General features: G+C 39.6%; 1 protein-coding gene across 4 annotated transcripts; it reads right to left on the minus strand.

Moving 5' to 3' along the window:
* Window positions 1–26,472: 26,472 nt before the first annotated feature.
* LOC120536776 lies at window positions 26,473–59,800 on the minus strand. Of its 4 annotated transcripts, XR_005635201.1 has the most exons (6): window positions 48,649–48,816; window positions 47,128–47,183; window positions 41,566–41,907; window positions 35,942–36,041; window positions 33,583–33,624; window positions 26,473–29,507 (listed from the first exon to the last, which is right to left on the minus strand). XR_005635201.1 is itself a non-coding variant. In XM_039765255.1 (5 exons), the coding sequence occupies exons 2-5, from the start codon at window positions 47,180–47,182 to the stop codon at window positions 29,335–29,337; spliced, it is 612 nt and encodes a 203-aa protein (XP_039621189.1). In that variant the 5' UTR covers window position 47,183; window positions 48,649–48,805; the 3' UTR covers window positions 26,473–29,334. The 4 variants fall into 4 exon arrangements, 2 of the variants coding, with proteins under 2 accessions (XP_039621189.1, XP_039621188.1); XM_039765255.1 differs by lacking the exon at window positions 35,942–36,041 and having other exon boundaries at window positions 48,649–48,805; XR_005635202.1 differs by lacking the exons at window positions 35,942–36,041; window positions 47,128–47,183; window positions 48,649–48,816 and adding an exon at window positions 59,682–59,800.
* Window positions 59,801–62,783: the final 2,983 nt, after the last annotated feature.

Genomic DNA, 62,783 nt, shown 5'->3' on the forward strand with positions numbered 1-62,783 from the left:
AGTGTTACCAATTCTACCTGAAATGATAATAGCCACTTTGAAGAGGGGTGTCAGTCTAATTATAAGTTGACAATATGAAGACTTGAAAGAAATATAAACAAGACTAGAAGGAGATCTCACAAAATATGTCATGCTTTTCATACCAAATTCTCAATTTTGACTCTTTTTACCTCAGTTGTCTCCTTCTTGGAGAGGAATTTTAGGAGAAACATCTGCCTCAAATGAAACATACAGTCATATGAAAAAGTTTATGAACCCCTCTCAGCCTGCAAAATAATCAACTCTACTTTCAACAAAAAAGATAACAGTTGTATGTCTTTCATTTCTTAGTAACATCTGAGTTTTGCGGTGTTTTCCGACCAAAGATTTTTAGCGAAGCAGTATTTAGTTGTATGAAATTAAATCACATGTGAAAAACTGGCTGTGTAAAAATGTGGGTCCCCTTGTAATTTTGCTAATTTGAATGCCTGTCACTGCTCAGTGCTGATTACTTGCAACACCAAATTGGTTGGATTAGATCATTAAGCCTTGAACTTCATAGACAGGTGTGTCCAATCATGAGTGCTAAAAGGTATATAAGGTGGTCAATTGCAAGTTGTGCTTCCCTTTGACTCTCCTCTGAAGAGTGACAGACAGCATGGTATCCTCAAAGCAACTCTCAAAAGATCTGAAAACAAAGATTGTTCAGTCTCATGGTTTATGGAAAGGCTACAAAAAGCTATCTCAGAGTTTTCAGCTGTCAGTTTCAATTATAAGGAATGGAATCAGGAAATGGAAGGCCACAGGCACAGTTGCTGTTAAATCCAGCAGGTCTGGCAGGCCAAGAAAAATACAGGAGCGGCATATGCGCAGGATTGTGAGAATGGTTAAAGACGACCCACAGATCACCTCCAAAGACCTGCAAGAACATCTCGCTGCAGATGGTGTATCTGTACATCGTTCTACAATTCAGTGCAGTTTGCACAAAGAACATCTGTATGGCAGGGTGATGAGAGAGAAGCCTTTTCTGCACTCACGCCACAAACAGAGTCGCTTGTTGTATGCAAATGCTCATTTAGACAAGCCCGATTAATTTTGGAACAAAGTGCTTTGGACTGATGAGACAAAAATTGAGTTATTTTGTCATCACAAAAAGCACCTTGCATGGCAGAAGGAGAACACTGCAGTCCAAGAAAAACACCGGCTACCTACTGTCAAATTTGGTGGAGGTTCCATCATGCTGTGAATCTGTGTGGCCAGTTCAGGGACTGGGGCCCTTGTTAAAGTCGAGGGTCAGATGAATTGAACCCAATATCAACAAATTCTTCTAATGTTCAAGCATCAGTCACAAAGTTGAAGTTACACAAGGGATGGATATTCCAACAAGACAATCACCCAAAACACAGTTTGAAATCTACAAAGGCATTCATGCAGAGGAAGAAGTACAATGTTCTGGAATGGCCGTCTATGGGATGATTTGAAGCAGGCTGTACATGCTCGGCAACCATCAAATTTAACTGAACTGGAGTTGGAAGAATGGTCAAAAATACCTCCATCCAGAATCCAGACACTCATCACAGGCTATAGGAGGACAGCGTCTGGAGGCTCAAAGGAGCAAAAGGAGGCTCAACTAACTACTGATGTCATATCTCTGTTGAGTTGCTCAAATTTATGCACCTGTCTAATTTTGTTATGATGCATATTGCATATTTTCTGTTAATCCAATAAACTTAATTCCACTGCTGAAATCCTACTGTTTCCATAAGGCATGTCAGATATTAAAAGGAAGTTGCTACTTTGAAAGCTCAGCCAATGAGAAACAAAAATCTAAAGAATTAAGAGGGGTTCCAAAACTTTTTCATAGGACTGGAAATGAGAATCTCATGAGCCATCAAAGACCAACCTTTGAGCCGTACTTTTATCCCCATAGGTAAGACTGTGTAAGTGAAGTCTGAAAATCACCTGATGAAACAAGGGTTTAATATGTTGCCAGATTTATGAGGAAGCCATGCTAATCCTGGCACCACATTATGTAGTTATAATTATGATTTATTATGATTATACAATAATATGAAAGTTTTTTTTTATAATTCAAAGTAGATTAAAGGTCACAAAAGACAAGACAGACTTATTTAAATCTAAGGCATTTGTTCATTAAGTGTAATATTTATCCGTTTAATTAACTCATTTTTCCGTCACAAGGTGGTGGGAAACTAACATTAGTCAGGAATCTTGCTTATCACCAGGCCCACATTCAGTTACTGATTCATCCATTATCAAACCTAGAAAATCCAGTTCAAAGCATTGGAAAGCTTAAGATTACCCCAGCAACTTTAGATAAAAGTGAAGGAGTGACCCTAGATGGCGTGCCAGTTCATCCCAGTGCACAATGAGGAACTCACTCACACTTCTGCCCTCGCCTAAACAGGACAAATTCAGAATTGTGATCAATCAGGCATGCATGTCTTTGGGCTGTGGATGGAAAACTGGAGTGCCTCAAGAAATATCCAGAATATTCCACACCAGTAGGGCATCAGATTTGAACTCAGGAGCTAAGAGGCAGCTACACTAGCCACTGTGCCAACATGCCTTCCCACAGAAATATATGGGACCAATCTAGTGCCACTAATGAATTTAACACACAGGGTCTTGGAAGTGGGAGTATATGGTGACGGTCGAGTCAAGAGAGTGTGTAAACTCCATACAGATACTGGTTCAAGCACAAATCAGACCCAATTTCCACTGTGTTTCAAAGTGTTTTCAAAATACTGTATTTAAAACACCCAGACATATTTCAAGCATATCAAGCCTAATTAAGTCAAGTTTAATGTTTGCTTATGTTGGGCATCTAGTTAGCATATTGAATAAGCATGTCTCTGTCCTTTAACATCCCTCATTAAAAATGGCTTTATTCAAGGTTCAGTTTTTTCTTATCATTTGTCATACCTTTCACCACCAGCAGGGACGTCTTGTTTGCGTACACCATCTTTTTTTGAAAGCAAAGCACTTTACAGATGAAGGGACCGGCATCAGCAATCTCCACGGCTTCTATGACTAAAGTGCTAGCAAGCTTGGTTTTGTTAACAGAAAATTTTCTTCCTATATTAATTGACTTCAGCTCTCCTTCAGTGCCATTTCCAAAGATGTGTTTTTGATACCAGAAAAATGAAGCATTGTCGAAGCAGTCATCAATAGTGCATTTAAACTGAGCTGTCTGTCCAACATCACAAGTGAGAGAAGGAGGAGACACGTGCAAACGGATGGCCAAGACCAGCCTTATACCTAAAGGGAAATCAGGTTCTCATTAGTGGCCATAAATCTCAATAATCATAACATTTTATTTAAGTATTATTAATTTAATTGTAATCATTCCATACAAATCAATCAGTTTTTACAAAAAGTAGGATTGAGAACAAGTCGCCCCCCATCCCTGTATAACATTTTATTTTAAAAAATAGTATTCTCTTATGCTAATGTAACCCAGAACTGGGTTAAATGTATTTCATAAATGATAAGGGTTTGAATCATGACCATGATACTACCAACTGAACACATCATCCATCCATCAATGTCCTGAATCAGCCCTTCCAGCGCAGAATCATGGATGCAACCCATAATTTCACTTACAAATCAAAAGGATTTTTTTCCATTATCAGCAAATAAATAATAATAATAATAATAATAATAATAATAATAATAATAATAATAATAATAATAATCATTAGTATGCTTTGAGTAAAGTTGAATGTTTATGCAATGATCAATCTTTACTTTTTTATATTATGTCTTTCATAACAAATATGAATGTAGAGAAAAGCCAAGCAAAATGACACCTTTTATTGGCTAACTAAAAAGATTACAATATGCAAGCTTTCGAGGCAACTCAGGCCCCTTCTTCAGGCAAGATTGCTTGGCTTTTCTCTACATTCATAATGGCTAACACGGTACAACAACCTAGTACTACATAACAAATATGAGTAATTGATATAAAGGCAGTCCCCGGGTTACGTACGAGATAGGGACTGTAGATTTGTACTTAAGTTGAATTTGTGTGTAAGTCGGAACAGGTACATTATTTTAATAAATGCTATTGTTGAGTGACTGTAACCAAGTGCTCTGCAAATGAATGATGGAGCTTCGCCTCTCTTTCTGACCTTTTTATTATTTCTACTTTATTTTCAATGGTGATGGTTTTTCTAATCTTTACTGTATCAGCACCCCTTGCATCAGATTTGTGTTTCAGAGACATTGTTGAAGGGTGAAGACAAAAGGTTAAGATGAGCTCTTCTGCACAGCACTGTACAAGCTATCACAGCAGGAAGGCACCCGTCCTCAGCACGTCTGATGTATAGGGTGGGCCAGATATAATTATGCAATTTTCATTACGCTATAACTTATTCAGATTATTACATTGAAATTCACCCGAAAAATCCCGGACCATCGAGAAGTGTGCGAACTGACGACATGAAGAATCGTCTTCACGCCGAACTGGAATCGTCCCCGTCATAAATCAAAGTCATCCAGACGATCTGGATCTGCTTAATTGGACCTGGACCACCCTGTACTGACAAGAGACAACTTCCTGCTCTGTGCGTAACAGTACAAGCAGGCTTGCTATTGAGAATGAATGGGGGCAGCGACGGGCGGTTCATCACCAGCCCTCCTCACAGTCACCTCCACCGCCCCCATTCAACACGCAGCCATCCGAGGCACACTACAATGCTACCCCCCACCCGCCGCCCTGTTCACCCTCAATGGCCTCTGTTCAGCCACAATCGGGTCACCACTTGCAGCATTACCAGCCGCCCACCTAGAACGAATGGGGCAGCCGTGTGTGGTGGGCAGGCAGTGAAAACGTTTGCCGCCGGGAGCAGGCCGAGGGACACTATACTGCGCGAGCAGCGAAATCACCTCTGTCCATCCACCGCTTGCAGCGTCCCCAGACCGAAGATGACGGAGTGGCAGTTACTGAGGCGCATGCGTCGTAGCTCCGTTCGTATGTCCTAGCTCGAATGTCCGTAACCTGGGGACTACCTGTAATCCAAAAAAGCATTCACAATTCACAGAGGTGGACAAATGTTTTGGTCCTCTTACAGCTCATTGAAAAATTACGGTATGCCTCCTGAAAAGTGAAGACATGAGAAGCAGTTGTGCCATGTATACCTGCATGTCTTTCATATGTCATCGAGTAAAGCTAAGCAAGTGTGAAAAGTATCAAGTGTTGCTTATCTTAGAAAGACATTCTAAAATGACATGGACACATTTGTTGGTACCGCTAAAACAGATCCTAAATAACTGGATTTGAGTGATCTGTCAGACTAGCTGTTTTTTTGAATTGATATACACCTGTCTCCAATCACACCATCAGTCATTCGGCTTATTTAAATGGAGTTAAATTTGAATCCTGCTCTATGTGTACACCTGGCATGTGTCTGAGTCTCATATCCTTCTGAGCTTATGCTTAAAAGCTGACACTATTATTTTATTATTCAATATGATAAAACGTATTTCTTGTCCTTTACATAACCCCTTAAGAGAAGTGCTATATTTATGGCATAACTTTTCCCTTACAATGCTGTTTCCTGTTTTGTACCAAGCTGGATCATAATATATATATATCCATCCATCCATCCATCCATCCTCTTCCGTTTATCCAAGGTCGGGTCACGGGGGCAGCAGCTTAAGCAGAGAGGCCCAGACTTCCCTCTCCCCAGCCACTTTGACCAGCTCTTCTGGGAGAATCCCAAGGCATTCCCAGGCCAGCCGGGAGACATAGTCCCTCCAGCATGTCCTGGGTCTTCCCCGGGGCCTCCTCCCGGTTGGACGTGCCCGGAACACCTCACCAGGGAGGCGTCCAGGAGGCATCCTGAACAGATGCCCGAGCCACTATATACTGTATATATATATATATATATATATATATATATATATATATATATATATATATATTTATATATATATATATATAGGCCATTGTTCTTTTACCTTCTTTTTAAGGTTCACACAGCTCCCAAAAAATAAATGAATAATATACATTTATTTTAAAAAGTCACTTACATCCTAAACAAACAGGACAATCAATCAAATTGTGGTCATCAAGGTATCAACATCTGCCATGTCTTGTTAGCAACTGGGTGTAACCAATCATGTTAAAAGTTTTCTGAATTTGTAATGAATTCCTTTTACAGAAGAGTGACCTAATCAATGAATTGTATAAATATAGCCTGAGGACATTTTTTTCCTTTGTAGCAATGTGACTAACATGTGGCTAACATGTAATACACTTGTTACCTCTTCGAAGATTTAGATAAAGAATAACGATTGACGCTTTCTCCTGCCTGTGTGTTTTATTGCTTAAATCGGGACATTCCAATGGGGGGTGTCTGTATGTATTACATTTTCTTCCACAATGGAGATAAATAGTCACTCTGATTTGGTGTCATTGAGTGTCCCACACTGAACATGAACCAGAGAATGCAAAGGAGAAAGCAGTATGAGGAGATTCAAAACAAATTTATAGATAAGCATGTTAAAAGCAAAGTCTAGATGTCCATCTCTAAGCAGCTTGATGTTCCTGTGATAACAGCTGCAAATATTATTAAGGAAGTTTAAAGGCCCATGGGAATGTTGCCAACATTCCTGAACATGGCCACAAGAGCACAATTGATCCCAGAGTGGGTAGAATGATAAAGAATGGTAGACAAAATGCCAAGGACAGCTTCCAAAGAGATACAAGCTGAACTCCAACGTCAATTTCCACCAGTGAATGATTGCTCCATTCATTGATTTTTGAGTGAAAGTGGGCTCAATGGAAAAAGACCCAGGAGGACTACACTGTTGAAAAACACACATAAAAATGCCAGGTAGGAATTTGCTAAAATGCATTTTGACAAACGAAAATGTTTCTTGGAGAATATCCTTTGCGCAGATGAGAATAGAGACTGAAGTTTTTTGGCAAGTCATATTAGCTCTATGTCCACAGATGAAAAAATGAAGCTTTCAAAAAAAAAGAACTCCATACCTAATGTGAAACATGGAGGAGGCTCAGTTAGGTTTTGGGGCTGCTTTGCTGCATCACATGGGGTGCCTTGAGTCTGTGCAGAGAACAATGAGAAATCTGAAGACTATCAAACTATTCCACAGTGAATTGTACCGTCCAGTGCCAGAAAGCTCTGTCTCAGTGAAAAGTCATGGATCCTCCAACAGAATAATGACCCAAAACACACAGCTAAAAGCACCCAAGAATGGCTAAGAACAAAACATTGGGCAATTCTGAAGTGGCCTACTATGAGCCCTGATTTGAATACCATCGACCATCTATGGAGAGAACTGAAACCTGCGGTTTGAAGAAGGATCCTTCACACTTGATACCACTGGAGCAGTTTTTTCAGGAAGAGTTGGCCAAACAACCTGTTGACAGGTGAAGAAGGCTCATGGAGAGTTCTATTATTCTTTGCAGTGATTGCCTCTAAAAGTTGTGCAACCAAATATTAGGTGCAGGGTCCCATCATTTTCATTTCTGTTCTTACTTGGAATATTCTAGTGAATCAAAATAAGCAGTACATATTGTCATGCAACACCACCCAAAAACAAGTGGTGGTGCTGATGCTAACCACATCTTTTCCTTCCTCCTCTGTAGCCAAGCAAAAGTGACTAAGAGGGATGACTGACCCCACTCACCACCCTAGAAATTCCTCCTTTTCGAGTCCCCAGAATATAAAGTCAGCTTGTTCCCAAAAGGCAGCATCAGATGCCAAACCAATTATTCTACAGGACAAACTGGTAACAGAGAAATTAACCCCTTAATGCTTTTTTTGTTTGCGCCATTAACCAGTCTGCCAGGGTGGTACCCCCAGCCTTTCTTGGCTTCTCAGAGTTGTTTGCCTGCCTGATCTTCTTACAAAATATGAAGTGTTTAAACTAGTTACAGCTGGTTAGGATTGGGTGGTCAGAAACTAATTCAATAGCTGCTGCTCATAATCATTAAACAAATTATGGGTAACTAACAAAATATAAGAAACATCTGAGTAAACAGAACCCCACATTCTGCTGAAAACAGATGCTTACAGACACTGTCTTTCATTACATTGTCTGAAACAAGAGATGTCAGCAACTTTAAGAGAGGTGCTTGGTGTGAGGAGCTTTAGTGATGGAGGCTGCTCAACTCGACATTTCTGTGAAAAATATCTTCATCTAGAGAGAACTCTGGACAATAATTTAATCTCCTTGACAATGGTGTCTGTAAACTGATCAGAGATGAAATGAAAAGAACATAATAGACATGAAAGGAAAATTATTCTATGGATGCAATGGAACCTTTTATTGTGAGCACTAAACCAATAGATTCACACAGAAGGATGTTGTGGCCAGGTTGTGGTGAACAAAGCAATCAAGAGAACTAAAATTAAGGTTATCATTCATCTTGTTTCTCACACACACAGGCAACCATATGACTCACAAAGAACCTGGAGTGCCAGCACCACTGTTTGTGTCCCCATAGTAATGTATTCTGAGGACTTTTTTATGGTTTGTTCTGCATTTTCCTATCATAGGTTAAGATAATTTTTTTCTTAATTTCTTAAGAGGACAAGGGGAATGCCAGTAAGTGCAAAGTAATAATGAATGCTTATATATGTACACTAGCTGAATACCCGTGCTTCGCTACGGGATAGGAACAGGAAAAATCTGTTCTAAAAATATACAGAGTGAAAGTATGTGTCATGTAAAGATCATAAGGTCAGATTTAGCACATAAAAAAACAAAATAGGTTACTAATTATTTCTTGAAATGGTTTATTCAAATATAATCTGTTTTAAGTATAGATGACTTAAATAGCGATGATCAAAACTTGTTTTGGACTAAAGCCCCAGTGATCCCATCACCACCCCTGCTATTATTTAGTAACCAGACCACGTACGTTTAAAGTCCTAAATGTATTCGTTAATAAAAATTGATGAAGGTGTTATAATGTTAATTATATTAAAAATAGATTTTTGAGGGGTTTTTAAGATCATAATAAAATTACAAATCCTAATCTACCAAACCTGAAAACAAAAATCAAAATTAAAAATAACGTTGTCATTTACGTAGACTGTAATAGATTAAGATAAGCCGAGGGATCTTACTACCGCCTCTGAAAAAAATCCATGGAGTGAACAGCCTGTGTTTTAAGAACCTAGTACTTCCTTCTACACTACATTCTTAGTTTCCCCTCAGGCTGATTGATGACCAGGCTTACTCTAGAACAGGCCACGCACAACTGGCCGTGGGAGAAACAGTCACTCCTCAAATCCACGCCTACCATTTTCAGACTTTATCCCTGAGCTTTGTTTATTGTCATGGCATAGCAGACTTTTGCCGGGAACTGCAGCCTTTTAAACTGAAAGGACTAGTCTGACGGGATTAGGAGGACGCGGGGAATGAAGACTGTTTCTCCCTGTCCGACGCCTGTAAATATTGTGGCTTCAATGACATGTTTGTGTAGAGCCATCACCTGCAGCCTGGTACCATTGCACAACTTAGGAGGATTGAGATTGAGCAGGATCATTATGTGACACAGAACATGGAGGGGCACTCCAGGTGGGTTGTATGTGTGGAGGAACTCCACAGGATAGTGCACTGTGTCCTCAATCTCCACCACATGGTCCCCCTGACTCGTACCTAACCATCTTAGCAGTTTTTCCAATAGAGCGTTGTTTATGTTCAATTTGTTTCTTAGCGAGCACCTAGGGGTCAAGCGTAACCTACACTCTGAATTTCAAGTCCCAGGTCCACATGGTTTGGGAGATTTTGTGATGAGTGAGTCAGTGGTATTTGGCTTTAATATATAGAGATTGTATTGAAAGTCTTCTATCCTGATAGCAGTGAAAACGTAAGGGATGACAATACAATGATTTCAAGGGTATTACTTCTTGTGAATTCATGATTTCAAAACCATGATAATAATTACCAGATCTCAACCCTGCTGGAAGATTCTTGGGTGGCATTTGATGATTCACCAAAATATGTATTTCTTATGGAAGAATGGTGTCTCATTTCTCCACTACCATCAATAAATGTATGGAATTTATGTCATGAAGCACCAAAACTATCCTGGCAACTTTAATGGTCCAGGGCCAGCACCCTTTTTAAGAGAATTTCAGTTCTTTGCAGTCTTAATGGGTAAAAAATTGAACTCTCCATTGCCTGATAACCAGTTCAGTCCTCACCTCTGCCTTATTGTATGACCCTTGGCAAATCATGTTGTTGGCCTAAGCTACAACTGGAAAAAAATACATGTGTCCTGCATTCCTATGCTTGTGAGCTGTCTTAAGCAGCGGTATCCAACTGCAACTCTGGAGGGCCGCAGTGGCTGAAGGATTTCCTTCCTGCCACTTTATCATCCTTTATGCAGATGATATGCAGTTTTATATATCATTCAAACCCAATCAAATTGAATCATTGTCCCTTTTGGTTGACTGTTTGTCACAGATTAATCATTGGCTTTGTAATAACTACTTGCAGTTGAACTCAAGAAAGACTGAGGTCCTAATTGGTGCTCCCCCTAGCCTTCACTCTGAGATTAGTTTTAAAATGGCCTTTGTCTCTTCAATTGCCAAGTCGAATTTACGTAATCTGGGGTAATTTTCAATCAGTCTTCAAGCCTAGATTCACATGTAAAGTCTGTTATCCACTCTTGTTCCTTTAATTTAAGACACCTTTCTAAATTGAGGATTGTAGTCTTATAGTCAGAATTGGAAAGGGTTGTACATGTGTTTATCTCCTGGCATCTTGACTACTGTAATGCCCTGGAATACTGGAAAGAATAAATCCTCTCTTTCTCGGTTACAATTAGACCAAAATGCAGCTGCTAGGCTTTTAACTTGATCTATTCGGAGTGTGTATATTACTCCTATCTTGTACGAACTGCCCTAGCTTCCAATTTCTTATAAAATTTGCTTTAAAATTTTGGTGCTTACTTATAGAACAATCTGTGGACAATCCCCTCAGTATATTACTGGCCTCCTGCCAGTGCCTCCTATCGGGCACTTAGGTCTGGGTAGTAGGGCCTCTTAGTCATCCCTTCTACCCGGCGTAAGCTACATGCTTTTCACTCCATTGCGACAAGGCTCTTGAACGGTCTTCCGCTAGTGTTGTGCTTTTGTGTGTGTGCCCTGTCCCTCAGAGCAATCTGATTGGTCAGTTTAACTTTGATGATGCGTTTGAAAGAGGAAGCACAAGAGTGACAACACAAGGAGAAGTAAAGGCGTAGAACAAGGCAAGCTGAGAGTCACCTTCAAAGATGGGAAGCATAAAAGTGGACAGAAGGCGAGTAAGGCAGCTTGCAATGACGAGAGTCTGGGAACAGGTTCAGCAGAGGGAGCACCAGTCAAGAAAGGTTCAGACACACGAGGATACTGAGGAAAGGGATTGAAGGCACATGTAGGGCAGGAGATGTTAAATATTTTAAAATTTATTGTTACCTGTCTTTGACGGATCTCATGGCATAAAATCTATATCTATATCTATATCTATATCTATATATATATGTATAAAAAATCCAACGTCTCTCTGTATGTATATCTGTCCACTTTTCAACAAGAGAACTACTTAATGGACTCAGGTCTGATTTTTTTCTATAATTTGCTTGAACATTCCAGTTGATTTTGCGACTTTTCTCATTGTGTTAAGTATCATCATTCGCTTGCGGTACCGACTTATTTGCACAAATCCAAGATAGCAGCTGCAGGCCGAGGAGAGGGCAGCGGGGACCTCCTCACTCACTCACCAGCCTCAGTTCAAGTCGGTCTACCTCTTGCCACATGTTGGAGTGCACCTTGCCTCCATTTAGCTAACGATACCTGTTTGTTCAACAGACATTATTATCTATAGATTGTTAAGGAGTAACGTTTGATGATTTTGAAAGAGAGATCTCAGCTACGTGTGTTTTAGAGGGTAGTTGCTGAATGCTACAGATATCATGGCCAGGTGCTTTTCTGCCCACGCTGGGGATGCTCTTCTGTCAGTGCTGAACTTGATACAGTGGCAACGTTTGATGTTGGACCATATCTATCTTCCACTTGGCCAAAATTACATTTTTTTTAATTTTTTTTTTAAATATTTTAAAAAGTTTGTTCTGTTTCACTACTATGTGGGTGGAGCCACAGGGGACATTAGAACATTAGAACACTCTAGACAAGAACAGGCCATTCAGCCCAACAAAGCTCGCCAGTCCTATCCACTTGTTTCCTCCAAGAAAACATCAAGTCGAGTTTTGAAAGTCCCTAACGTCTTACTGTCTACCACACTACTTGGTAGCTTATTCCAAGTGTCTATCGTTCTTTGTGTAAAGAAAAACTTGTTTGTGCAAAATTTACCCTTAACAAGTTTCCAACTGTGTCGCCATGTTCTTGATGAACTCATTTTAAAATACAAGTCTCGATCAACTGTACTAATTCCCTTCATAATTTTAAACATTTCAATCATGTCACCTCTTAATCTTCTTTTGTTTAAACTGTAAAGGCTCAGCTCTTTTAATCCTTCCTCATAATTCAGCCCCTGTAGACCTGGAATCAGCCTAGTCGCTCTTCTCTGGACCTTCTCTAGTGCTGCTATGTCCTTTTTGTAGCCTGGAGACCGAAACTGCACCCAGTACTCCAGATGAGGCCTCACCAGTGCATTATAAAGGTTTAACATAACCTCCTTGGACTTGTACTCCACACATCGTGCTATATAACCTAACATTCTGTTAGCCTTCTTAATGGCTTCTGAACACTGTCGGGAAGTTAATAGTTTAGAGTCCACTATGACTCCTAAATCCTCTCATAAGGAGTACTCTCGATTTTCCGACCCCCCATTGTGTATTCAAACCTAACATTTTTACTTCCTATGTGTAATACTTTACATTTACTGACATTAAATTTCATTTGCCACAAATCTGCCCAAGCCTGTCTGCTGTCCAATTCCTTCTGTGATGATATAACGGATTCCAAATTATCTACTAATCCACATATCTTGGTATCATCTGCAAACTTAACCAGCTTGTTACTTATATTCCTATTTAAGTCATTTATACATATATTAAAAAAAGCAACAGCCCTAGCACTGACCCCTGCTGGTCACCACACTTAACATTGGATTCCTCACACCATCACCCTCTGATTCCTGTGTCTGAGCCAATTCTGCACCCATTTAAAAACATCACCCTGAACTCCCACTTCTTTTAACTTGATGCCCAACCTCTCATTAGGCACCTCATCAAATGCTTTCTGAAAGTCCAGATAAATAATATCATAAGCTCCACTTTGATCGTATCCTTTTGTTGCCTCCTCATAGAATTCCAACATGTCAGTAAAACACGACCTCCCTCTTCTGAACCCATGCTGACTGTTCAGAATAACTCCTGTCCTTGCCATGTGTTGCTCAATCTTATCCTTAATAATTCCTTCCATTAATTTTCCTGTGATGCATGTTAAGCTTACTGGCCTATAGTTGCTTGGATCTGCCCTGTCACCCTTTATATAAAAAAGGGTGACAGGGACAGCTAGTACTAAAATTCCTCCGACAGTCCAAAGACATGCAGGTTAGGTCCCTAGTGTGTACTTGGTCTGTGGGTGTGTGTGCGCCCTGTGGTGGGCTAGCGCCCTACCTGGGATTTGTTCCTGCCTTGCGCCATGTGCTGGTTGGGATTGGCTCCAGCAGACCGTAAAAAGAACAAGATATAAACTATATAAACAAGTAAGTCATGAAGCAATGCCTTTATTTCAAGCAACCATGAAGGCTGGAGATATTTAATGCTAATCAGGATTGAATTCCAAAGTTTGCCAACACAATAACTAATCGTTTATGCTCCAATGATTTATTCCTGTATTTTGGAACAACTAGGAGATGAGCATCAGCTGAGCAACAATACTGATAAATATACAGGGATTAAAAATGAAGTTGTAGCAGCGCTAGTTAAATGTCCTACAATTCCAAGCAGCCTCTGTAATTCCGCACCATTGGGTAGATGGAGTTGCTACGGGTGTTGGGAAGGCAGCTAATCAGGAGGCCTCTTTAAGAAGGAGCAAAAAATGAGGGAATCTCAATCATCTGTGTATATTTTCTACACATTACATGCGGTTAGAGTTCAACCACAGCAACCGTTGGGTTACAGTTGCTGTGTGGAGGTGATGTGCTTGTCCTGTGCCTGCGAGTTCGTGCGAGTCCTGGGTTGGTAAACTGTTTTCATCCGCGGAGCGCTTCCAACTTCAACAGACCTTCACGCTGCAATTGAAACATAATAGGACAAAACTTTCATCACATTCAGGAAACTGTTCACTTGGCATCTCGACTCGTTCTAAGTGCCGATCTTATCGTTTAGTGCAGTGTTTGTAAAAAATTATCGGCGGCAGGGAACTGAGGAGGGCTTTTGCGTGCGTGTTAAGATTTTTTTCTTTTTTACTCCTTATTTGCCGAGCCTACGAAAAACTGTAATTCCGTCCCACCTTAAACTGCGTTTGTCTTCTAAATGTGCTGATAAAGAGAAGCCGTATTCCATCCCCCACCAATTTAGAGCGTGCGAACTTCTCTCAGCTCATGCCTTGATTGAGTATCTGGGAGTGAAGTGGAGTTTTAGAGTGAAATAATAGATCGTTGTTTGGAACACACGTTTCATGTCTGTTCCGTTTCTACAGTAATCTGTGTCAACACATTGTTAAAACAGAAACTTTTTTATATTCTAGTAGTAGATGACAAAATGTAGGCATAAACTATATAATGTATGAAGCCTGAAGTCCAAATTGCAAAGAAACATTTTCACAAGAATAACACAATTGCACTTTTATTCAAACATATAACTGCAGAAAAAAAGCCGCCTTAACATGCGACATTGACACCAGTTTACTATAACTGACGTTCAATAGATACAGCCCCGCTAAGGGTCAGGGTTCGATCCTGCGCCCTCCCTTTGAGAAGTAAACTGTTCTTAGTCTTACTGTTTTAGAATAAAACATACATTTGATTTCAGCTGTAACAGCCGGTGCAATTTATGATCTTGTAAAGGTTAGCTTTTTTTTTTATTCACTTTTCACTCTCTCAGTCGCGACACGGCTGTTTTCATTAGCTCTGCAGTGTACCACGATGCATACTAACGCCAACCCCGGTTCTGACTGGCGAAGCTGCCTTCTTCGTATTTTCTTTTTATTCAGTTTTATTGAGTGTTCCTGCCAGTCCCGCATGTTGCTGTATGCTTTTCTTTTGCACCCAGGACATGCAGAAGAAAGAATGGTAAAGACCAAACTTCGTTATATTGGTGTAAAAGTATAACAAAAGTGCACTTTTATTCAAGTGCACTTTTTCCATCGTTTTCCTGTAAGAAGCAGTGTACACACTTCTCTCTATGCTGTGGTTTCTATTACACACCTGAAAGAAAGAGACAATACATATGAACATATCCAGCATACAGCAACATGCGGGGACTGGCAGGAACACTCAATAAAACTGAATAAAAAGAAAATCAAGTGACGGTCAGAACCGGTGGGGGCGTTAGTATGCATCGTGGTACAGCACAGAGCTATAGCGCGTCTGTATTCTTTTTCTTTTGTACTCCAGCAGTAAGTTCGGCGCTATATGCAATCATCAGACACTCCCATCTGCCCGTTGTTTTGTTATACTTTTCAATACTTTTATACTGCTCAAACGGGCATGCTCAAAAATACACGTGTAATGCCAGTGTTCCCACACACCCAAGGACCGTCCTTCCTACATTTACGTGTACTTGTTGCCGTGTACACACCTCTCTGTGCTATGGTTTCTATTACACTGAATGAGCACCTGACACTGTACTTTCTTCCCTGGGGAAGGTCCGCATCAGAGAATTTCCAGTTCCTGCATAAATTCACACCGATCTGACGCTGTTCGTTTTCAAATAATATTGCATTAGTGCGATTATATTTTCACATATATTGTCTTTCTTTCAGGTGTGTAATAGAAACCACAGCATAGAGAGAAGTGTGTACACTGCTTCTTACAGGAAAAGGCGATGGAAAAAGTGCACTTGAATAAAAGTGCACTTTTGTTATACTTTTACACCAATATATGTTCCTGTGTTTGAACGACACGGGCAGATGGGGAGTGTCTGAGTGTCTATATAGCGCCGAAGTTACTGGTCTTTACCATTTTTCTTCTGCATGTCCTGGGTGCAAAAGAAAAGCATACAGCAACATACTGGCAGGAACACTCAATAAAACTGAATAAAAAGAAAAGCAAGTGACGGTGAATGAAGGCAGCTTCGCCAGCGTAGAACCGGGGCGTTATATGCATCGTGGTACACTGCAGAGCTATAGCGTCTTTAGTGAAAACAGCCGTGTCAGATGGGGTTGTATGGATTGATTCTGAACTGAGAGAGTGAAAAGTGAATAAAAAAAAAGCTACGTAAAGTTCAAATCAAAAAAAAAAAAATACTAGTGGGATCGGTGTACTTAGTTTTGTCAGGCGTTTTTTTTCCAGTTATATACGGGACTTTGCTATTTGGACTTCAGTCCCCTATATTTGATTATTTTGTCCCCTGTCCAGACAGTATTGACCTTTCAGGGAGACCCAAATGTTCCGTATTTAGTTCATTTTCAAATTTCGTAATAAAAAAATAGTTTTACTACCTCCTTACGGTACTTAGTTGTAACTTTATAAGTAATTATACTTTCTTTTCTCAGATTCTCTTGATGAAAATAAACTAAATGTAACGAGGAAACAAATGTGTGCCGCCTGTTTGCAGCGTGTTCAGTTGCTCTGGTTGGCTGAGGACAGCGACATTCTTACCGTTTTGCTCTCCAGCCACGTTGCTGTGCAGTTCTGGATCAGCATTGCAACATACACGGTCAACAAGGAGTGTTGTTACTACTTGCCACGGCCCACTTTTTTTCTAACTGTATTAAATAATAATAATAATTCTCTGTTGTCTGTATTAAATTAATATTTTCAAATGATTTCACTTGTATTAAATAATTTTGAAATGATTTTACTTTTGTTTTCCTCATACTGTAACTTATGTCTCTACTTCTATGTAATATATTGTTTTGGGTGTGTAGGGGGCATGTATAAATTTATATATATAGAAAGAGATTTTAAGAGTGTCCCGTATTTCTAATTTTTTAATCTGGTAACCCTAGGTGTATTCTCCATGCATGCCACTGACCTGGATAAGCTTGTAGAAAATGGGTAGATGGCTGGACTACTGGGACGTTCAACAGCTGTCCTAAATTTTAAACACAAAGGTATCTTTAAAAGGTTTTTTTTTTTTTTTTTTAAAGGAAGGGAAAGGAAAGGCTTTAGCTTGTTAATCACGGAAGGTGACAAAAATAGCAATGAATATGTGCGTCACAAGCAGAATTATGGTCAGGATGCTAAACCGGGGTGGCATTTATGAGCAGCTGGTATAATTTCTGCCTTTGCTTCACCGCCGCTTCCTTGCTGACTTGTTAACTGAAGAGCCACCTGCGGTCGTTTTATGTGGTGTTGTTTTTTTTTTTTTTTTTTTCTCCTTCCCTGTCCCACTCGCTTTGCGACTTAACAACGGTTTGAGCATTCGGTAAAATGAAATGAAGCCAGTGAACAAAGTGAATGAATAACGTAAGGAGCGTCTGGCCTATCAACATACACGGAACCAGTCAAAATGGTCAGGCTCCTGTCGTACTGAGTGGTGGACATGATGTGATAAAATCCCCAAAATCTAACAAGTAACAGTATAACCGACAACATTGTTTGGCTGGACATATTTGGCGGGTTTATCCTGGTCAATTTTGAGCAATTTTGTAAAAACTGTTACCGCTCAAAAAAATTAAAGGAACACTTTGAAAACACATCAGATCTCCTGCTGGCTGTCTTTACTGGTATGGACTGGGTGATGTCAGTCAGTCAGTCATTACCCAACCCACTATATCGTAACACAGGGGTCTGCTGGAGCCAATCCCAGCCAGCACAGGGCACAAACAAATACCCGGGCAGGGCGCCAGCCCACTGCAGGTCACACACACACACACCAAGCACACACTAGGGACAATTTAGGACCACCAATGCACCTAACCTGCATGTCTTCGGACTGTGGGAGGAAACCGGAGCACCCGAAGTAAACCCATGCAGACACGGGGAGAACATGCAAACTCCACACAGGGGAGGACCTGGGAAACGATCCCTGGTCTCCTAACTGTGAGGCAGCAGCGATAACACTGCCCACTGGGTAGTGTGTTAGGAACGAAAGGATGAAACATAGTTTGATGGAAATTAAAATTATTATCCTACAGAGTACCGAATTCAAAGACAACCCAAAAATCAAAGTGAAAAAGTGATGCAGCAGGCAGGCTAGTCCATTTTGCAGACATTTCATTGCAGAAACTCAAAACCATACTCAGTAGTTTGTATGGCCTCCATTTGTTTGTATGCATGCCTGACAATATGTGTGTGTGAAGGGACATGCTCCTAATGAGATGATGGATGGTGTCCTGGGGGATCTCCTCCCAGATCTGGACTAGGGCATCACTGAGCTCCTGGACAGTCTGAGGCATCATATGGACTGAAACATAATGTCCCACCCAGAGGTCTTTTATTGAATTAAGGTCAGGTGAGTGAGCGTAGGGTCCAGTCAATGATATCAGTTCCTTCATCCTCTCGCCACATGAGGCCGGACATTGTCGTGCACCAGAAGGAACCCAGGAGCCACTGCATCAGCATAGGGTCTGACAGTGGATCCAAAAATTTCATCCCAATACCTAATTGCAGTCAAGGTGCCATTGTCTAGCCTGTAGAGGTCTGTGTGTCCCTCCATGGATATGCTTCTCTCCCCAGACCATCACTGACCCCCCACCAAACCGGTCATGCTGAACAATATTACAGGTAGCATAATGTTCTCCATGGCTTCTCCAGACCCTTTCATGTCTGTAACATGTGCTCAGGGTGAACCTGCTCTCATCTGTGCAAAGCACAGGGTGCCAGTGGTGGACCTGCCAATTCTGGTATTCTATGGCAAATGCCAGACAATCTCCATGGTGCTGGGCAGTGAGCACAGTGCCCACAAGAGGATGTTGGGCCCTCAGACCACCCTCGTGAAGTCTGTTTCTGATTGTTTGGTCAGAGACATTCACACCAGTGGCCTGCCTGCTAGAGGTCATTCTGCAGGCTCTGCCAGTGCTCATCCTGTTCCTTCTTGCCCGAAGGAGCAGATACCGGTCAGTCCTGCTGATGGGTGAAGGCAGCGTTTCTCAACCTTTACGTATTTGAGACCCGAGTTTTCATAACAGTTTTAATCGTGCCCCCCTAACGTTTTTTTGAAAGGAGACCACTAATACCAATTTGTTCTTTTTAAATTATTGATATATCATAGATGCATATTTTATTATACCTACTTAACTTTTATCGACATTTATCTAACTCTATATTTATTTTTCTAGTATCAGAATGTAGGCTAAGTTAATTTGTTTTGGTTTAAATAGATGTATTTTTCATATTTTCGATTCTTTTTTCTTTTTTTCACATCTTCGCACTCCCCTTTTTGTTACTTCGCACCCCCCCTATGGGGGCCTGCCCCACAGTTTGAGAACCACTGGGTTATGGATCTTCTATAAGGGGCCCTGTCCAGCTCTCCTATAGTAACTGCCTGTCTCCTGGAATCTCCTCCATGCCCTTGAGACTGTGCTGGGAGCGACGCAGCAAACCTTCTGGCAATGGCACGTACTGATGTACCATACTGGAGAAGTTGGATTACCTGTGCCACCTCTGTAGGGTCCAAGTATCACCTCGTGCTACCAGTAGTGACACTGATAGTAGCCAAATGCAAATGAGTGACAAAACAGATGAGGAGGGGGAAAAAATGTCAGTGGCCTCCACCTGCTACACCATTCATTCCTGTTTTGGGGCTCGTCTCATTGTTGCCCCTCTACTGCACCAAAACAGCTGAAACTGATTAACAAGCCCCTCTTCTACTTAACTAACCAGATCAATACCCCAGAAGTTTCATTGACTCGATGCTATATTCTGATTAAAAAGTGTTCCTTTAATTCTTTTGAGACTATTTTGTTGACTCTTGAGACTTTGAAGGTCGTTATTAGTGCGAGTGATGGGGACGTCAGTGGAAGGATGATCAACTAATTAATATGCAAACTGGTTTGCATGACACCTCTTTACCCATCGGTCCGATATTTAAACAGTTTATAATACGTTTCGCTTCGAGCTGCGGATGATCTGGCAGCAAGCGGCAAGCATTGTGAGTAAGTCACGAGCCAGCCTTACCGGAGCACACTCGTTCACATGGAACCAGTTTTGAGTGTAACATCGGTGCCGGGCGAAGCCCATTTGGAGCTTATAAGTGACGGACGTCACACCTCGTTGTCCAAAGCGGGTAGTCTCAATTATTATACTTCGACGACTTGGTTTGCGCCCCTTTGTGTGCGTATACTGTACAGCGAATGTAAAGCGCGCGCCTCTTGGTGTACAGAGCGCGCACACTTTCACTTTCGTAAACGGCGCCTATCGGGTAACGGCACCCACTCAGTATAATAGGAGTTCAGCGACCGGAGACCGGATTAGGATGGAAGGGGGTGTTGTCCCCATGGGTTTACTGTCATTAACCACGCCCACTCATTGTCAATAGTTTGACGACTCTCCCTCTCGGTGTCCAGAGCGCGCGCCCGCCAGCAAAAAACACAAACGGTGCGCCTGGCGTTTTACGTGAGAGTGGAGTGGGAGGTGTGGAAAGTGTCACCCTCTCGGTGTCCGGAGCGCATGCCTCTTTCCATAAATGATGGTCCTCAGATGACGTCTCCTAATGAAATGAATCGCTCATGCTAGACAAACATGAAGTAAACCAGACTATCCACAAACAGTGGTGAAAGTGGGATTCCGACCGCGCATCTCCGTCTAATGCAGAACTAAGAATGCCGGCTTTCATAATAAACCCGTTGTATAACTCAGTGCTTGGTGTGGGCCGGTAATCCGTACAGTTAGTGAAGATGAATTGTATCCGGGCACATAAAACACAATGGATGATGATTTTTAGCGGTCTTCAGCACCCCCTCCCAGCCCAAACGCCCACCCCCCGGCACTTCGACTAATAACATTTCAGATATAATTGTTTATTCCCAACCGCACCCTACTTATGGCCGCACAGTGTGGGTAGCGGGATGCGACTCCCACGACCTCAGGGTTGGAGGTACAAAACCTTAACCACTACTCAAGCAGTATGGCTTACTGGGCAGTATGCAGTATACAGAGGATGAAGAAGCCGAATGAACAAGGAGTACCGACAGTTATTTTTTTCTCACTTTAGCCTACACTGACTTACCTCATGTAACACAAAACAAATGTCTACCTTTTCGTTCAGTTATTTAATATTAGGACAGCAAGTGTCCAGGGCAAAGTTAGCAGCACTGAAGACGGCAGGAGCAAGCGGAGGCGTTAATGTGCATTCCTGTTGTAATGAATGAATGAATTAAATAATAAATATATAATAAATGAATTAACTTAATCATTTAAGGATACGTAAATGCAAAAATGTTGATCTGTTTCTCTGGTATCCTTCCCTGTACTACAGTTTTCTCAAAGGAATCCGTGAATCTTTCACACCGAGGCAAGAGCGTCATGCTAACGGCATCAGCCAGTCAATCGATGTTCTTAGAAAAACTCCCGATATATCAAATCAAACCTCTTATCGTACACATTTAAAATTGCGAACTAAATGCAAATATAACATAAGCAATCCTAAGAAGAGAGGCGCATGTTTCCAATTCAACTGTTCTAGTGGTGCACTTTGCACAGCAGATTGATGCAGAGATAGTGAAAAGTAACTTTGATTGCACTTACCCGTAAACAGCGCGATCCAAGTTTTGTTTTCCATAAACAGATGTGTCATTGTGGAGAGGCAAATTTATGCACAAATCATTTTGAAACCCAAGGATGCGCTTTTAAGCCTCCTAACAGTCGACGTGCGTTAACGAGAATAAAGTGTTTTACATGTTAGGAAGAAATGTCTAAGTCACACAAGTGTCAAACGTTGGTGGGAAGAGGAAGACCACGTCACCCACCTTACTTTAAATCTCCGGCTGTGACAAAAGCCTTTCGTCTTTTTGTTTTTTAGACGATGAGTTGTTGGTGTGTCGCCCACAACTGATAAACGAAACATAGAAGGAAATGGCACAAAGAAATAATGCTTTAATAATAAACTAAGGTGCACTGCTGAAGATTCAGCCACTTTTCCCGTGCATGTTACTTAACGTCTTTCCGTTTCAGCCCTCGGCTGAAAACTGTTCCATCTTTGCACTTGTTTGGACCTATTGGACCGCCATCGTTTTCTTCATTGTGCTTCTTAATTTCATTTTTAATTCTTCAATTTTTTGTTTGCTTTTGAGAAATTGGACAGAGAGAGTGAAATCAACAAATGCAAAGTTCTCTATATGCTTTCTTTTTATTTTCCCAAAGGTGAAAATTATGAGAACATCTATTAATCTGTAACAGCCTTGAAAGTAACGGTTCTTAGATGGTTCGTTAAAGGGCTGTGTGGTTTCTCAAGCATTGCTTGACAGTGAACTGTTCTGTTGAGGGTTCTTCACATATGAAATTTGGTTCTTTGAGCTTTGAAAATGTTTCTTCTTTTCTGACTAGACAGACGTCTTTCATACATAGTAGACCAACAACTCTGGTTTATTGAACTTGTTATAAGATATAAATAAAGGTTCTTTCTGGAAACTTTATGTAAATTATTTCTTTGAGATCCAAAAATGGTTCCCAGTGGCATCACTCTGAAGGAGCACTTTGGCACCTTTAGTTTTATACTTTGACCAGCTGATGCAGGTCCGAAAGAAAATGAACCTCTAACTGTCACGTTTCTGGGATCTGTAATTACTTGGGACTTGACATGGAAGACCAGCATAAATACCATTTTAGAAAAGGCACAGCAGCAGGCGTGTTTCCTGCAAAAGCTGAAAGAGTTCAGTCTGCCATGAAAGATGCTGGTTCAACTCTACACAAGAGCAGGTCACTGAGTTTTTTTTTTTTAATGAATTAATCAATCAATCAATTATTTGTTTATTGATTTTCTATGCTCATCTGTTACTGTGTGGTTAGCTCCACAACTAAACCTGACAAGAACAGGCTGCAACAGCAAATAGTCAGCTGTGCTGAGAAGATCACTGGCACCAGTCTTCCCATCTTATATGACTTGTGCTGTCATGAAGTGGGCAGGGAAAGTCCTCACCGGCCCCTCACATCCAGTCCACAATCTTTTTAATTGTCTCTTACTTGCCAGGCATTAGAGACTAAACTACGCTACAACAAGCAGATATAAGAATATACAGTAGAGTCTCGCTTATCCAACATAAACGGGCCAGCAGAACGTCGGATAAGCGAAAATGGGATAATGGCAGGTGTTAAGAAAAAGCCTATTAAACATCAAACTATGTTATAATTTTACACATTATGAACCTAATAATCATGTTTTACAACAAAACAACAGAACTTACAGTTACAGAATTGTCTGAAGTTAAATACATTATGTACTGTACTTAAAAAGTTCAGTCCTGTAATGATTTAAAGACTTTTTTGATTGTAGTCTGCTTTCCTGACGAGTGCCGTCTCTTCACTGCCAAGTCTCCCCATCTTTGCAGCATCATTATGTCGATTTCTGTAGCTTCTTCTTGTTGCTCAATGTAATTAATTGCAGTTTCTAGAGCCTTAACCCCATCACTCATATAGTCAACATCCGTACGAGCGTATACTGTTGACTACAGCATTGTGACTGCGTGTTTGTGTGTTTGTGCTGTGACATGCGAGTCCCCGGTCTTGCACCCGAAAACTCGAAGCTGAGTCTCAGTACTTTTAGCAACGCCAGCTTTATTAAGCTTGAAACAGCAACAGCGCGGTTATTTATTGTAGTGGGATCTGCCACTCTCCTATACACAGACACGGCAGTCAGGAAGGGTCAGAGGAAAGTAATAATGTGCCCTGCGCACTTCTAATGTTCCTTGTTCCTTGTATCTCCCATCGACGGCAGGCGCCTTAAAGCATGTCCGCAATCTTTTCGGATTCGCTTTTATGGTGAACTGCAACAGCACTGGGAGACTGCGATTGCTTTGGGATGCTCTTCTGCATGTCGTCGCATTGGGTGGAATCCCACAAGAGTTTAGAAACTCATTCCCACAAGTAAAGTGCAGGTTAATTTTCTTTATGTATTTTTACTTCATATTTTGTATGAATCTTTTTTATATGAATAGTTTTGGGTTGTGGAACGAATCATCTGAATTTCCATTATTTCTTAAAGGGAAATTCGCATTGATATATTGTATCCGATATACTACATTGTTAAATTCTGCTACGTACTTCTAAAATTTTTATTTTTATACTGTATTGAGGATTTGTTCTGTTCTATTGTATTGTATTGACACCCACTGCACGCCCAACCTACCTGGAAAGGGGTCTCTCTTTGAACTGCCTTTCCCGAGGTTTCTTCCATTTTTTCCCTACTGGGGTTTTTTTGGGAGTTTTTCCTTGTCTTCTTAGAGAGTTAAGGCTGGGGGGCTGTCAAGAGGCAGGGCCTGTTAAAGCCCATTGTGGCAGTTCTTGTGTGATTTTGGGCTATACAAAATAAATTACATTGTAATTGTATTGTATTGTACGAGTGCTTTGGACTGCAAGCACGTTTCCAGAACGAATTATGCTCGCAAACCGAGGTTCCACTGTAATTAGCTGTGGTAGAGTCAGGAGCAACAAAAATAGACTACGCTCATGCTCGCAACTTACAGTCCTTGTTGCCGACTTTGCGTTTTTTTGGGTTTATTTTGTGCCGTGGGACGTCGGATAATATGGAATGTCGGATAAGCGAGGCTCTGCTGTATATATTTCGCCCCCTCAGGCCATCAAACACATTACTGTTTAATTTGACGGTCCTGTACAGTCTGGGCCTGCAAATATCTTGCAATATTTTTTTACATATATCTATTGCTTAATTTGGTGTTTCAGTATTTCTTGCACTTCTTTGCACTTTTAAACCTGTATGTTTTTATGTTATCTGTCATGTAATACCTGGAGAGTCCATTTTATGTCAAATTCCTTGTATGTGAGCATACTTGGCCAATAAATTCAATATAATTATTGTAATACAAAAAAAATCTTTTGAGCAGTTACATGCATTCAAATCAGCAAAATTACAAGGGTGCCCACATTTTTGCACAGCCAGTTTTTCACATTTAATTTCATACAACTAAATACTGCTTCACTAAAAATCTTTGTTCAAAAAACACTCCAGTGCTCAGATGTTCCTAGCAGATGAAAGACACAACACTGTTATCTTTTTTGTTGAAAGTAGAATCAATTATTATGCAGGCTGAGAGGGGTTCACAATCTTTTTCATATAACTGCAGTTTGTTGGGCTGGACAGCCAAGGTCACACTGCTAGCGAAACTCTGTCTGGTGGTTCGCACATGTCAGTAATGATGCCTCCTTCTGGGAGGCCTGGGTTTTTATGGCATCTGAATTGGAAAGGGTGGGGTCAGCTGCCCTCATTTGGTAGTTTCCTGATCCTGTGAAAAAAGGAGATGGCATTCTTAGCGATAGCGTCCCCTCTCGCCCTGATGGTTAATTACATATTTCTAGTAGGATTGACTACTGCAGAGCAGTGGTCATTGGATGTTCAAACTGTTCTTTATACAGCTTCCAGTTAATCCATAATGCTGCTGCAAGAATTATTACAAGAAAAAGAAAATATGAACACACAACTCCAGTTGTTAAATCCTTACACTGGCTCCCGGTGAGGTTTAGGGAAGATTTCAAAATCCTCCTTTTAACATAAAAAGCATTAAATGGCCAAGGTCCGTCTTACTTGTCTGAACTTATCATGACCAGAGCGCACATTAAGATCTCAAGATGTCGGTCTGCTTATGATTCCAAGGATTAATAAAATAACAGTGGAAGGTCGAGCTTTTAGTTACAGGGGGCCCTAAACTGTGGAATGGTCTGTCTGCTATACTATAAGAGATGCACCTTCGGTCTCAGCTTTCAAATCCTGGCTGAAGACTCACAAATTCAGTTTAGCACACCCTGACTAGAGCTGCTGATGGACTGTACAGACTGAATCTCTGTTGTTGGTCATTAGCACTAAAACATAATTAATATGATAGTTATAATTTATTACTAACCCTGACCTATTCTGTTTCTCTTCTTGGTACTCAAATGTGGCACTTGGTGCCATTGCCCACCTGCCAAGTTGTTTTGCCTGCCTATGGTAAAGTCATCTCTGATGGAGGATTGAAGGAATCATTGGGGTTCTTTCATCGGATTTGCTGCCCCAGAAAATGAGGTTCTTGGTGTGCAAAACAAAAACAAATAAGAGACAGACAGTTGGTTATACAATTTTATTTATGAAAATTATGCTGGAAATTAAAAGGAAACATGCTATGTTTGTAATGACGTGAGAACAGCAAAGCATTTTCCGTGCTGTGCAAAAGTAAAGGGGATGAAGTGTCTCTGTATTTGATTAGGGCAATAATACAATCCAAGTTGAAATAGTTGAAGTCATTTATTAAAAGCAATCCTTACAATTTGGTATGACCCAATTTATATAAGATATAATATCTCTCCTTAGCAAAACTCCAAAGTGGAAGAAAAATCACAGTTTATCAAGACCTGAGTAGATAAAGTCATTTAAGCACTAAATTTAAACAATATAGTTTGAATAGTTTGATGGGTACATGTTACAAGCAGATGTTAGAGAAACACTCAATTTGTAGTACACCAGAACCATACATAGGCACCCATCACTAATGACTATTCCTAAGTTATGCATATGCAATATTTTTAACTTTCAGAAAACTAATAATAAAAATGTAAATCATTCTTATTACAGGATATATATAATAGAATACAACAGAATACATAAGTCACTTAAGCATAACATTCTCAAACCTGCTTAATCTAATTTGGGATAGCAGTGAGCAGAGCCAGTTGTATCAGACAAGGCCATCACAATGAACGAGTGGTTGAGACGGAAGGTCCACTGGGGCCGTGGGTCTCATTTTACTCATTATAAATGAAAATATGAGCTTTTGTGTTTGTGTGTGTGTGTTATTTCAAATATTTGAACATGTTCGAATTTATATCTTTGAGAGTATAAACAGTGTTTGCAGGTGGAGGAGAAGGGGCTGGTTTACTAATACCTCCCCACACACACACACTTTAGAGACCAGTCTGCTGGCAGCACTGAACACCTACTGAGATACAACAGTACATAGGAAACAACTTCACTGCAGGAGCCACTCACATACTCCTTCACACACAAAATCCGTATGGGATAAATTAGCATGTATATCTTTGGAATACCTACAGTATACATGCACTGTATACGCCATAATATAATTTTAATAATTCATTTATTTTGCCAGGTCAAATAAATAGCATACATTTCAATTGCTTAGAAAATCACTTTCCAAAATCATCTAACATAGCACAGCCAACATAACACCTCATGATACTTTAACAGAACACTCTCAAACCCATTTGCTCCCAATCATGGTGATGGGTGGTTTTACTACATTTCATACTCCTGAAAAAAAATTCTCTAAAAAAACGTGAGCACTGTGTTTATGTTGTTAATGCATTTTGAAAGTTGTACTGTTTGTTGAATGGGTTTTCCCTTTTCCATAGAAATAATGATGATGCCGTAAAATGCCAAAAGGGACTCTGCTCCGTGGGGCCCTTGAGCAAGGCCCTTAACCTGCAATTGCCAAGTGCTTTGAGTAGTGAGAAAAGCGCTATTTAAATGCAAAGAATTATTATTATTATGATGATGATTGTTTCAGTTATGGGTTGTAAATAAGTGCCTAAATGAAATGAGAAGTACCTCTAAAACCTTATGCTGGAATCCAGAGCCACCATCTAAAGAAGTGAGGTGATCTATTAGGAGGTAGGGGTGATTGTGAAACCTTTAATGAGTATAGCCTTACTGTCTGCATGTTATGAGTATAGCAGAAATGTCCAGATTAGGTCAACCTTGTGGACTTGCACTGTAAATCAGAAGTATCAAAGTAGGCTTATGAATCTATGGATAGCGGATGTACTGGAGTGAGGACACATTATTGATGAAGTAGCTGTGAGCGAAAAGGATAGGAAGAGCTTTCATTGTTTTCAGGATGGACAGCTGCTTAATTCAACCACCACAAAAATCAAAAGAATATTTTATCTAGACAGGACTAGGAGCAGATTAGGCAGAGTGTGTGATGAGTCTATGTTTTCTTCTTCTTAACATAAGTTAAGTATCAGCATAACATCTATAGATGCCTAATTTTTTTTTACTTTGGGGGGTACAGTTAACATTCTTGAATCTATAAAACATATCAAAGAAATTAACTTCCAGAGGTCCTGAGAAGAATGTCCCATTTTCCTAAAGAATCTTTGAAAAACTTTCACAACGACTCTGTTTTCATTCCAGGACATTACGAGTTTGTAGGTTTTCAACGAAAACAGCATTTCAAAGCAAATCCTCCTTCACATTATGATAGTGGTACGCCAGGTACGCCAGTTTTTCATTCCGGATTCTTAAGAAGCACACTTCACTTCTCTCATTTTACGCAAATGGAGTTTCAGTACATGTAATCGTTCTTCTGGTCCACCCAATAACAAATCATTGCACAACAAACAACTTTTTGTTTTCCCTATTATAATCCAAAACATTTAAATATAATTCCCACTGGATATCTGAGATAAAAGAATGTGAAATGTTTTCCTCTTTCTTGTACTTTTCAATTCTTCGTTTCTTCTTCTGTATGCATTTCTTAATACTGTGGAAAATTAGGCAGTTTTCCTAATTTTTTTTTTTTACAAGTTTGTTTGTGTTTATGTTATTTTTTAAATTTTTATTAATTGGAAAAATACCTTGTGCATTTTGTATATTAGTATAAAAAATTCAATCTAAATATGTGCAGTAATAAAGTGCAGTATGACAGAGGTAGTTATCTAAGAAGGCTTAAATGTTACAACACAGCTTATTAGACATTTATGGAGATCTATGCAGCATTTCATGTCAGTGCCATTTACTGGAACACTTGTAGCACTTTGGCTAGAAGTCCCTGGACATATCATAGGCGCGTGTGTGTGTATTGAGGTATAAGCGAATCTGCAGAATTGTGGCCCTTTTCTACAAGTCTCTAGTTAAAGAGCTTCAGTGTCTTTGTCTTTCATGCAACTGAGTGATTAGTAGCGTCACTCGACTGGCTTAATATTCTGTATACTTCTAAAGTGAAGATGTGTGTTTCACCATAATGGTAATTAGAACTAGCCTGCTGTGGCGGGTGAGCGAGTGCGTCCTTGAAATGGTCTGCTATCTTGTACAGGTCTTATTCTTGCTATGAGGATGGGCTAATTGGATTAAATGGGTTCAGCAACTGATGGATGGATGGATGGATTCAGTAACTGGATGAATGGATCCTTTACTTGAAAACGTTTTTTATATTTAAACAAAACAATAAGAATTAATGCTAGCACAGATGTAATCCCCACCAGAAGAATTACGATAATGAGTGAATTACTCCTTTCAGGACCTAAGAAGAAAAAGAGCAGAACAGAGAAATTAGGAAACAATCATACAGATGGGTACCACTGAAAAACACAAAAGATCTGCAATACACTAAGACCATTTCATACATAGGCACCCTTCAGCGAGGACTGTTCCTACAATGTTTCTATGATTGTGTGAAATTTGTGTCAATGAATGTAATATTTTGTCATATTCAAATTAACCCTAAGTTCAAAAAAATTGTGACAGTGCGGAAAATACAAATTTAGAATTTTTTAAAGAGATACAGTGGAGTGCAACAGTACTCATCCCCTTGCAATTCCTCATTATTTTCTGCAGTATTTCGGTATTTTTAATGTGAACTTGTATGCTGTAACAATACATTTCCAAAGTCCAAATAAACCATTTTCTGTAGATGTCTAGCTGAAGAAGAAAAACTCCAAAGGTAGTGTTTACATAAGATTTTAAACCTCATGCTTTGGAAGCTCCAGGTTTACAAAAATGATAAAGAATCACAAACAACACAAAGGTGACAGTCATTTGACAATCATAATTACACATCTTCTTACTATATAAAAGCGGTCGGGATGTCCTTCCGTCCCGTGAGTGCTACGCAGGCGCGGAGTTTTGCAATGCACGATGGGATTTGTAGTTTCGTTTATCCAGATAAAAGATGATTTTCTACTCCAGACTGTGCGATATCTTCTTCTTCTTTCTTACTATATAAAAGCGGTCGGGATTGTCCTTCTGTCCCGTGAGTGGAAAGCGTAGCGGTATTCCGCTTATCACAGACTTACTACTTGCAGCTTGCGGTACAAAGCGACATGATGTGAGCAGAGTTCTGGTGCTCCCATCGTTCCCTTGCTTTTGTGCACCATGCGCTGGAAAAATAGACAAAATTATGTCTCTGGAAATAATTAATGTTGATGGAGTACAAATGCCTCACCGCGCAGTAAATATCAGGGTGGTTCAAAAGGGCGACCTCAATATAGAAAAAAAGTTTAAATTTCATCACAAAAATAACAGACACTACGAGTATTAAAGTAATACCGCTTAAATGCAATATAACCAAATTAATGAGTTTGTATAAAATATCAAATTGATCTACATATTGAATTGCCTTAAGAAGTGGTCAACTTAAAAGTCGGTCGCCTTAAAAGGCGGGTGAGCCTAGTAATTAGATATGACGTGTGAGTCCTTTGTATCTCTCTGAAGTCTTTGTTGGACAATCGCTACAAAATTGAAGACAAAGGAGCATTCTGCTGATGCGACAAACAAAGTCATTGAAATGCACAAGGCAGGAAATGGCAACCAAAAAATATCGAAGTTTGAATGTCCTGTTGCACACTCTTGGATCCATCATCAGAAAGTGGAAGATTCATCACAGCACCCAGACTCTTAATAGAACAGGCCATCCTTTTAAACTAAACATCACAGCAAGACGTCGACTTGTGAGAGAGGCCACTTAAAGTCCAACTGTAACTCTCGGAAGTCTGCAGAGGTCCAACAATATCAAGAGCTCTCAATAAAACAGGCCTCAATGGGAGGGGTAGCAAGTTAAAAGCCATTCCTTAAGAAGGTCCACATAAAAGCATGTATGGTATTTGCTACAATCCATGAGGAAGACCCAGTTAAGATGTGGGAGAAGGTTTTATGGTCAGATGAGACCACAATAGAATTTTCTGGCCAGACTTCAAAGAGGTATGTGTGGCATAAAAATAACATTGCCCATGCCTCAAACCCCAAACATATGATGATATATGGCGGTGGCAGCATCATGCTATGGTGATGCGATTCATGTGTTAGGGCTTAGAATCTTGTCACAGTTGAAGAAACAATGGATGAACACAAATACTGCATAATATTGCAAGAACACTCGTTTCAGACTTCTATGAACCTACAGCTTGGGAGAAGATTCATCTTTCAATGTGACAATGACCCTAAGCATAAGGCCAAAGTAACACTGGAATGGCTGAAAAACAAAGGTGAATGTTTTGGAGTGGTCAAGTCAAAGCTCTGATCTTAACCTTACTTAGAATCTGCAGCAATATTTGAAAACTGCCTTCCATTCCACTAACCCTAGATGATCTCTATCAATTCTGCCAAGAAGAATGGGGAAGAATCCTTCCTGAACAAAACTGGGACATTCTTACATACCCAAAAGAATGAAGGCTGTTATTGCAGCAAAAGGGTTTTCGACAAAGGACAAATGTGTAGGGCTTGAATACTCAGTGGTTGCCTAACTTTGGAAGTTTTCCTTTTTAGTTAAATATCTACAAAAAATGATTCATTTTGACTTTGGAAATGTATTGTCAAAGCTAGGAGTTCACATTATAAATACTGAATGGATAATTGTGTACAAATATTTCGTCATGTGGAAAATTATGATGACTTTCAAGGGGATTGAATACTTTTGCACACCGCTGTATCTTTAATTTGCTGTCCTTTTAACAGTTCCCACATGCCTTAAAACCTACAACTATTAAGCAACACCAGCGACCTGTTTCAGTGACTCCTGGCCTATTGCCCTTACATTAATTATAATGAAATGTGTAGAAAGGGCTGTCACGTTCCTAAGCAAGCATAGCTGTCACTCTTGACCAATTCCAATATGCTTACCGCTCAGACAGGACTAAAGAGGGTGACGTATCTACCACACATCACTCTACTTTGATTCATCAGAAAGGCTATGTCAGAATACCTTTTCTTGACTATATGGTTTTGCATTCAATGCAATCACCCCATCCAAGCTGGTCTGCTAACTCCATTCCTTTGGTCTAAATAACCCAACATGCAACTGGATCTTGGACTTTCTATCCAACAGGCCCCATGATGTTAGGATGGATAAACACATCTTCTACTTTGTTTTTGAGTACAAGTGCACTGTGGGGCTGTGTGCTGAGTCACCTTCTGTATTCGCACTTCACCTACGACTTTGTCTCTGTTCACAAATCTAATCTGATCATTAAATTTGCAAATGACACCACGAAACAGAAAAATACGGAAAATAGGTTCAGCAACAAGTAGCATGGAGCACAAATAACATTCTAACTCTAAACATTTCAAAGACTAAGGAATTGATCTTGAATTTTAAGAATTTCAAAAACTGTACACCCATCCCCTATTGCATCAATGGAGCTGAAGTAGAACAGATGTCTAGCTTCAAGGCAGTTACATCACAGAGGATCTACAGTAACTTGGACAACTAACTTGGTAAGGAAGACTCAGCAATACCTTCATTTCTTAAAATGGTTGACAAAGACTCGTCTGTCCCTCAAAATCTTTACAGATGCACAGTAGAGAGCATCCTAAATAGAGGCATAACATTGTGGTTTGGGAACTGCACAGTCACTGATCAGAAAGTCCTGCAGAAGATTGTTAAAACTGGAGTGCATCATTGGCATCTCAGTTCCAGATGTGGAGAACATCTACACAAAACGTTGCTTGCAGAGAGGGATCTGTAACACCACAACTATGAGCTGTTTTCACTCCATCCCTCACAAAGGCGCCTACAGGTGTCTACAGGCTCGATCCTACAGACTAAAAATTAGCTTCTTTCGCTGGACTGTGATTACTAAATACTCAACAATGGCTTTATGCTCTAGATCTATGAACTGTCTAGTGACTACCCTCTAGCATTTGCACATTTCTTTCTTTTTTTTTCATTGTACACACGTTCAGGCAGTTTACAATGACAAAGATTTGAATAGAACTGGACAGATGTACAGTAGATGAAAGATGAGGGATGTTAGGTAGGTTGCTTTATCAATACAGACATCTCTAAATGCCAAGATATCTTGTGACTTCAATAACTTGAAAACCTTATAGTTTAAAGAAAGCTAAGGAGAAATATTTGTGGAATGAGAGATTTCAGTTTTTGATTATTTAATAAACTTAATTTTTAATTTAATGAGTGCACATGACAAACTTGAGTTGACACTTTTGAGATGCCTAAACTAGTCATTTTTTTTTTTCAGTCTACAAATCCTTTGGGCTAGTAAAAATTTAGTTTGAAACTTTAGTTATGTGAAGTAATATAATGCAAGTTATGATCGGATACTAAATTTAGGAGTATTTTAAAATAAAAAGTTAGTACATACCAACAGTAACATTGTGATGTTCTTCATATGTTGGAGCTAAATCTGAAAGAGAGAAAAAAAATATAACCAGTTTTTGTAAAGCTGTAAGTAAATGTTTTTCTGCATTATTTTATTTATAAAATTACATTTTTACTCAATTTTTTAATACATTTTTAAAAATAAATAATACATAAAACAAATCTGAGAAGCAATATCCTTATTGACTAATAGAGGATGCTACAATCAGAGTTGGCGGTCAATCACAGGATAAATCCCATTACTGTGTTTGAAGAGTTACGTAGGCTTGTAGAGGACAAAATCTTGTAACCTCACCAGGGTACTACAGGACAGAGCCAATCTGGTCCTCACTAGTACTGTGTGTTTTTTATTTTTCTTTTTAAATTTATTTTTAAACAGTGAGATTAACCTGCAGGAACTCTTTGTGCCACTTGCGGGAGCTCTATCGAAATTATCCAGAACATCTACAAAGCTAACTGTGAGGGTTTAAAAAGGGTACGATTTAGCTCATTACATTGCTATCTATGTGCCGTGATATTGCAATGTATGTATGTGACGAATGAAGGACCTCATGGAAATTTCAGAATTAGTAAGGGGCCACACTTTCCAAGGTCTTCCTCCCCTTCATCTAATTAGATTAAAGTCAGGGTGGTAGCAGCAGCAGGTGGCAAGGGCTCAAGTGGCAAGAGAAAAGACAACTATGGCGCTTTTCCACTGCATAGTACGGCACGACACGGTTCAGTTCAGCTCACTTTTGGGGGGTTTTCCACTGGGAACAGTACCTGGTACCTGGTCCTTTTTTTAGTACCACCTCAGCCGAGGTTCCAAGCGTGCCGAACCGTTACCAAAACGTGACGTGTAAACTGCTGGTCACTGATTGGCCGGAGAAAATCGTCATTACTGCGTCACTGGCTATTCTTTTCTTTATACACGCGGAAGTTTGTGTCCCGTCTCTCCATCGCTGGATGCAGTTTGTTGCATAAGTGGATGAATGTTTCTTCAGACATTCGAAAGTTCTCCAGCCACTGAGTGTTTGTAAAACCGGGAACAATCACATCCCACCACTCTGAAGCACGGTTAAATTTCCAAACAGATGGTCTGTTGCGGCGACTTTTTTGCAAAATGTGGAAGATCTGTAATATACAGAAACAGCATTTTAATGTTACACTGGCAGTTAAGTTCATTTTATGCTTTGCAACAGTGATAAAAGTTAGCTAGTGATGTGCTTTTTTTAGATGCTTACCCTTGCGCGTCGTTGAGCTAAAGTGTTGTCGTTGTCTGCGTGTTGTTGTAAAAGTTCCACGGTGTCACGGCAGTAGAGGCGGCGCAACTATAACGACACGTGAATAATCCTGCCACTCTAAAGCGGTACTAAACTGCAGTCGAAACGCAAACCGAACCGAACTGAGCCGAACCAAGGTGAGCTGTACTGAACCGTGCTGTGCTGTACTATGCAGTGGAAAAGCGCCTCTAGAGTGCTGGTAGGTGTTTATTTAGAGGATGCACAAGGAGAGGACAGATGACAGAGTAGTCGGGGACATTACTGTTTAGGTAGGCCCTGAAGACAAGGCTCTACTACCCTACTTTTGCATTCCTCTATGCATACTACGTATTCGTCTGTTAATTTAAACCCCTTTATAATGTTACTTTGGACTCCTTTGTTGGTTTTTTTGAGTTTACGCACAGTGATGCGGTGGTAGACCTGCTGCCTTGCAGTTAGGAGACCAAAATCCTTCCTGCATGGATCTGGCATGTTTTCCCCATGTCTGTGTGGGTTTCCTACCAGAGTCCAAAGACATGCAGGTTAGGTTGATTGACAACACTAAGTCAGCTCCTAGTTTGTGTGTGTGTGTGTGTGTCAGTGTGTTTATCCTGTGATGGACTGGCGTCCTGTCAAGGGATTGTTCCTGCCTTGTGCTCTATGCTTGCTGGGTTAGACTCCAATGACTCTGTTCAGGAGTAAATGGATTGCTTCGAGGTGTGGATCGGTGAGGTAGAACACAGCAGTTCATTCTTTGCATTTATCGGCACAGTGGTAGTGCTGCTGCTTTGCAGTAAGGAGATTGTGGGTTCGCTTCCCAGTTCCTTCCTTTGCGGATAGTGCTTTGAGTACTGAGGAAAGCACAATATAAATCTAATGAATTAAATTAAAAATGGTATTGTTTAGCTCATTATATTGCTATCTGTGCCATGATATTGCAATGTGTGTATGTGCCAAATGAAGGGTCTCTTGGAAATTTCATATGTTGGAAAAAAAAAAACCATGGAAATGCTAAGACAATTATTGGTCTAAACATTTATTTCTAAGGTAGCCTTTATGGATGACTTTAAACCTTTTCCTGTGGTCACCTACTGCCCTCACCTTCATTGACCTGGTCTTAGGAAATAGCAGTCAGCCATTTTGATGTAGTAGGTCCTCCACCAGTTAGTTCTTCAGCATCATCTTTGCCTTGGCAAGGACACTGAAATTGGCAAGAGGATACTCCAGTTGGTATAGAGTATCTTACAAAAGCAGTATAGATGAAAATGCTGTTAGAACTCTGAAGATATTCAGGTGACAAAGGTAGATAACCCAAAATTTGGCTCCTGCACAAGATATCAGTAATGTAAACAGCCTTATACACTGCTTTCACAGAGTTTGGGGAATTTGCGGATTAAAATGAATCACATCTCATTGTCTTAACTCTGTTCATATGAATTTCATCGCAGTGTAGATTTGCTTCATCTGAACAAAATGCAATTAACAACCAGCTATAGATTTTCTTTTTGTTTTATAAAAATAAAAAGCTGTTTATAAATACTGTATTTCTACAAATATAATGTTACTAAAGAAAAGCTATTTCTAGCTGATCTGGTTGTTATTTACTTATTTATTTTTTATAATGAAACGAGGTGTGTAGCCATCTTTATGTTAAAACTTGGCCGATTCAGGTAACCAAGCATTATCTCCAAATTACCTTGCTGGGAGCTGCCAATTTAAAGAGAATTCACTTTGAATTCTCTACTGGAATGTGTGTATTTCCATTTGCCCCATAGCATGTGAAAGCAACATAACAGACCATCAGTCTGATTTTCCTTTCTGATGTCACAGTTTCCAAAGAGCTGGTTTAGTTTCCTGGTAGCACAGTTGATGGATGTGTTTTTGAAGTTTGATGCAATAGTCATTCTTCTTTTGCTTTGCTCCATTTGGGGGTCATAACAACAGATCATCTTCTTCCACATCTTCCTGTCCTCTTCATTTTACTTTGTTACACCCACCACCTTCATGCCATCACATCCATAAACCTTCCTATGTTTCTCTTACCTGGCAGCTCTATCCTTATCATTCTTCTCCCAATATACCCAGCATCTCTCCTCTGCACATGTTCAGACCAACACAATCTCGTCTCTCTGACTTTGTTTCCCAACCTTCCAACTTGAGCTGACCCTCTAATGTCCTCATTTCTAATCCTGTCCATCCTCGTTACACCCAATGCAAATCTTAGCATCTTTAACTCTGCCACCTCCAGCTCTGTTTCCTGCTTTCTGGTCACTGCCACCGTCTCCAACCCATATAACATCGTCCTGTAGACCTTCCCTTTCACTCTTGCTGATACCCATCTGTCACAAATCACTCCTGACACTCTTCTCCACCCACTCCACCCTGCCTGCACTCTCTTTTTCACTTCTCATCCACAATCCCCATTACTCTGTACTGTTGATCCCAAATATTTAAACTCATCCACCTTCACCAGCTCTACTCCCTGCATCCTCACCATTCCACTGATCTCCCTCTCATTCATACACATGTATTCTGTCATGGTGTTCCTACTGACCTTCATTCCAGTCCTCTCCAGAGCATATCTCCACCTCTCCAGGGTCTCTTTGACCTGCTCCCTACTCTAATTACAGATCACAATGTCCTCGGCAAACATCATAGATCACGGGAGCTCCTATGTAATCTCATCTATCAACCTGTCTGTCACCACTGCAAGTAAGAAAGGACTCAGAGTCAATACCTAATGTAATCTTGTCTCTACCTTGAATGTATCCAACATTCCCTACCACAGACCCTACCACAACTGTACTTCATACAAAGCCTGGATCATTCTTACATACTTCTCTGCCACTCCTGACTTCCTCATGCAATACTACATCTCCTCTTGAGGCACCCTGTCATATGCTTCCTCTAAGTGCACAAAGACACAATGCAACTCCTTCTGGCCTTCTCTAAACTTCTTCATCAATACCCCCAGAGCAAACATTGCATCTGTAATGCTCTTTCCTGGCAACAAACCACATTTCTGCTCACTAATCATCTCCTCACTTCTTAACGAGCTTCCACTACTCCTTCCCATAACTTCATACCGTGGCTCATCAATTTATTCCCTTGTAGTTACTACAGCTCTGCACATCCCCCTTATTCTTAAAAATCACACAAGTACACTGCTTCTCCAATCCTTGGGCATCCTCTCACTTTCCAAGATTACAATAAACATTCTGGTTCAAAACTCCACAGCCATCTCTTTAAAACACCTGCATGCTTTAACATCCTCTTCATAGCTGTCCTTACTCTATCTCATTCACTATCTCCCCATCATCCAACCTCTTCTCTCTCTCATTCTCTTCATTCATCAGCCTCTCAAAGTACACTTTCTATCTGCTCAACACACTCTCTTCACTGAGTCTTAGGGAAGACGTTCAGAAAATTGTGGTGTTTCTACACAGAGAAAATTGTCTGATGTCACACTAGAACTTGGAAAGCATTTTCCTGACAAGTGGAAACAAATAATTTTAAGATCATAAGGGAAAACATATTCTGTGATGGAGAACAGGGTGATGCCATGGTAGTTGTTATACACTGCCCTCTTTGAACACCTTTGTTGCTCAATTTTTTATATTTATGTTTTCATATATAGTTTCCAATAACACACACACACACACACACACACACACACACATACATACATATATATATATATATATATATATATATATATATATATATATATATATATATATATATATATATATATATATATATATATATATATATATATATATATATATATATATATATATATACACTCACAAAAATTAAAGGAACACTTTAAAGAAACACATTAGATACATCAGATCTCAATATGAAGTTGGATATCTATACAAATAATGACAGGGCAATGTCTTAGGAACAAAAGGATGCCAAGTCTTTTAATGGAAATAAAAGTTTTCTGCCTACAGAGGGCTCAATTGTGTAGACACCCTAAAATCAAAGTGAAATGAAGATGTGGCATTTTTTCAAAAACTTAATTTCTGCTACTCAAAATGCTTTTCAGTATCTTGTGTGGCCCCCACGAGCTTGTATGCATGCTTGACAACGCCGGGCATGCTCCTAATGAGACGACGGATGGTGTCTTGTGGCATTTCCTCCCAGATCTGTATGAGGGCATCCCTGAGCTGTTGTACAGTCTGAGGAGCAACCTGGCGGCGCCTAATGGACCGAAACATAATGTCCCACAGATGTTCTATTGGGTTTAAGTCAGGGGATCGTGAAGGCCATTCAATTGTTTCAATTCCTTCTTCCTCCAGGTACTGCCTGCATACTCTTGCCACATGAGGCCGGGCATTGTCGTGCATTAGGAGGAAACCAGGACCTACTGCACCAGCGTAGGGTCTGACAATGGGTCCAAGGATTTCATCCTGATACCTAATGGCAGTCAAGATGCCGTTGTCTAGCCTGTAGAGGTCTGTGAGTCGCTCCATGGATATGCCTCCAAGATCATCACTGACCCACCACCAAACCAGTCATGCTAAACGATGTTACAGGCAGCATAATATTCTCCACGGCTTCTCCTGACCCTTTCACGTCTTTCACATATACTCAGGGTGAACCTGCTCTCATCTGTGAAAAGCACAGGACACCAATGGTGGACCTGCCAATTCTGGTATTCTATGGCAAATGCCAATTGAGCTCCCCGGTGCTGTGCAGTGAGCACAGGGCGCAGTAGACATTTGGGCCCTCAGGCAACCCTCATGAAGTCTGTTTCTGATTGTTTGGTCAGAGACATTCACACCAGTGGCCTGCTGGAGGTCATTTTGTAGGGCTCTGGCAGTGCTCATCCTGTTCCTCCTTGCCCAAAGGAGCAGATACTGGTCCTGCTGATGGGTTATGGACCTTCTATGGCCCTCTCCAGCTCTCCTAGAGTAACTGCTTGTCTCCTAGAATCTCCTCCATGCCCTTGAGACTGTGCAGGGAGACACAGCAAACCTTCTGGCAATGACACGTATTGATGTGCCATCCTGGAGAAGTTGGACTACCTGTGCAACCTCTGTAGGGTCCAGGTATCACCTCATGCTACCAGTAGTGACACTGACTGTAGCCAAATGCAAAACTAGTGAAGAAACAGTCAGAATAGATGAGGAGGGAAAATGTCAGTGGCCTCCACCTGTTAAACCATTCCTGTTTTGGGGGTCATCTCATTGTTGCCCCTCTAGTGCATCTGTTGTTAATTTTATTAACACCACAGCAGCTGAAACTGATTAACAACCCCTCTGCTACTTAACTGACCAGATTAATATCCCATAAGTTTCATTGACTTTATGCTATACTCTGATTAAAAAGTGTTCCTTTAATTCTTTTGAGCAGTATATATATATATATATATATATATATATATATATATATATATATATATAATATATATATATATATATATATATATATATTAAAAGTGACGTAGTTTTTCAGATTCTCTCCCTTTTGATTCATTCTTTGGTACTGAAGGTGTACATATCAGGATTGTTGTGATGCTATGATTTTCTCTTTTTGTGCCTGTGTAGGCCAAAACCTACTTAAAGTTTGGGGTAAACTCATTCTGAACAATAGGTCTCCACTAGCCTGGGTCTAGATTTCTGAAGCAATAGGCTAATTTTTTGGTATTTTGAGGTAAATGTTTTACAACAGTAAGTTATCCCACTGGGAAGACAAATTCAACACCCATCCAGGCAAACTTAGTGAGGTAGTTTATTAATAACAACAACAACAATAATAATATCAATAATAATAATAATAATAATAATATTTGTGGCTTATGTTTTTTTTTTTCTTCATTTTCCTTTATCCACTTAAATTTAAAAGATCCACACTTTTTCAGTTTTGGTGTCCCTCTTCCAAGGGTAAAGCCTGAGTCTGAATATCACAGTAAAATGAAGAGGTGAATGAAATTTAAAAGTAGAAAAAGGTTCGTTGCAACCCTGTGGTGGATGTGTGTACATGAGTGGGTGCACATTGCAACACCTATCCACTATACCTGTTGTATGTATTCTTTAAAACTTTGGTGTCTATTTAAAGGGATAAGCAAAACATTTACATGTTATTCAATTCTAAGGTCATGTACTATATAAAAAGAAGATTGATACTCTTAATATTAAAGTTTCAGAAATGATCATAAACTTCTAAAGTTAAAAATAAAAATGGTTTAATTACATTATGTAATGTTACAATATTTGCCTAATTGTCCTGAAGTCGTTTGGCAGCTGCCATTCTCTACAACCATAGGTACCATTTGACATACACATTTCAAAGTCCATTTAGTTCATATTGAACTTAGAAATGGTGGTGGCAGGGGGTGTTATTTGTTTCTGTTTATTTAATTAATTCACAAGCTTAAAGCAAATGTTTTTAGAAGTCATTTATTACAATTGTGTTACTGCCAGAAGGGATCATACTCCGTTGGGCACTTGAGCAACGTCCTTAACCTGAAAATTGCTCCAGGGATGCCGTACAATGGCTGACCCTGCACTCTGGCCACCCCAAGATTCATGTGACAAAACAATTTCCTCTCAGGATTAATCAAGTATACCAAATCAAAAATAATAATAATAATAATAATAATAATAAGGTTTCCAGCCAAGAGATTTTATTAAAAGCTGTTAAAACAGCATTTGATGAATGAGCAAAATTGCTTAGAATAATGAATTCACTAAACGGAAACAAGTAGAATTTACCTTGCACCAAAAGGTTTATGCTTTTGGTGACAAACTCCTCCTCGGTTATCACTGTACAGTGATAGATCCCACCATCCGAACTCATGACTTCACTGATCCAGAGAACGATGTTCCCATTTTTCAAGCTCTCCTCATTAACAGCAAATCTACTTTTCTCTCTTTTTTGTCTCCTGAAATGTTGCTGACTGGGAACGTAGTTGTAAATTATATCATCGTCTTTGTTGGTCCATACAATTCTTGCTACTTCACCTCCATCTGAGTTGGCCATCTTACACACAAGTGCAGCAGTGTTGCTTACAGTAGCTGTCTGGTTAAAAGGATCACAGGACACATCTAGGCTCACTGAAAGAGAGCAAAACTGTTATATAAGTCTATTTATTTGACTAGCTGTGAAGTTCCATATTCACCTGAACAGTCCCACTTATCATCCTCAGTCTAGATTCTCTAACCTATTCCTTAGAAAATTTCAAATGCCTTATTTCTAATTTAAGAAACTAATGTAGATATTACACACTGAACAGCAATCCTTGGTAGCTCTAGATCAGCACACTATGTGTAATCACCAATCAAAACCAAGGAGATTTAACCAATCAGATGTCGGACTGCCTGTCACTGCACACAAGGTTTCTTATTTCAGAATTGTTTTGTAACCTATGAAGTGCTTTCTAATATTTCCACCTTTAAAAATACTGCTTTTAAAATTCCAATTTTTGAATTACAGCTCATGCCGTCAGCAACATTGCTGTCTCAGTGTTTATATGCAGTTTTGGAGTTTGACAAGTAGTTTGCAGTCTATGAGGTGGTCTGTTTCTTTTTTTTTTTTGTTATTTGAATTATTAATTTGATGTGTATATAATGTACAGTCTACAGTGCACTAATAGGCAGTGCGAGGTATCCTTCTGATTCTGTGAATGTGTCATAGGTGAGAAGGGCGTCAATGTCAGTGAAAGACATAAGTTCAAGTTCAAAGTTTATTGTCATGTGCACAGTAAGGAAACACGTTTCCCTGTACAATGAAATTCTTTCTTTGCTGTCCGCACCAAATGACAAAACCAACGTATAAAGATAAACATAAATAATAAGTAGCAGATAGATAATAAGTAGCAGAGGCAGCATAAAGTACAAAAACAGACTAGAAGTATAAAGTGTAATTGTGCAGGTAGGTATGTGATGGACAAGACAAATACAGTTGTGTGAGGTAAATAGAATGAGGTGGACCACAGTTACAAACTCCAGTCAGTTATTTAATATTGCTGAGAATTTAAATAAAATGTGACAAATGTTATTCAAAATAGGAATCATTAGAAATGAACAAACTGTGCCCCACCCCACCAGTCCTGTAATTTGTTCTGGGTGTCGTGAAGCTGTGTTTCGGACTCTCTGGGTTGAATTTTAGCTCGATTATGGATTTATGGATTGCGTTGGGGGTTTTCTGTTTTCCTTATTTAAATACTGTTATTCTGCAAACACTATTTTTTCATTTTATAGGATCACCACAATGATTTGTGCGCAGTCAGACTTGTATTGCTTATGAATAATATGTCCATTGGCTGTCACCTTGCACGGTATATATGGTGGCACTCAATGTCTGCAATCCTGTGTTATGATTTTAGGTATTTGAAAAAGTGAAATGCATTTCTGCTCTTAATTTGGATTAATCCTTTCATCCATCCATTATCCAACTCGCTATATCTTAACTACAGGGTCACGGGGGTCTGCTGGAGCCAATCCCAGCCATCACAGGGCGCAAGGCAGGAAACAAACCCCAGGGGTGCGCCAGCCCACTACAGGGCACACACAAACCCACACACTAGGGACAATTTAGAATCGCCAATGCACCTAACCTGCATGTCTTTGGACTGTGGGAGAAAACCAGAGCACCCGGAGGAAACACACGCAGACATGGGGAGAACATGCAAACTCCACGCAGGGAGGACCCAGGAAGTAAACCCAGGTCTCCTAACTGCAATTACAGCCAACACAGGGCACAAGGCAGGAACAAACCCGGGCAGGGCACGAGCCCACCGCAGGTAATCCTTTCATTCTGATTATAATATATTTATTTTGAATGTGTTATCACACCACCAGTTTGTTTGCTCTTTTCAGTCTTGGGTGTCATCAATTCACTTTGTTTTTTAAATGGATGGAGTCACGTGGTGGCTGGGAGTGCAAAGAGTGATGTATTTGAGATGGTAGCTATACACTATCGCACTTTTCGTGTTTCTGAATAATGGAGTGAATTCCTGCAGTGTGTTAAATTATTTGAATATCTAGGAAGGTGATACCTCATGTGTTTCTTTCACCTTGTTTACTGGTTTGCACCTCTGTGTGTCTCAGACTACATGTATGACGTATCACTCTTCTGGTGGCCCTATTGGTTAAGTTTAAAGCTACCCTTTTTAACTCAATGAAATATACAAATTTGGACCAAAAAAATGAGAAACACCAAGATGGAGAGCTTTTATTTTGCCAGAAATAAAAAATATGAGGGCTGAACATACACCTTCTGCTGAACCTGATTTCTCATTGAAGGCTTTTCTTTGGGGATCTCAATAAATGTAGGAGATTTTTTAGAGCAACGTCAAGCATACCACACAGATTGTCTCAAGGTTGACTTTATCAATTTTTTTAATTAGACGATAAGAATCTGGAATGAACTTCTTGCTTTTGGTTTCGCCCACTTGTGCTGCTGGTCAATTAGAAACCTTGTGAAAAAATACAAAGCAAATTGGATCAGTCCGACTAGAGAGGGTTGACTATTATTGCAGGCCAATAAATCAAAGTTTAAGTACATAGTCCATTTCAAAACTATTGCTGCAGATGCTATCTGGGAGAAATCCATGTTAGTTCCTATTTAAGAAGGGACTGTTGGAGGAATTAATTGTGAGCTTATAATGGAAGATGGTGGAGGCTCATACAATGATGTTTTTAGTCTTGTAATAAAATGGGGTTTGAGACTTCAGGAGATGAACAAAGTACAAATTGTTCCAGCTCTGCCTGAAACATCTAATAAAACTAAAGGCAACCAATGCCTGCAGAGCTCGGCAAAAGTACCTAAAACTTACAGGAGGTGTACAATAGAGAAATTGTTTTTTTGTAGGGGAGTCGTGTCCAAGTGCAGAAAAAGTTAAATCGCCAACTCTGCATTAGGGTTGATGGGATGTACAGTTATAGTCGAATCTTCTTTGCTAATTGTCCCAAATTTCAATAAGAAAACATTCCAAGGAAACACCTTTATATCGATTGACTCTCTTTATCACCAAAAGGCTTTACTAGTAAGGAGTTATTTTACGCATTTTTTTGGTCTTTTGTTGGTATTGCTTTACTGTCACTATTCTGATGAAACATGTAAGAAAGAATTTCATATACAAGACAATAAATTAAATTTGACTGACTGATTTTCATCTGTAAAATGACCAAAAAAAAAAACATTTTAAAACAAAAGCAAATCTTGTATTCTGGCACAAGCAATGTGACATCAAATGAAGCCATGATGTGCATTTCTTTCTATTTGAAGATCGTGAAGTCAGCGGGACAGATATCTGTTGCCACTTATTTGAAAACTGCCTATTGTAATGTAACACAGAGCCTTCAAATTGAATGACAGGCAGTAGTATAAAATAAACAAACACATAACCAATAATACACACAATTCCCTCCATAATGTTTAAAACAAACATTTTTTCCTTGATTTCCTCCTCTACTCCACAGTTTAAAAATTACAAATCAAACAATTCAGATGTGATTAAAGTGCACATTGCGGACATTCATTTAAGGGGATTGGCAAACATTTCAGTTACACAACCCTTTTTCTTTGCGGTCCCACCCTCCATTTAAGAGGAGAGGAGCAGGTTAGGAGCAGGCACAGATACAGCGCATTTCCACACCCACCACATGTCAAACCAACTCAGGATCCCAGATTAGGACCCGAGTGCAGCCATGCAATTGGTGACACCTCAGCACCACACTAGTTTAGATGGACTGGAACAGTGGGAGGTTTTTTTTATGGTGGCTGGAGTGCCAATTCTGCCACCAAGCCCCAAGTTTTTCCCTGCAGGTTGGAGGGCCTACATGCAGGGATGGATGCAGATTAACGTCATAACCAGGACGGAGCAATTGCAGGTTAAGGGCCTTGCTCAAGGGCCCAACAGAGCAAAGACCCTTTTGGCATTCGAACCGCTAACCTTCTGATTGCCAGTGCAGATCCCTAGCCTAAGAGCCACCACTCCACCCTCCATTTAAGGGCGCCACAATATTTATTAGGTCCATTAAAGCGGTTATATTTAGTTCTTTGATGCATATCCCTTAGCATGCAATGATTGCTTGAAGTCTACAATTCATAGACATCACCAAGTGCAGAGGATCTTTTCTACCAAACCTCTAATGCAGCCATCTTCAGCTCCTGCTTGTATCGGAGGCTTGTATCCTTAAGTTTCCCTTTAGTGTATTGAAGCCACTGCTGCCAACACTTCCATCATCAATAAAGGGAAGTGTGCCAGTACAGTGAACAATGGCAACTACAGACTCCAAAGGGTAGAAGCAATTTGAGACAATCTGTGAAGCCATGAAACCCGCCTCAGGAATCTCAAAAGCCTGTGATGCCAATTGTCCCAAAAATTATGGTGCCTTGACAAAATGGGACATGTAGAAAATGGTCAATTATGGACCAATTATTTTTGAATTTTGATTCTTAAGTGGGGATTTTGTCCTCTATGAACATCTATCAGAGGGTATAAATGGCATCTTATATATAAACGTCTACACGTGGAAGTGTGTGTTTGTCTGTATGTCTATCCCGAAGGTAAAAGGCTACAGGATGAAGCTCAAAGAAATCGACTCTGTCTCCAAAATGAAACCACCAAGAAAAGAGAAACTCGCTTAGCCACTAACACACAAGCGAGGTGAGCAGATCGGGAAAATGAAACCTCCAAGGAGAGAGAAACTCACTTAGCTGCTAATGCACAACCAATGCGATTGATTGATTGAAGTGTCAGAATCCATGGTTTCTAGGACTTACAGCATTTGCTTACACAGCTAGTCTTATATATAAATGTCTATGCATGGAAGTGTGTCTGTCTCTCCGGCCTCAAAAGGTGAAACCACTGAGAAAAAATAAAGTCGCTTAGCCGCTAATACACAAATGAAGCGAGCACATCGGCAAAATGAAACCTCAGAAGAAAGAGAACCTTGCTTAGCTGCTGATAGACAAGGGGGGCGAGCATGTCGGAAAAAAGAAAACCGGCAAAATGAGAATGTCGCTTAGCCACTAATGAACAACCGATGCAATTGATTGAATGAAGTGCCAGAATCCATTGTTTCTAGGAGCCCAGGCTTTTTACAGCACAGGCTTACACAGCTACTATAATATAAATGTGAATATTTACACTTTAAACATTTTAAACTGAAGCACACATCTTAATATTTCAAGTATAAGGCGCGTCTCTTTTACAAACCCTGAAGGAGGTGGGTGAGGATGGCTACACTATGTCAGACTTTTGTTAACAACTTATTTTACTAATATTAATAAAATATACAATCTGAATGTAACTCTCATTCACTTACATGTCTGGGGCAGAAAATTCAAAACCATCAACAAAAATATCACATGATAATTCATCCTGCAAAGAATAATAATAATGAAGTCAAAATGATATTAAAATAAATTAAACCTTATTGACCAGTGCTACCAAACTATTATTTGTAAAGACATTTTATTCTTTAAAGATTTTAAGTCAATCAAGCGAGAGACTAGTAGGGTGTTCTGCGTTACTCTGACGATTGTACCCTGCACTGTGTGAACAGAAACCTTATTTTTGTTTGCTAAGAATTAACAAATGGCATTTTAGAAAGCTATCCATAATCACTTTACTGGTGCTTTGTATGTCTTACCAAGACCAACAATAATCCCAGTCAGATTTTTATTGCACAGCAATAATTAATAAATAGAGGCACTACAGGTACTTTTTTTATTTATTTATTTATTTTTATTTATTATTATTTTATTTTAAATTTAAAAAAAAAATTTAAACTAAAGTGGAATTAACTTCTCTGTTTTACAAATGTCTCCAAGTCCCAGGTAATGTGTAAGATGGCCAACATGGTAGCCTGGAATGATCTGATCAATGCTAGAGATAACCAGAAGAGGGTTACCACAGTTACTGCCAACAGAGCGGAGTACAACTGTAGTTGTGCAGGCCACAATGAAAAGGGGGCTCCACCATGAATTAGTCAGCAGTTGGCATTGTCAATGTACCATCTCTGCCCAATTGTCTGAAGCAGGGTATTGGATAAAGGTAGGAGAGCGGGCCTTGGTGGTGCAAAATGTTTGATCACTACTTGGGAAAATTGGTGTTGCTGACCAGCCCGGCAGCTTCCAGCGCCTCTTTTGCACCACCTAATATAAAAATACATAGTTTCTTTTCTTTTTCTTTTTTGCTGTTTAAATCAAGATTCCATTTATTTTGACTTAAAAACACAGCCAAGACATTGAATGTTACTAATGTCAATCCCTGTTTGAAATGACTGATTTAATTTATTAATTGCTAAGCTAATGCAATTACAAAGGTTTCTATAATAACCAATTACCATTAACACATGACAAATTAAGGATGAGCTGAGGGAGTTGACCGTAAGGACACGGAAGGAATGGATTCTATAAATGTGGCTTTGCAGTGATATGTAAGTAATATGTACACTTAAAATTAGGCATTTCAGTCAGTAATAGTCTTTAGCAACATTGGTAATGTACTATTAATAATATAATATTAATATAGTAATATATTGCTGTATGTTTAAATCCGTTTAATGGTATGTTGATAAAAAAAACAAAACACTGATATCTGTCAAAAACACGAACATTTCACTGTGACCCTAAACAAACAAACATCGGACTAACTAATGTGTAAATACGAGGAAACGGTAAAGTGCTTTGAATGCAATAAAAAACATTTTAATATACACTACACACTATTCAAATAACACTAACGTTTTAAATTACCTTTACTTATAATTGTTGACTATGATTATTAAATAAACATGCACATTGTGTAAGGAATCATGTCTTCCAAAAATATTACTGCTTACCTGATATTTTTCGGAAAGTTTCTGAGGAGTGAAGGTTACGCTTTAGAAAAAATAACGTGTAAAGGGTAAACTTCATAAGGGTATAGCTTTACTACAAAGTGAAGAGAAGGACTACATTCCCATCCATCCATCCATCAGTGAGAATGTTGCATGAGAACCGATCGCACTTTATACAGTAAAAGTGAAAGTGAAAGTGAAAGTGAAACTGCCATTTACTAGAATGTGGACTGATTCTTGTAATCGTAATGCCGGTCAATCGAGTTCTGAAGTGCTTAATCACATGCGTTATTTCTGACACAACAGAAAGGAAGGAGAACTACATGTAGTACATAACAGAGAAATATAATACAGAAATGCCTTTTTGAATTCGGATTATTTGGAATGTACGCGGACAGATGATCCGCTGTGGCAACCCCTAACTGGAGCAGCCGAAAGAAGAAGAAGGAGAAGTCAAATACTACAGAGCAATTTGCCTTTCAGTTCTTGCGTATTCCGTATTTTATCGTTTTTAATCGATAGTTGTCACGTGGTTAAGTGGTCAACACGTTCGCAAAGTTTGCAATGAACCGATGTCGCACCTCATTCCTAGCTCTGAAGCATACCCGGCTAGCTAGCAACATCTGGCCCGAATACGGCTTAGCTCTGGGGCTATCATCAGCAATCCGGCACGGTACAAATTCGCTTGACAGCGTCTGGTCGGCGTCCCGGTTAGAAATGACAGGCTAACTTCCGGCCCAAATGTGGCACCTCGCATCTCTGCTGAATCCAGAATCGGGAATCAGTGCGTTGAGGTGCAGTGCGGTCCAATCTGCACGTCGCATTTGCGCTAAATCCATATTACGACAGAGTCCGCCTGGCAGGCCAGTAAAATACGCTCGTGGAATGTTTTTTTTTTTAAAACAGGTACTAATCTGTCGGCCTTGTAGATGCAGTTCTCCGACGGAATCTGTTTGGAATGATCAGGACTTCAATGTGTGTGTGCGCCGCATCAACCGACCTCAGGGCGTTCACCCACGGAGTCAAAAGTATTCCTTTTCAAAATACTTCGGAAAAAAAAAAATGGGGAGTGGCAATATAGACATGTGAACTGTCTATCGTATGTGTGGCAGCAACTTTAAAATATAATAATGTTTCTGATATTTCATTATTATTATTTATTTTTAGAAATGGTCCTAGCCCTCTAAAAGCCGCTCCCGGAATGTTAAATATGACTAATTTTAAGCTTATGTGGTAAGCATCGTTTTACGCTTTTTCAGGAAAAGTGATTACAATTCTCTGATTTAGCACTACAGGGACCTCTATCCGAGGGTGAAAAATGACAATTTTCTATTATAGCAGAGGATAGTTAGACTTTTTAATTGAAGCATACATTGTAATATTTCAACTTCTTAATACATTTTAAACCGGTTTAAATAAATTCATGGGTTGTGGAGAGACAGAGTCTATGGCAGTAGCATTAGTATTTCCCTATACAATGGAACCCATTAGTATCTTTATAGTCTGTATTTAGGGGAGGTGCCTTTGGTACTAATGTGGTACTTCATTTATGGGAAATAAAACTGAAAGTGTTTATCATTGGTGTTAGGTCAGGGGTATCAGGGAGTCTTTTTATTTCTTACAGGCTGTTACTTCATCACATCAGTTTTCACCTTTCTTTTAACTTGTACATGTTTGTGTGTAATGTTGATTTATTTTGTTTTATAATTGTGTCTTTCATTTTTCTATTCTTTAATATGTAAAGCACTTTGAGCTACTGTTTGTATGAAAATGTGCTATATAAATAAATGTTGTTGTTGTTGTTGTGTTGTCATTCATTTAGGAGAACTTGTTAACCTGGGCGAGCTAATTCAGTTTAATGTGGACAATGATGTAGCTGTGTCTTCAAAAAAAAATCTGAAAATTGAAACACTTTATGGGTGTCCCTAGTGCGAGTCATCAATATAGAGGAACAAGTCTATTTTGTAAAGTGTTAAGATAGGTTAATTATTATTTATGTGTTATTGCATATAGGGCTGCACACTGGCACAGCAGAGTGAACATCAAGAAGTCCCTCAAAGGCTCTCCCTCCCTCTCCATTTCACATTTTCACAAGGAAAGGATGGCTGGCAACTCAGGACTTTCAAGTCAGAAAGGATTTGCTTACCAGTTAAGCTAAAAAAAAGAAAACCCTCCATTCCTCCCAAGTGATCAAGAGGGCTTCTGGCATCTTCTAGGACTATCAAGGTATCACCTTTCTCCATTTTCTGAATTTTCACTGCAGCTCTGAAAATTCCACTACAGACACTCAGGTTTTTCATTCCGTATGCATAAAACAATCTTGTTAGGTAGATTAGCGATTGGCCCCATTTATGTCTTGCAATCAACTAGTACAACATCCTACAAAGTTCAAAGCTTCTCCAAGGATGGAAGAGGTGATGCTCTGTACTGAGGATAAAAGTAAGGTGGAGAGGATACAGACCGAATCTGACTTCATCGAATGAGAAATGTCTGATTGCTTTTATAGAAGATGTATGAACTGTTGCATCTTGTGGCGAGTCCCAGCGAGTTCATCTACATCACTGCCCACGGAGAAGTTATTTCATTTTGGCTGACTCAGCAACAGAAATGATTCACTCTGTATCAAAATTTTAATGATGAATCAATCTGAATGTTTGTGACTTCGAGTAAGGAAACAAATGTCTATCAGCATTTTCTATTCATGGACACCACAAGCTGGACCAGCTGTATCCAAATGTTAACAACGTAAAATATCTTGTAATAGAAAACACAAAGATAAAGGGTTATGTTTTAACATTAAATAAATAAAGTGGTTTGACAAAATGTGTTTTTACAGATGGGAGTCTCCAACCAGACTGGGGAAAGATTACTGATGGTGCCAGTTATGAGGCCAATGAGGTGGAAGGGGCAGGTCCAGGTGCCTCAAAACTGGAAGTGACATCACGTGTCATCGAGCCATGATTCTCTGGATCTGCAGAGGGAAGGAGAGATGTTGGAAAGCGGTGCCAACCTCCAATCCTGGGTAGATTTGCAACTTAACAAGCTCTGAAATGTTTGTTTGACTATCCATCTGACCGCTGAGACAGATCGTTCCCCCTTGTGGAAAAAAATAAAATTCTAATATATCCTAGGCTGTTTCCTACTTTGCACTGAACGCTGCCAAAGTCCCTGAATTTCATAATGTGGGTTGAAGAATGTTAGCTATAGTCATACAGTGGTGTGAAAAACTATTTGCCCCCTTCCCGATTTCTTATTCTTTTGCATGTTTGTCACACAAAATGTTTCTGATCATCAAACACATTTAACCATTAGTCAAATATAACACAAGTAAACACAAAATGCAGTTTTTAAATGATGGTTTTTATTATTTAGGGAGAAAAAAAATCCAAACCTACATGGCCCTGTGTGAAAAAGTAATTGCCCCTTGTTAAAAAATAACCTAACTGTGGTGTATCACACCTGAGTTCAATTTCCGTAGCCACCCCCAGGCCTGATTACTGCCACACCTGTTTCAATCAAGAAATCACTTAAATAGGAGCTGCCTGACACAGAGAAGTAGACCAAAAGCACCTCAAAAGCTAGACATCATGCCAAGAGCCAAAGAAATTCAGGAACAAATGAGAACAGAAGTAATTGAGATCTATCAGTCTGGTAAAGGTTATAAAGCCATTTCTAAAGCTTTGGGACTCCAGCGAACCACAGTGAGAGCCATTATCCACAAATGGCAAAAACATGGAACAGTGGTGAACCTTTCCAGGAGTGGCCGGCCGACCAAAATTACCCCAAGAGCGCAGAGACGACTCATCTGAGAGGTCACAAAAGACCCCAGGACAACGTCTAAAGAACAGCAGGCCTCAATTGCCTCAATTAAGGTCAGTGTTCACGACTCCACCATAAGAAAGAGACTGGGCAAAAACGGCCTGCATGGCAGATTTCCAAGACGCAAACCACTGTTAAGCAGAAAGAACATTAGGGCTCGTCTCAATTTTGCTAAGAAACATCTCAATGATTGCCAAGACTTTTGGGAAAATACCTTGTGGACTGATGAGACAAAAGTTGAACTTTTTGGAAGGCAAATGTCCCATTACATTTGGCGTAAAAGGAACACAGCATTTCAGAAAAAGAACATCATACCAACAGTAAAATATGGCGGTGGTAGTGTGATGGTCTGGGGTTGTTTTGCTGCTTCAGGACCTGGAAGGCTTGCTGTGATAGATGAAACCATGAATTCTACTGTCTACCAAAAATCCTGAAGGAGAATGTCCGGCCATCTGTTCGTCAACTCAAGCTGAAGCATTTTTGGGTGCTGCAACAGTACAATGATCCAAAACACACCAGCAAATCCACCGCTGAATGGCTGAAGAAAAACAAAATGAAGACTTTGGAGTGGCCTAGTCAAAGTACTGACCTGAATCCAATTGAGATGCTATGGCATGACCTTAAAAAGGCGGTTCATGCTAGAAAACCCTCAAATAAAGCTGAATTACATCAATTCTGCAAAGATGAGTGGGCCAAAATTCCTCCAGAGCGCTGTAAAAGACTCATTGCAAGTTATCGCAAACGCTTGATTGCAGTTATTGCTGCTAAGGGTGGCCCAACCAGTTATTAGGTTCAGGGGGCAATTACTTTTTCACACAGGGCCATGTAGGTTTGTATTTTTTTTTTCTCCCTAAATAATAAAAACCATCATTTAAAAACTGCATTTTGTGTTTATTTGTGTTATATTTGACTAATGGTTAAATGTGTTTGATGATCAGAAACATTTTGTGTGACAAACATGCAAAAGAATAAGAAATTAGGAAGGGGGCAAATAGTTTTTCACACCACTGTAAATAATCATAAAATTCTGAAAATGTATACTCTTAATTGGTACCTCAAAGAACAAGGATAAGCAAATATTTAAGGACAGAGAATTATAGAAGACAGACAAAGTTAACCTGCGGTGGGCTGGCACCCTGCCCGGTGTTTGTTTCCTGCTTTGCGCCCTGTGTTGGCTGGGATTGGCTCCAGCAGATCCCCGTGACCCTGTAGTTAGGATATAGCGGGTTGGATAATGGATGGATGGATGGATGGATGGAAGAAAAGGATACCTCTTGTTTAAATCTGTATAAAGTCCTGGGTCCTCATGCATAACGCAGTGTGTAGAACTCGCACTATAACATGACATAACCACAAAAGCTGAAATGTGCTTACGCACAGAAAAAACTAGATACAGGAATCTGTGCATACTCCAACTTTCACGTTCTTCCACTCCATAAATCTGCTGTCCCGCCCCAATTCTTCCCAGAATTACACCTCTTTGAATATGCAAATCAATACAAAGAGCCCTTAAGCTCAGTGTTCTGTGAAAAGACAATGGGAAAAGCACGGTGGAAAATATAAGAATTTCAGTGAACACCAAGTGGAGGCAAAGGAAAAATATACTATTTGTTGGTTTAAACAGTGGAATAAACAACAAAAGAAAGTTGAACGAGTGACATAGTGTGTTGGAGAAACTTGAAAGCTCAAGTTCACAAAGTCGCACAGTGCCCGAAATAAAAATGAAGTCACGTAAAAAGGCGAGTTGTAGCCCACCGTCTGAGTGTCATATGAAAGCTTATTAGGGTACAGACAAAAAAAAGGCACACAGTGGGGAAAAAAGCACGAAATGTCATCTTTAATCTCGAAATTTCCACTTTATTCACATAGTTTATTTTGTCATTAAAGTAGAACATCATAAACTTCATCTTAAAATCGTTTAATTTACGAGTATCTCAAATCCCATCGTAACTAAAGTAGCACTTTAAATGCTTTGTTTTGTATTTGATCTTTTGCTCTATGTGTGTGAATCACTACGTGCTTCCGCTTTCTCCGACAGGACACAGAATCCATTACATTTGTGATATTACAGCTCTCTGAATAACCAAAATACTGAAATGTATACGTGATATCATTTTCATGATGATTAGAATGAAAGCATGTTATTAAACATGGAAACATGATGGCGCAGTGATTCTTCATGTCTCACACAAGATGCTGCTGCGCCATGTGCGACCTTTGATGAAATAATTTATTGTAGCAGTACTGTCTCTTTCAAACGTACTAACCTGCAATTCCTGTCGTTACTTTTCTTTCCCCAAATACCCAATCGCCACACAATCAGCTCTGTAATAGACGTTAAGCCATCTGTAAGCTTACAACGACGATTCTTCAAAACTTTTAAGGAACATTGAAATATCTTCATAGTACGTGTTAAATTATTCTATTCATCTATCCTTCCAGTGTTGTTCCAGTCTAAGCAAATATACAGCACAAAGCAGGAACAATACGTGAACTTGCTAGTGCTGCGGCACCGTGTCCTCACATGTTTAATTATTAACAATATAGATTATTTAATTTTAGTTAAAGTTTTATCTGTATTATATAATCAACATATTTTGCTGCATTTCATCTTAGAAATGATATCGTCATCATATGTAAATATGCACTTTATAAAGTGGCGCAGGTTGTGTAATATTATAACCGTAGTGCAAGTTTACAGTGGGGTGATTGTACTTATAAGTACAGACAGTTCTACAAGGTGCAATTGATTGAGTGCGTTTAGAGCTTTTGGGATGAAACTGTTTCTGAACCGCGAGGTCCGTACAGAAAAGGCTTTGAAACGTTTTGCTGTGGCTGAGGTAGCGTGTCCTTGAAGCTGTATACCGATAATTCTCTTTACGATCAGCTGCTGCTGTGATTCACACTCAGATACAGTGATATAAATACTCCGAGTGGTGCAGTGAGAGTAATATGGAAAAAGATGATCCGCTGTGGCAACTCCTAACAGGAGGAGCTGAAAGAAGAAGAAGAAGAAGTGAGAATAACAATGCTAAAGCAGTTATGGTATTTGGAATACTATGGCTATTCCCTGGACCATTATATTGTTAAAAGTTAATTACAATCAGATGCGTTACACTAATAAACAATATGCGGTTAGTTTCTGTGTATTTATAAAGCCGTGTCAGGAAAATAATGAGTAACCACACAGGAACAGTAGCACTGCTTTGACGCTGGGTGCTGCCAGTCTGCAAAACCGAGCGGAGAACTTGCGCACGACAGGGTATGAGGTACCATGGAAAAGTGCATGGCTTTACGCCAAGTGTAGGTTTTATACATCGCAATTGGAACATGGAAACGTTCTTATGCAACATTTCTGTACGCACGCACCATTTATACATGAGGCTCCAGGTGACAAAATGGGGACGTTCTTTAATGCTGACCACCAGGCACAATAATGCTACTCTTTAATCATCCAATATCCCTCCATTCTCCTTCCACAGCAATACTGATTTACATCAGAAGTGTCTGACACAGGAAACAAGGAGTCACTGTGCAATTAAGGACATGAGTTTATGTCACACTTTGCCTCTTAAAATGAAATCAGAATTCTACACTTATATAACTTAGGGTGTCATCTTTCCAAGGCTAGAACACAATAAATTCACCATTAAATTTTGAGTACTTCTAATCCACATCATCCTGTGTTTAAAAACAAAAAAAAAAAAATTGATAAAAAAGGTGAAAACATTTACATCAGAGATATTGAGATCTGAAAACAAAAATTAAGGAGGCATGGGTTTGTGTGCCAGGTCGTCCCTGAATGGAGTTTACATGTTCTCCCTGTGTCCACATGGCCTTCCTCCAGGTGCTCTATAGTTTCCCGTCTGAAAACATGCTGGTTTGGTGGATTGGCCTGTGTGTGTGTGTGTGTGTGTGTGTGTATGTGTGTGTGTGTGTTCTGCCTCTGGACTGGCACCCTGCCTTGCACCTGATGCTTTCTTGTGTATATTCAAATTTAGAACCCAGACTACTTTCTAGTTTTAACATTTTGTACTATAATGAAAGATTTACAGCTACTCCTAGGACATCAAAAATGCTGCTGCATTGGTATCTTGAGTAGTTTAGTTAGCTTTGACAGGTTATCTTCGTTGAGCCGATGTTTCTCCTTTTCTTTTTTTTTTTTTTTATATATTCACAATTGAGTAGCATACTATATGTACGTACTTTACCTCTCTGTCTTAAGGAGGGGGCGTGAAGAAGCAAACAAACGGCAAATAAGTAAATGCGTGTATCCATTATCACCGTAAGAAATGGAGTTTATAGTTGACAAGTATTTGAATTCATTATCTTTTCTGCAACTTGTAGACTCGTAAGTTTAATCGAGCTGCTAACTGGTATAAATGGGATGAAAGGTGCCTGCCTCTCTTAAGAGCTGTACGTTCAGGATGCGCCGCTGTAAAAGCGGGTGAAGGAATTCCACTATTCTCAATTTGCCTGAATCAGGCGACAGTTCTTTTTGGCTTTCGAAAGACCTCAGTAACGTAACATGGTCCTCGATGTGTACGAAGGCACACAGAGATGGTCACCCCAGTCTGTGGACTACTTGCCAATTTTCTTTTAATATCACAAAGGTGGGTATACACAACACTTACCAAAGAACACTTTTTTCACTTCTACACTTGTCCTCACTCATTGCTTCTCTTTCCTCTTTTAAATAATTCGATAAACTTTATTTAAACTCCCTAACGTGAACTATTGCTAAACTCTGCTATAGCGGGCTAAACCCTTCGTATGAAAGTGACACATCAGCGAATACTGTACCGTGCGGTGACTGTTTTCGAGTACCCGGAATGTCACCCCATTGATGATCTCGGGATTGCTAAGCATACAAAAATCGATCATGAAAAGTTTAATTTTATAATTTTTGAATTAAATTATATAAAACGCTGGTGTTTTAATTTCATGTTTGTAACTTTATAATGGGCGTATTATCTTATTGTTTTCATTTGCATATAATTGTGGGGGGTTATTTTACTTGACAACAGGTTTGTTATTTAATTTTTTTTCTTCTTTGTGCTGTCACTTAAAATATTCGTGAAACTTTTCAACTTTCCAAAGATTACAACCCCAATTCAGTTGTAAACCTTTATTTGCTGTCTTGGCAACTATTTTTTTTTTTTTTAATTCCCGTGAGACATATATATATATATATATATATATATATATATATATATATATATATACAAAGAATGACATTACACCTGAATATGCTGCGAGGCAGCTAAAAGAGAAGCTGTATTAAAATTCAAATTCAAAAACAATGAAGTGCATAATGAGACAGTGACATTAGAGAGCAGTCAAAGTAGCGACAGTTTGCATATCGGTTAAGGTTACAGAAGCATTTTCCAGCTGTCATCTGAATAATGAGCATGGAGACGTCAGAGCCAGTAAAACGATCAGTAAAAGGACCATCTACAAGAAATCGAAACTTATACTAAATCTGACTATTGCGTGAACGCACGCGTGCTTTTGTTTCAGTTTCACTTGCACTCTTTTTGAATTTCGTTAACTGTCTGTGAGACGCAGAGTTGTTCTTACATGTAAAGTTTAGACTTTTGGAATGGCTCAGTATAGTTAAGGCATACGCGCTTCTGATTCTAATGAGCATTTACTTTGTTCTTGTTTGATGACTTTAAAATCTTTATCTGGCAAAACGTTTTGTTTCATACTTCTCATAACTTTCTTTCTTTCTTTCCTTTGTCTTAAGAAAGTGAGAATTTAGCTTTCTAAAAGCTCCAGGGTTTTTTTTTGGAGGGGGGGCTATTTTATATAACAACGATGGGGGGAGTTCAAACCCTTTAAGATGATCCACAACGATGCATCAATCTGTTATACTTTAAGTAGAAAACAGTCTAGATTTGTAAATCTAAAATTCACATTAACGATCTCAAGCTGTCTCAAGCAATTTAAACCTACAGAAAATGACAATGAAAGGTAAACAATGAGGCTTTATATCCATAAATTCAACAGATGCAGCATTTTGCTATAATTATTGTTTTATCGCTGTTTCTATCTTGCTTTACCTTTGGTTAAACTTTTTATGTTGCACTTTGAGATTTACTGCTAATGTAAATTGCCCCTATAAATAAAATGCATTATTATCATTATCCATCCATCCATTTTCCAACCCGCTGAATCCGAACACAGGGTCACAGGGTCTGCTGGAGCCAATCCCAGCCAACACAGGGCACAAGGCAGGAAACAATCCCAGGCAGGGTGCCAACCCACCGCAGGACACACACTAACACACCCACACACCAAGCACACACTAGGGCCAATCCACCTAACCTGCGTGTCTTATTGTTATTACTATTAGTAGTAGTATTAGTATTATTCATTTTCTTCAAAAATATTTATTTTAAATTTAGGAAACAAAATTCTTCAACACGAAACATAACATACAAATTATATCCCCTACTCCCTAAAACAATAATAAAATAAATACATAAATAAACTAGACCATTGTCCAGAAGAATAGATAATAGACAATAAAAATTTAACCGGCATCCTGCAAATGACAAGACTAGAAGAAAACAAAATAGCATAGCATAAAAATACAATAAACACGCAACTGTTTTTAAGTGCAAATATTAAAAGGAAAACCTCAAGAATAATGTCATTGAAAAATCATGTTTCTCTAATATTCATAGTTTGATTGATTTTCGTTAGCGTATAATCAATATATCCAAGCGGCAAGTCAAACAAAAGTCCACGTGAGCGCGCTTACCTCTGCGAGATTTTTTAAGATCGGATGGTTAATTCTGAACGCGATCATCTCGTGTTTTTATGCCTGGCACAAAAGGCAACGCGTTCACCAAGGCTTGTTTTGTGCCAGCCCATTTTCTGACCTACATTTATCTTCGATCTCATTAATAAGCCCAGCGCTGTTTGACATCGATTTGACCACATCCTCACTGCTTAAATCACCGCAGATATATTTTTATTGTAGGGAGTGCAGATTTTGTCCGCCTATGAAATACACAGCGATTTAAAGTAAAAAGTCTCAAACTAATAAAATACCCAAGTAAAGATGCTTATAGCCTATATATTCTACTTAACAGAAACGAAGTTGTTTTACTTCGCAACTTCTCATCTTTGATCCATTGCAACATTGTTAATAAACATTTTACCTTTATTCTGTGTACATTTTTCTTCTTCAAGTTTCTACTTTTTACCTTTTTCAGCGACAGAGTGATAAGCCCCTATTTTGATGTCATCTTAGCTACCAATGTGTCTTTGGCTACTGTTATTGAACTCCTGAAGTGATGTGCAGCTGGCCAATGCTGGCAGTGAGTCTTCCCATCATACCTGTCGGTAGACGTCACTCATTGCGCGACACAACTGCCCAGTGATAATCACTGAGTAGGAATTGATAACCCTGCAAGCACAAGGCAGAGCTTTCTTATCGTCGCAGTTTATTTTTGTTTATACCCTACATTTAATTTTTAAGTATATATGTGCGACATTAAGCACATGATCGGGCTTAGCTGGCTACAAACAGACAGGGAATGTTAATACACCTCAAATGTATTGAGGCTGAACTTGCAGCTTTGGGGGGCCCCTAGTGGCTCAGGGGGCTTTATGCATCCGGATAGTCCGCATATAGCAACAGATAAACTAACAACGTCTAATTCACTTGCGTTCACGTGGCATGTAAAACACCTATCATCGCTGTCATGTGTATCTGTCTGATGTCCTAGTGTACATATTTAGCTGAAATGTGGTACTTATTAATAAAGAAAGTTTGTTTGGAAAGTTCCATCTTTGCTCAAATAACACAGCCAGACCAAGTTGTACACCTTTTCAAAACCGTCAAAAATCACTTGTGAATTTTCAAAATTAGCTGTTTTAAAATTGACAGACATTTTGTGCACCGTCAGTTACTGATGAATTTACTCTTTCTAATTTACCTTTAGAGTTTATTAATAACCTCTGTTTGTTTCTGTGATGAAATAAACAAACAAAAATTGAAAATGCGGCAAGTTTAAGAACATTCCACCAGGTTCCTGGAGGCATTTTAGGACATTTGTACATTTTCTAGAGTTGATAGACATATATGAGAACCCATATTATAAAGCTGTTGTTAATGGCAAGCACAGATAAGCTTTTGCTTAATCTGAATAAGAATGTAAAATTCACATAGCTACATAGATGATGGAAGAGTCAGTTTTATACCCTACAAAATATTGGTTCTTTAGGGGCACTTTATGGTTCCTTACAGGGCTGTGTGGTTTTTTTATAGAAAAGTTTGCTTCATTCCGGGAAGAGCTCTTTGACAAACTTTGGAATATATAGAAAGTAGAAATCTTTAATATTTTGCAGGCTACCAAGCAGGATATTAACAGATCAAGAAAATTTGTAGTGTGACTGTATGCACCAAGAGTTCTTTCAAATTATAACCCATTGGTATTTCACAGATATGATACTATTTATTCCTGGTTATTTACTCTGCTGTTACAGATCTAAATAAATAAAGGTTCTTTCTGGAATCTTCTTGTGGATAGGTCTTTTGGCAACCAAGGACCAGGGCCATCTTAACAGCATTTAAGGTCCCCGGGCAAAGCAGTGAACTGGGGCCCACTACCTACACAACCACTCACGGGAATAAAAATGTAAATGGTTGATAAAATAAACATATATTTATTATATTGGTACTTCCAACATTAAATAAACATGCTGTACAGTGAAGATTGATGAACAGAAACATTTGAACAATATAACATGAGACATATATAAATGAGGCGGCACGGTGGCGCAGTGGTAGCGCTGCTGCCTCGCAGTTAGGAGACCCGGTTCGCTTCCCGGGTCCTCCCTCGTGGAGTTTGCATGTTCTCCCTGTGTCTGCGTGGGTTTCCTCCGGGCGCTCCGGTTTCCTCCCACAATCCAAAGACATGCAGGTTAGGTGGTTTGGCGATTCTAAATTGGCCCTAGTGTGTGCTTGGCGTGTGTTTGTGTGTGTCCTGCGGTGGGTTGGCACCCTGCCCAGGATTGGTTCCTGCCTTGTGCCCTGTGTTGGCTGGGATTGGCTCCAGCAGACCCCCGTGACCCTGTATTCGGATTCAGCGGGTTAGAAAATGGATGGATGGATATATAAATGATACTCAATTGGTAAACCATATAGTATGAAATTACTATGAATTATTTATGGACCAGCAGCAGCGAGCACATCACACCCATCCTGCTCCGTCTTCACTGGCTCCCTGTGTCTTATAGAATCGAATATAAAATCCTACTAATAACCTACAAAGCCTTAAATAACCTCGCACCAAACTACATCAGTGACCTTCTCCATCACTATGTGCCTGCCCGCCACTAAGGTCCTCTGATTCTGGTAATCTTGTTGTGCCCCACACTAATCTACACTCCATGGGTGACAGCAGGGCCTTCAGCTGTATAGCGAGTGCCCAGACTCTGGAATGACCTACCGAAATTAATCAGGTCAGCTGACTCCATGAATTCTTTTAAAAAACAACTCAAAACTCATCTGATCAGGTAGGCTTTTAGCTCTACTTGACTTTATTCCCCTTCTCTCAGTTTACCTCCATGTCAAGATGCTCAGGTAACCTATATGTGTGTGCATGTGAGACCATCAGTTATGTTGTCTGTTAGGCTTTTTCTCTGAATTCACTATTTTAATCTTCTTCATTTATTTATCTGGTTTAGTACAATGCTATATATTTTATACCCTGCCGTTCTTTCTTAAATTCTGTGAAGTGCCTTGAGCATGGGAAAGGCGCTATATAAATAAAATGTATTATTTATTATTAAATGTTCAACACAAACAATTTTGACATTTCTTTGCAGAGAGTTGAGTTGAAGTGACATTAACATATATGCTCTTACGTGTAGTGTGTGAGATCCATACACAGACAGGCACGTGAGGTTGCAGAGGTGACCATGATACTAATCTGAGGTGAATGCCAATGTCCACTTGTAACACAATAACAGATATTTATAGTTTAGTATAGAACCACACTGGCACCTTGATTTTTAAGAGTGTATAAGCTAACATGTAACCAAATATCTATATATATAATTCACTAAGGCAAGACAACCATGGAAAGCGGCGTGGATTCACTAAGCCCGACAAGTGAGACACCTATGGCGCACGCAAGAAGGAGCCACGCCCACCAACTCCAAGACCATTGGATACGACGACAACTCACAGAGCCACGCCCACCAACTCGGACGTGACGACACAGAAAAGCCGGCGTCATTTATATTCGTCTGTCGTAGAGGTCACATGCAGCTCTGACCCACGTTGACTGTTAATAGAG

Source organism: Polypterus senegalus, chromosome 10 (genome assembly GCF_016835505.1).
Source record: "Polypterus senegalus isolate Bchr_013 chromosome 10, ASM1683550v1, whole genome shotgun sequence".
Classification (NCBI taxonomy): domain Eukaryota; kingdom Metazoa; phylum Chordata; class Cladistia; order Polypteriformes; family Polypteridae; genus Polypterus; species Polypterus senegalus.

What these genes read in the sequence shown, in the direction of transcription:
- LOC120536776 (XM_039765254.1), bottom strand. Translation starts at nt 48,724, where the DNA reads ATGAAGTTTACCCTTTACACGTTATTTTTTCTAAAGCGTAACCTTCAC. An exon ending in AACTTTCCGAAAAATATCAG is followed by an intron (nt 41,908 to 48,648) that starts GTAAGCAGTAAT and finishes GCTCTCTTTCAG; the next exon opens with TGAGCCTAGATGTGTCCTGT. An exon ending in CATAAACCTTTTGGTGCAAG is followed by an intron (nt 33,625 to 41,565) that starts GTAAATTCTACT and finishes TCTCTCTTTCAG; the next exon opens with ATTTAGCTCCAACATATGAA.